Source organism: Ambystoma mexicanum, chromosome 2q (assembly GCF_040938575.1).
Source record: "Ambystoma mexicanum isolate Mex_15411 chromosome 2q, UKY_AmexF1_1, whole genome shotgun sequence".
Classification (NCBI taxonomy): domain Eukaryota; kingdom Metazoa; phylum Chordata; class Amphibia; order Caudata; family Ambystomatidae; genus Ambystoma; species Ambystoma mexicanum.
This window is the reverse complement of record NC_090924.1, coordinates 139,987,893-140,059,981: the sequence shown is the minus strand read 5'-3', so window position 1 is coordinate 140,059,981 and position 72,089 is coordinate 139,987,893.

Below are 72,089 nucleotides of genomic sequence, written 5' to 3'. Positions count from 1 at the left end.
TACTACCCTAGTTGTGAATGACTAACATAAGCACATAGCTTCCAGGAGACTCCTGGACAAGCAGTAGCACAGGCAGAAAACAAAAGGAACATCTACATGACGTTTTAGCCTTTGAACACAGGCTGAACACATGACCCCTTTGAGCCCTTAAAAGCCTTTCTCAAAGTTGTTATTTCCATAGTTCAATTCTCCACAGAAAACACAGCATGCTGCCTGCATGCCTCCAAATGTGCCTCCATGAGCAAGCATTGACAAACAAACATTGCGTGCCCTTGAGACAAATGTTCGCACACAACGTATCCTTAGTAGCATTCATACGCTTTCCACACAGCTTTCACTATTTAGCGTTCATGTGCTATAATAACATTCTTCAACAATGGCGTTCATGTGCCTCCTTTCCCCCTGTTCACTACGCTAGAAAACCCCCAATGAGGCACTTCCCCAGGCAATGATGAATCTGCATTGAATGGGTGAACCCTCGGTCTCAAGAATGCTTGCCTCTCATGCCTTGAGGGAGAGGAAGTTGCGATGCCCTCTGCGACTCAACCCGCACAGCCTGCCACCCCCTCAGGTCCACCAGCACTCCTTCCTGCTCTCCTTTTGCTTGTGCCTGCAGTCGCCAAATTCACCAACACTCATCATGGGCCGTGGAGGAGTTTTATAGGTAGCAGCATTGGGTGCACGCGCGCACTCCAAACGCCCCTGAGGATCATGGAAATTGAAGTCCTTAGAGCCCCCCAGACTGTACACAGCAAATCCTACTGTGCCTGACACCCCATTTCCACACAGAACTGGCAAACAATTTCTGGCATCATTGTCTAGAAAGGAAGTTGGCGATCACCGCATAATATCTGCCTGGGAAGCAGAATGTGGCCGCGGATTGGAACTCCAGATACCTGGAGGACACCAGTGATTGGAAGTTGTACAGACCCATATTCTTGCAATTACAAATTTACATCGATCTCTTTGCCTCCAGGTTGAACGCTCAAACGCCCAAGTATTTCAGCTGGATAATGGACCAAGGGGTGCTGGGCACAGACGCGTTCCTGCACAGTTGGGCGGGAGCGCTTCTCTATGCCTTCCCCCCATTTATCATGCAGGCGTGGACATTAGCGAAAGTGCGCAGGGAGCAAGGGAATTGGTGATTGTGAGTCTGCTGTGGAAATCTCAAGCCTGGTCTCCGATTCTGATGGAATTTTCCTCAGATTTCCAGAGAGTGATTCCAATCCAGCCAAGTTTACTGTGCAAATTGGGGGGTGTGGACCCTACAACTTCTGGCATGCAGAATTTCATGCAATGCTGGGACTGTATCAGAGGGTCCTGGGCACCTTCCACCTTCAGGAACTATGACGCTGCTTGGACCAAGTGGGAAGTGTGGTGCATGGTGCAACGTGTTCATCCCATTTCTGCCTCTGTAGTACTTGCCCTACATTTTTTTAGCGGGGCTGGTGCAGGAAGGCCAAGCATTCCGCACTGTAGGGGTGTATAGGTCAGTCATTTCAGTGGGGCATGAGAAATGTGACAGGGTGCCAATTGGGGAACACCTGGCTGTGGTTAGACTCTTGCGGGGAGTATAGATGCGCAAGCATCCGGCGGCCAACTACTCAGTGTTCTGTGATGAAGAAGTGGTATTCTGCCTGCTTAAACAGTGGCCAACAGACAAACAATTGTCTGTCCATCATCTGTCCAGTAAATTGGCCGTGCTGCTGTGTCTAGTATCATGCAGGAGGGTGTCTGATGTTAAAGCTCTAGAGATCAATAGAAAGGTGTTTCACCCAGAGGGAGTAGCTCTGCACATAGCAACAAGGATAAGAGTGGCTCCTCCGTTATCTCGTACCCTTATTTTCTGGGGTTGCCCAAACTATATGTGGCCCAGTGTATTGAGAAACGACGGAAAGTGTAAAACCCTGTGGAGTGCACCAGCTATTAATAGCAACTAGGAAGCCTTTCTATGCAGGAGCATCCGCCACCATTGCTTGATGGGTTAGGGAAGTCATGCATATGGCAGGCAGAGATTTGGAGTTATTTTGAGCACATTCCGTTAGAAGGGCAATGGCATGCAAGGCATTTAGTGTGGAAGCTTCTCTACAGGATATTATGAAGTCTGCAGATTGTACTTCAGAGGGGCCTTATAGGGCATTTAATTTCAAGCCTGTGTCATTAGTGGCAGCTGTTGTATTGGATAGCATTAAACAAGCATAATGCTTGCCTCCAGTCTTGACATAGAATGAAGATTACCCAGGCGTATAGCGGCAGGTAGTCTTGATTCTATTAAAGACACATAGGTGAGCATAATCCCGCCAAGAATACGCAGGTGGAAACAGTTGGCAGAAGGGCTGGTGCAGCAGTCTAGGTTATGATATATGGTGTTTAAAGAAGAATGAATGCATATGTGCGCATTTGGCTGCATATTTCCCTCCCCTAATGGTGATCATTTGTTTGGTTCCTACATGATGACAATAAGAATAACTGAAAGGGGGATCCATCCGTAACAGGAGTAGGTGAGTTGGAGAAGTCAGGGGTCAAGGCGAAGTGAGTTCCTGCATCAGATTGGCTTCATGTGGATGGTCCCCACGGTTGAGTTATTGGTTAGACTGCTTATCGTTGGATGATCAAAGAAAGAGGAGGAGTTGTGGACAGGACATGACATGAGAGGTGTGTTGAGCCAGGATTGGACATTTTCACAAGACACAAAACTACAGGAGCTCTGGGATTTATGGGGACTTGTAGCTACTGTGAAGCGTGGCATTAAAGAGTAAAGCATAATGTTTGCCTCCGTGTCTTTCATAAAATCAAGACTACCTTGCGTTATTGGCCTGGGTAATCTTCATTATTCACCTGTTTTGTTTTGTGCATAATAAATTGTATATTTTTCAAATACTACTGTTAAAGGGTAATTCTTGTTGTGCTGCTGTGTGTGTTCACCCAGGCCTCAGATCACCCCCCCCCCACTACTCGTGGGACTAAGCCTTGACTGCTCTCCAAGCTACCTTGAATTATCCTGGCTAACTTCACAGAAGTGTTCCCTGTTTCACTAAACTAGTATGGCCTCCTGAATATCTGTTCACCTCAGCAGAGATCAGAAATCCATTCTAACAGGGGCCCATGAAGAATACTCTGCAATGTACTCCGCAATGGGGGACACTTTCAAAACTCTAACAAATACAGTATGCCACTCTTCCAGAAACGTAGCCGCATGTAAGCAAAATAGCACCTGCTTCTGCCGTTTGGTGCTGATATTCCTGGGCGCCTGCACACAGAAACAACCACCGGTCTATCGCTTAGGTTGCTAGCCACTGGAATATAAAGCAAGGCAACCTGCACATGCACCCGTCCATCCAAATAGAGCCTGCCAGAAGATGGTGTTACTCAAGCTCGCCTCCTACCGTACCATTTTCCCATGCATCGCCCCAAATTTAACAAGTCGCAGAAACTCGATGCAAACACCTAAGCAGCAGACTCCCAATTGTTAAGATGGATTTCTGAACTCTGACCTGGTGGGCAGAGATTCAGGAGGCCAGCCTAGTTTCTTGGAACAGGGTAACCTTCTGGACAAGCCAGACCAATCAAGGTAGCTTGGCGGCGGTCAAGACTAGGTCTCAGGAGGGATGAGGGTGACTGAAAGACCTCAATGAGCACACAGAGTAAAGGACACTTACAAATCACTCCCAGTCAGATGTAGATATATTAAAAATACATATACATTTATTTCAAGGCCCTTGAGTTTCAACACAGATAAAATCATAGTAATACTATTAAGCCAACACAATCCTAAATACATATGTATAAGACCATTGGGGTCTCAAGGGTTAATGAACAAAATGGGTCCACAACCTAAATGGGGAAGGAAACAAGCAGTACAAATAGTCTTTAGTCTCTTCTGCATCCAGCAGACTCCTAACTAAGAGGCAGTCCAATCCGTAAAAAGAGTGGATCCTAATGCTCAAATGTACATGCAATGCCAGCGCACGCGGTAGTTCAAATGGGCAAAATGGGGTCTCGTCAAGGGTCTGTAGCAAATCAGGAAGGTGGGTGAGGTGATGAAGAATAGGCTCCCACTATTCGAGAAGGGTCTCCACTTGGGGGCAGAGTTGACTCCAAGAGTTGGGAATAGTTTGCTAGTTCGCACTAGCAGTGGAAAGGAGAGGCCCCCCAGGGGCCACATGCGTGTAAAAATGGATAGAGGCGCTAGGGGCCACCGGTTAGGGTTGTGATTACTCACCGACCCCCGGTGCACTCCAGACCAAACTTCGGCAGTCAAGTCCACTTCGGTTGCAGGTTCATGTTCAGCAATTTGGCGACTCTGCGGCTTTCAGCGACGAAGATACAGCGATGATTCCCAAACAGGACAGTGGTGATTTCTCTGCTCCTGGTGGATGGATCAAGCCAGTTTCACTGTTGCAGGCTTCAGGGGCAAGAGAGGCACAAATGCAGCACACCTGCAAAGGTCGTCACGACGGCTGGGTGACACGGTAACCGCATATATTGTGGTTTGGGTGCACTCGTCTCACTTCAGACCCGGGAAAGCCAAGTGTACGAAATTCAGTGTGGGGATGCCTTGAACACAGAGATAGCAAAATACCAAGTTTTTAGGGACTCCTCTAAACGGCGCTGGTATAAGGGCAAAGCCCTATGTAAGCTGGTTAGCCCACTAGTTGGCCCAGGGACACTTCAGAGAAGGCTTACTTGCAGAGTTTGATGAAGGTGCCGAGAATAGTTGCTCCCACTATTCCAATGGGTCGAAGCGTCTTCGCAGACCTTCCAGGACGACCAGATGCAGAGGGGTCCCACGGGTCGACACCGGGCTCAGGGTGCCAAACCTTCCAGTGGGTCACCAGCAGTTCCTAGACTCAGCTTCTTAGTTTCAGGATACTTGGATCCTATGCTTCGTTCAGTGAGAACTCCAAAGATCGACATGGTATGGGTGTTTGGGGCCTTCTCTTATCCAGAATCTCCTTCATGCCAAAACAAAGTGGACCCAATGGGAGATATGCTCACATACAGGCATACGATACATGGGCCAATCACGGACCACAGTCATCCCAGGCATTCACAGCACTCCAGACTCTCTGGCACCCATGATGTGTATTGGAACCAGACGTTCCAGCCCACATTCTGGAGGCACACACACAAGGCATGCAGAAGCCTGAGAAAGCTTGGCATTTCACGGAAGAATGCATGCCCAAATAAGGAATGACCCGGGTCGGCTCGATCTGCGGAAGGTGAAGGGGCAAGATGGCCAAAGGACAGGAAAAAGAACCTTGTGGCATGGCCATTTTTGAGCCTGGCCACCTATTCGTGCCAAAAGCGGTAATCACGGTTTACATGGCAGGAAAGGGTTAGAAATATACGAAATGATAAGCTGCCACCAGCCCTGTCCAAGACACAGCTGCACTTCTCCTAAAAAATCCTTCCATAGTATCTAGGGCCTTTGGAAATGACTAATAGACCCAAGTGTACTGTCCTGGAAAGTATATTGTACACTTGTTACATGTTGCAGAAAAGTTGCAACATTGGAAAGGACTAAGGGAAACAAAGTCTCCCAGTACTGACTGTCTTAAGGGCATGTCAGTTTCCCCATAAAAAGTGAGTGAAAGCCCAGATGAGTGCAGCAGAAGGTTGGGCTCCCCTGGTAAAGTCAGACTATGGTGTTAAACATCAGCAAAAAGTTGGGGGGTTCACAACTGGAGGGAAAATTACACATAAATGGGAATCTTTCTTAACACCAATGTATCTCCCTTAACCGTTGCTTCGCAGAGCAGCGTGTGCTTAAGTAGCCCTCTGTAGGCCTAATCGTTCACATGCAAGTATTGCCCCTTACCCAGTGCTTTTTGGTCTGGCCTTTTAATATCGCCCTATGTCAACCGCCTGTACTGCTTTCCTGGATCGTTATGGAGTAAGAAAGCCTAGGACATGACAACACTGGACTTCATAACCGTACTATCACAATAAAATATAACACACCCATAACAATAGCCTAAACTACTTATTTGGGGGCATGGAACAGATAGCTCCCACCTTTGTTAATGTTGGCGTGCAGACAAAACCTTAGAGTAAATTACAAGCTCTGCAGCTCCACCAAACTCGCTAATGCAAATGCTCATAGTCCGACATGCAAATGTTCCCCACCATTTGGGCGCAACAACAGGCACCAGAACAACTCATGCCTGAAGCTAAACCCCTGAACAAGTGGTAACCTGGTCGAGCAACGGAATTAGCAAAAGGCGTTCAGAAATTGCAATGCAAGAATATGAACACGTGAAACAAGATTAAATGGAAATGCAACACCAGAAAATGACACACATAAAGCAAAATCATACACTTTCATTCATGAAATGACATTCGAGAAAAACAGGAACACAGACCCCTGCTTACCAAATGCCCACATTATCCCAGCACAGAAACACATGTGCCCATCCCTATGGCAGTGCAAACATTTCAATCGTTCCAGAACATATTCTAAATTCGCCTGTACCAGTCGGCACATAACAAACCCCCATAAATCAGCATACATGACGTTCTGCAACCGTTCGCACCGACCGTCTGGCCCATAATGGGACACAAATTAAAATAACACACTACCATATTGTAATGTTTTACGTCAAGCATACAAGAGGGTCACGTGTTCAGGGAGGGAGCTTGCGAGCACAGGGTGTGGAGTGGAGAAAAGGGGAAACAGGAAGAGGAGGAGTTGAAGTTGGTGGAGAGGTTATGCAATAAAGTTGCAAGTAATACCCTCTCTGAGTGTCCGCTTCTGATTGTATGAGTTATGGGGCTGTGTGGGGAGACATCAAACAGGCGATGAGGACTGTCGGCCCTACTCGTGACATGATCCTGGTGAAGTTAGATCAGCGGGTAGCGCTGTCATCGCATGTGCCAAAAACTACTGTGCCAGCGTAGTGACCTGTGATCCCGCTGTCTTTGCAGCAGCACAACGGGAAGTGGAGTGGTCCTCGTGTTCTTCCGGAGTGAAGAGCTGCTGGACATCTGGCGTGGAACTGGGTGCAGTGACAAGGTCCTGCCGGTGAAGAAAGGGTGTGAGGGCGTTGTAACGCAGCTTGAGGAAGGAACGTTGCACAGTTCCGGCAATCTGGGGAGTGCAAGGCATGTGGTACTAGCGTCAGAGTGTTTAAACACACACACCAGTGTAATTCTAGGACAGCGTGGGCCAAAGAGTGGTAAAGTGTGCATGGAGGCCTATATGCATGCAAACCACGTAACAGCCAATTGAGGAGCCAATCTGCTAGGAACAAACTCCACATGCATTAAGAAGTAGCTTGCCAGTCACCCCGCCTGGGGCTCTACCTTAAAGGCTTCAAGATAACCTCGTCACACAATTACCCACCCATTTTGATCTGTCGGAAACCAACAATCTGGGTCCCAGATGGAAAAGATGGATGAGCGATTTTGAGGTATACATCAAAGCCATAGGCCCCCTGGAAGACGAGAACAAACACAGCCTAGTGACAATGGCCATTGGTCAAAATGTAAGCCAGAGTGTCGATGAGTTTCCAGGAGGGTTCACGGACACATATAGAAGGCTAAAAAACGGCTCTCACAGACTATTTCACAGCTCACACTAATGTTGATTATAAATTACATGTGTTCCACACGACAAAGCAACACAAAGGGGAATCAATGGTATGATTGTGATGCGCCTCGGCATTCGGCTCCAACACTGTGACTTTAATAATTACTTGAATGGGAAAAGCGCTGAGATCCTAAATCATCACAAGGTGCGAATGTGTTGACTTGAGGAAAAGGCTACACCAGAAGCCACAATCCCTGAAAGAAATCCTTTGCGTGGCAAGATCAGATGCAGCACTGGCTCTTCAGGTAGAGGGCATGAGCGAGATAAAAGTTTCCAATGGAAAACCGGAAATTATCCACAAAATGGAAACCACCACGACACATAAAGGGAATGGAGAACCTTTTTGTTATCATTGCGGATATGAATTTCCCCATGACGGTGCATGTCCAGTCATAGGACAACAATGTTCATCATTCGGTGGTGAGAACCACATCAAAGCCGTATGTCATATGTACCGTAGCCAAGCATGTGGCAAATGGAGTGGTGGCAGAATAACACATACAAGAGAAAAACAACCACAGGGCCACACGGGAGGGGTAAATCAGCACTATGAGCGTCTCCATCAGAGATACTGAGAAAGAAGGGAAGAAGGGAAGACACAGGAATGGCTATCAAGCAGCACATCTGTTTCAATGTCCAAGAGGAGACCCAAAAGATACATTTGCTACCTCGTCAAACAGTCACAGTCCATGGTCAGAGGAAGGATCACAAAGGAAAGAACAGTATTGTGAAGAACCAAGGTTATCTATACTCATTGGGAAATTTAACAGAAAAAGAACAAGGCCCGATACTACTACTCCAAGGGAATGGCATGTCAGCTGAGTTCCTAGTTGACACGGGAACTACAACCCACAGAAGTGAACTTTTACCCATTTGGATCTAAGACTGTGCCACCATGTAAAGGGTACTTCATGGCACACTGCAATGACAGACCACATTCCAAATGAATACCCATGCATGTATTGGCGGCCACCACTCAGAGTGGGTGCATCCTCATTTTCAAAGCTCCATTAGATATGGGACTCATACATGCACTCTACCGCCTTATGTCTCACAAATATATAGAATCATCAGCAAAAATAGAACAACTTTTTCCCACACTCTTCAAAGGACTGAGAAAGCTAAAGAACTGACAGATCAGTTTACACATCAACCCACAGATACGACCAATGGTCTAACACTACCGCGGTATTCCTGTAAACATACTGCAGCAGGTTGTGGAAGAACTATACAAGCTACTGGTGCAGGACATCATCGAGCCAGCGGTGGTGCCCACCCCATGGGTGTCACTGATTGTTCTAATGCCCAGAAATAACTCACAGGACATCAGAATATGTGTAGACATGTGCCGACCAAATGAGGCCATATTGAGGGAGCGTCACCAAGCCCCATGGATTACGGACACGATCCACTTGCTAAATGGTTCCACTGTGTTTTAAAAATAGGACCTAAATAAGTGTTGCCACCAGTTAGAGCTGAGTGAGGAATAGTGATACATAACCATGTTTGTTACACACTTGGGTCTCTACAGATATAAATGCTATAAATGCCTCAGTTTTGGGGTTTCGTCATCTGCAGAAATCTTTCAGGCCAAATACACAACATCATAAAACACATTCCCAACTCCCTCAGTTACAGTGACATTATTCTAGTGTTAGGGAAAGATCGAGAACAACACAATAAAACATACTGACAATAGTATGTATGCCACTGTAAGCGGCCCACCTCACCCAAAATAGAGAGAAATGGTAATTCAGGAAAAACACTCTTTGTTTCTTTGGTGAAGTATTTTCAGCCCAGGGCATGACCCCAGACACAAAGAAGGTGACTGCTTTCACCAACACAAGCACTCCAACCAATGTGTCGGATCTACGATCCTTCATAGTTCTTGCCAGCTCCTGCACCCGGTACATCAAAGACTTTGAGTCGGGGGGTGAACCCTTGAGCACTCTGACGAAACAGCAAGTGCCTTTTGTGTGGTCCGATGCATGCCAACAAGCTTTTGAGTCAATTTGCCAGCTCATAGCCGATGCCAAAAACATGGCATACTTTAACACTATGACGGAAACAGAGTTGTTTGTTAAATGCCAGCCCCGTGGGACTGAGCGCCATACTAACGCAAAGAGACACGGCTGACAGTGGGAAGCGCCACATTGTCTCATATGCCAGCCGAAGCGTCTGGAGGACTGAGCAAGCCTACTCCCATGCTGAAAAGGAAGGACTGGCCATAGTTTGGGCCTGATAACACTTTAATTTATTCCTTTATTGAAAACCATTCACAGTGGTCACTGACCACCAGGCCCTGTTGTTTATATATGGGAACCCTCAAGCAAAGATGCCTCCCAGAATCACACGATGAAGCTTGAGGCTCCAGGATTACAGCTTCGTTATCATCCATCGACCATGAAAAGACAAAAACCCTGCTAATTTCCTATTCCGACATCCACTTGAATCTTCCATCTTGACACCCTCGGTTGCTGATCAATATATTCTCTGCATCGTCCAAGCAGCTGCACCAAAAGTCTTTGACCTGGCACACATTGCACAAAAAACAGAGACTCGCCAAGCCATTCAGATCATCTTCAGGTGCATTGTGTCAGGTCAATGGAAGCAAGCCAAACAGGCCTAGGAATGCACCAGTCCAGAAACGCAAGCTATTGGAAGTCTAGCGGTGGTCAAGGAGGAATTAGCTAGGTCAGAAGATGGACTGCTAGTGAAAGGAACTAAAATTGTCCTTCCCCAAACCATGCAAAGACGGGTCCTAGAGCTTGTGCATGAAGTACACCGTAGAATAGTATCTACCAAGAGGATGCTTTGGCAAAAGGTATGGTTTCCTCAGCTGGGTACACAAGTGGAAACACTCCTCAAGCAATGTCCCACATGTGTGGTTGTCAGCCGTCAAACACAAACTGAACCGCTGTGCATGATGGACATACGAGAACGGCATGGGATGAGATAGCAATTGACTTCTTTGAACCCATTGAAGGAGGGAAATATATACTGGTGGCAATGGAGGAATTCTCTAGTTTCCCTGATTTCAGCTGGTGCACTCAACAGCTGCATACCACAGCATACCGGCACTAGACAGGATGTTCAACACCTATGTATTACCAAGAGTAATCAAATCAAACAATGGACCCCCATTCCCCATGTAGCATTTCAAAATGGTTGCACAGTCCACGGGATTCAAACACAGTCCAGTCACGCTGCTATGGGACGGTGGAACATTTCATGAGCAACATCAAGAGAAACATGCAATTTGCCCATCTGACGGGAGAACTAGTTGAGAAGATACTTTATCAACTACTGAGGGATTATCGAAACTCCACTCACAGCACCACCGGAAAGGTACCATCTGATGTCATATTTGGTTGCAACATTCGGATAAGGCTTCTCCACATCATGGTCGCAGAAGAGGCTTCTGAGGGAGACCCTGCAATGTGAGAACAAGACACATAAGCCAAGAAGAACATGAAGAAGCAGGCCGACACTACACAGAAAGCCTGTGACATTGATCAAATGCCTGGGGGCATCGTGCTAGTGCGGCACCCCCAGACCCATTAACATTTGGCAGCGTTTGACAGCACTACACTGACTGTCACCAAAGTCAAAGGGTCTCTCATCACTGCTGAGGGAGAGAGAAGAAACATGATTCATAATTCCTCGCACTTCATGAAGATGCCTGGAATCCTCGGAAGATCTAGAGGTGGAGGCTCCGATCCAGGAGAGTGGGATGCTCCATATGAAGGTGATGGAGAAGATTCAAGCGAAGAGCTAACTGGCTCGCCCACAAGACTGGGTCCTGACCAAGGTCCGGCGAATGGTGCTGGAAGGCTTCTGAGGGCGAGGAACAGACCACAGAGACTCATTGAGGAAATGGACTGAGATACAACATGGTGTTAAGAATGGGGGTTGTAATGTTTTATGTGAATCCTACAAAAGGTTCACGTCTTCAGGAAGTGGAAACAGGAAGAGGAGTAGTTAGAGTTGGAGGAGAGGTTATGCAATGAAGTTGTTTGTAATACCCTCACTGAGTGTCACTTCCTAATTGTCTAAGTTATAAGTCCATGTGGGGACACATCAAATATATGAAAGGACCCTGATCACGGCAACAGGATTTCTTTGCAGTACCATGCGAAACAAACCACGCCCTCCTTCATCCACTGAATTGGCACTCGCAACTCCACAAGCTCCAGGAAAGACTTAACTGCACGCTCAGAAAAACTTACCCGGCGCGCCTCCTTCCTGGCCCAAGTAGGACTGGAACATGTGGCGGGCAATCGCAGAAACCTCCTTGCTGTGAAAAAATCAGATCACTGAGCTGCCTCTGCAGCTCACCGGTCTCGGGCTGGGGAAGGCAAAAGAGATGGAGAGCACCTTGCACTCTCTCCCTTCATAACGCACACCAAACCCCTTGGCTCTGTGCAGCCTGGCTGAGCTGCAGTGCCCAGCAATGACGACGTCCTCTCCCTTTCAGCAGTCACTCCCTCGTGTCCAGCCGCCACGCCTCCCAAGCTGCCACCCTGGCTAAGTGCCAGGGCGCTACAGGCTGCTTCCATTATAAGGGATATTAATATCTCATGTAGGATTCCACTGAAATTCCCAATAGCAACTCATGCTATTTCAACATTTTGTAGGGCACTTAATGTGTGCTTTGCACTGGCATGCATTTTGCAGAGCAACAATCAAATACATCAAAGACTGGGCAAAATAGGGAACAACAATTAACGTTCTGACTTATGAGTCTGATGCCCAGCCATTTAAATTAAGTGCCATTAAAATTAAATAATTTCACCCATATCCTTGTAGAAGGCTAAAGGTAAAGAAGCCTGTGGAAATTGGTTGCAAGCACACACTTCGCCACTGGATGGCAGCTCAGCGGAAAGTACACAGAGACCTCTGGATAGAGGATGTAGGATAGTGCAGACACACAAAGAGGCAGGGCTAGAAGGATGGCACATGCCTACAAGTGCACACAAAGAGATTATGTTGGATGGACGAGATAGGCAGAGGAAAGCTCGCAGAAAGGCAACACCTTGACAGAGAGAGAGCACAGTGTGTTCCATGCATGCACGATTAACAGAGGCGTAGCCAGGATTGTCTAACAACTGGGGTCGGAAGCTAATGTAGTTGCGCCCACCTCAGTGACATGAGCGTCTGTAAATGTCCACACAGCACTGCCGAGTGGCCATTTACAGATTTTGGATGGGCCTTGCCCGCCCAGGCCCTACCCTGTCTACGCCGCTGGCAGGATATAGAAAAGTCACAGGATTTGCTAGAAAGGAATTTGTTACACACGGTCAATTTTCGCACTATGATACTCTAGGCTACTTTGTTTTGAATATTGCAAACATGGCTAAAAATAGCTCAAATGTGGGCACTCTGGGTCTCCCTTGGTTCCGTGGATTTACCATGGGATTACAAGTGGTGGCAAAGCAGCGACTACCCTCATGTTTGGAGTCCAAAGGACTCCTTGGGGAATTCAGTGCAAATACCACTAGCGGTGATTCTGCCGGAGTAATTACTCTCACTTTTTACCTTAAAGTATCGGATTTTACTCCAGCATGATGCTAGTGTTAAATCCTCCACTTCAATGGCAAACTTGTAGCTCGGCAGTGCAGTAAAAACAGCAATAATTCTGTTACTGTAAAAAAAGTGGCAGTAATGGAATTACCGTCCATATTTTCTTGCATCGCCGAACTTGTAATGAGGCCAAGGTGAGGGGCATGTGTAATAAATATTTATTTTCAACTTCAAAAGTTTGAACACATCGGGATTAAAACCCTCTTTGGATGCTGACAGATTTGAATGCCCTCGCAATTCATGCAAGGACAATGCGACATGATCTCTTTTGAAGGGTATTGATTGTACAGCAAGTTGGCCATAAACATTGAAAGCAGTGGGCATGAATTAGCACGCCTTGCTCTTGGGTCTTCAAGCCATATGCCAAACAAATTAAGGGTCTGAGGGTGCTGACGCATTCCCAGCGAGCTACCCAGCCTTAGCTCCTTGCAGCCTGCTCAAGGTAACTGATTTAATACACGTGCAAACTCCTTTGGGTTTGATGCCTTGTTTCCCACCGCCCCCCTCCCCCACCTACCCCCGAATAGTTTAAATCCAGCTGTGCAGCAGCAGCACCAGGCAGAGGAATGGAAAGCGCACTATTGTCTGATGAATAGCTCTGATAAAGTGCAAGAGATGAATTCTATTAAGATCCATCTTCCCAGCACATAGAAAGTGTAAGTCAAGACCTCCAGACAACCAGACAATAAAACACTCCTCTAAGGAAAAAGGCTTGGTGCACTGCTTTGCAAGAAAAAAATGGTTCATTTTGTGTACAAAAAAGGAACAAGTATCAGAAGGTCCCGAAGAAACAAACTGACTAAGAGCTCTCTGTTAGTTGAAAGAAAGGCCCTCATTACAATTGAGCTGAACTGGAAATAAGGTGCTGGCAACAATGGTACAGGCAGCTTTTTGGGTCCGGCTCAATCCCAATCTGCCGGTAGGGGCTGTGAACATCCGGCAGGGCTGAACATACGGTAGTGCAGGCCTCTATCAGCAGATCATTCACTGAAGCATTGGTGCCTGTTACGGTTTATTGAGAGGCCACCCTCAACACTGGGAGTTCCTTCCCTCACCAGGATAAGTGTCACCCAAGAAACGGTTCATTTCAGTTATTTTCTTCAGCTCCATCTCCCATTCATCTAATACCCCTTGGATCCCCTTCCCTGAGCGACCAATGAGCCAAGAATCAGGTTGGTGTACAGGAAATATATTTGTATTTATTTGGTTGATACGAAATAGAAAATTGCACTAAAATGTCACACTCCACTTTATCCGTGGCACAACACAATAAACTTCTTGCTACATATATACCTTACACAATTTGGATTGGAAAATATAAATCACAAAATTTGATTTTATAAACATTTCAAAATAAATTATCAACGCTGGTCCCTGAATAAAATCACTTTACATTTGTGATGCAGTAGCATTTCGGTTTTCCTGTGCGCTGAAAAAGCTAGCAGTAAATAAACACAAGGTGATTTAGCAGTTTGTTGTTCAGAACCCCCCAACCTTGGTGTATGTTGGGGAAGTCGGACAGACAAATTGGAATGATTTGAGAATGTTGGATCTCAGACCCTCCTCCACACAAAGGCCTGTGTTGGGGAAGCTGGGTGGTAAGAATTGGGATGATTTGATAATTTTGTATTTCAGACCCCCCTACACTTAAAGGCCTGTGTTGGGGAAGCTGCATAGCCAAAATTGGGATGATTTGAGGATTTTGGATTACAGACCCCCCTACACTTAAAGGTCTGTGTTGGGGAAGCTGGATAGCAAAACTATGGAGGATTTTCTTTAGTTTTGGATTAGGAAGAAAGGCACCCCTTTTCCTAAATGAAGTCAGAGTTAACAGGCAAAATAGGATTACCCAATTACATTACAGTCTATAGTTTTCAGCACACGCCAGGAATGAGCTTTGGTAATTTTGAATTTTAACAAAAATCACCCTGCGGTGTTCTGCCAAAGGGAATTCATTAAATTTATAGTTTTTGTTCAATAGGATAAAAACCTACACCATTTTGCCCCCTGCCCACTATAAAGGGAAAGGACTTAAGAACAGCAGATTCCCCCACCTTTGGGTTGCAAAGGGTTCAAGTCTACGTAGATTGAAAACCTCTGTTTAAAGTCAAGAAATCCCGCAGCATGTCGGACCCTAAGGGGTCTGGTCACTCCGCTCTCAAGGATGGCCTCCATCTCTCCAATACAGGCCCAAGTCAGCTTTTTAGGCCTTCCCAGTAATGGACAGCTCCACCCAGATGCTATCTCCTTTGGTGTTTCCTTGCAGCTGCCAGATGGTACATTTCAGTAGCTCTGTTTGATGGTAAGTATAAGCAGTTCCCTCCCTTGCAGATAATGCATCCACTTAATAGAGCAGCAATAACATTTTCAAGTTTACAATCTTGGGGAGTACCCTGCAAGAGTTCTTGCAAACATGATTGGACAGCTACCCTTCTCTCTCCTCCAAAACCATCTCCCCTCTTAGGGTGGGCTTAGGAGTCTCGAAAAGACACATGGCAGCTTTAATTTAGAATCGCCATTTTTGCTCATTTATTTTATTTATTTGGATATATGTCATGTCACATTTTTGGCAAAAACTAGTTATGTGGCTAAAATTCACCATTTTACTAATAACTGCCATAACATACATATTTTCCAATTCAGCTTACCTGCAACATTTTGTAAGGTGTGGCAAGTTTCTGCCATTTTTATAAAAAGCATAATCGTCAGGAACATGCAATTTATTATCCATAATCCTAATTTCACCCTCCACCCATTCACCAACTCTCATCTTTAGAACATTTTCTGATCAGCCAGAAACCCATCTTAGATGGCAATTACAGTTCCATGAGTCACAGGTGGATGCATTTTATATCACCAAAATCACCTGTCAATTACCTAACAAATGCCATGCCAATCAAGAAAGTACAATTTATGGTTGCTGAGAAAAAGGCCTAAATGATAATAGTCCTTCTACAATGATCGCAAATCGTTGGGGAATGCAAATTAGAGCCCCCCCACTCTGTCATCAGCACTATTTGTCCCTCTGGGCCAGCCTGTGAACAGAGTTTTTTTTATTTGTTTCTTTGAAGTTGGCTGTTTGAATTCAGAATTCAGTCTTGATTGCAGCCCCTTTTTCACACCACCCCCTACATTGCGGACATGCACCAGCCAAGGAAATTGTCCTGCAGAGATAGCAAGTCTAAAGAAAGTTTGTTTTCCATCAACCTTTGGGCAGGACCAAATTTATTGCAGTTGTAAACAGTTGGAATGCGCAAACCAAGCTGGCCATGGGGGAGTTATTTGGTACATTCACCTGGTATCCACAGGGACGCCACCCAGCTGGTATGCTTCTCAGCTTTGCCCTGATCTGGTCTGCGGGGAAGGTTCTGCCTGAAATTACAGGAGGACTGTGTTCAAGACTGACCGACTGGGGTAAGTATCCTCCCTCCACCCCGTATGCTTTCAGTCCCTCTGGCGCCCTCTCCTCACCTTGTGGTAGAATTAGGCGTGCTCTCCGTCCTGCCTTCTTTCAAGGGGCGCATAGTCTTTCATGGGCGAATGCGGTCCAGTTACTTCACTGACGCGGGCCCGTTTGATATTGTTCAGGTAGGTCCTATTGCTGTTCTTTAGTTTTGTTGCTATCCTGCATGCCTTTCTTTGTTTAAAATGTCTCTTTTTTCTCCTTTAGGTATGCGGAGCTTCAGCGCGGCGAACTAGCTTGGTTGAGCCCCGCTGGTAAATGATGGCGCATTAAGAGCGCTATGATGCGGTAAGTAAGCGCTATGCGCAGCGCTGCGAAGTCTTGCCTTTGCTAACGTGTGTTTTTCTTCCTTGTAGGTTGCGGTGTTGTTCAGCGCGAGTGGAATGTCCGGAGTGATGCCAACCGAGAGGCAACCAGCCAGGTAAGCATTTTAAGCAGTTTGTAATTTGTAAAGGTCTCTACAGCTTTCTTTAATGCTGCCTCTATTTTCCTCTTTCAGGTCGTTCTGTCCGGGAGGCATGCAGATTTGAGGAAGCTGTTCTCAGTAGCTGCGAGTGTTTAAAGATGAAGACTGCAGGTAAGATGCTGCTGCTAATGATGTTCCTTTTGTCTCCTTGCAGGTTCTGCTTCTCCGAGGTTCGAGGGAATAGCTGGACATGATGAGCGTCACGTTGCAAGCTGCAAAGTAACACAAAGCATGTTCTGCAGTCAGGGTGTGGTTTATATAGCCCACCTAAAGTAGTACCAGGGAAAGTAGTTCCAGACCTGCCACACCCAAAACACTAGACAGCATAGCTTGGTTCTTAGGAACCAAGCTATGTAGATGCCTCCATGTTGGCTGACAATACAATAAAGTAGTTCCCAAGCACATTGTTGTTCATGGTGTATGAGCCTGGCCCCATAGGCGCCAGGACTGGCCCCATGAGGGCTTTGAAGAGGATGCCAGGCTCTAGAGGCCCGAGTCCTGACTCGACCTGGCCAATGGGTTTGCCAGAGGGGGTTTTGGGCGAGGGTCGTGACAGCACTCCCCCCTAAAGCCCCTCCCATGGTGTTCCTTCTGTCTGGCCCAGGTTTGGTTGGGAAGTTCCGATGGAATTTCCTGATTAGACGTGGTGCGTGGATATTCTCACTGGGCTCCCAGGATCTATCTTGTGGTCCAAATCCTTTCCAATCGACGAGATAATATAGCTTGGTCCTAGAGTATTTATAGTCCAAGATATCTTTGACTTCGAATTCTGGTTCTCCGTCAACAAGTATTGGCTTAGGTGGTGTCCCAATCCAGGTGCCGGGTTGCATTGGTTTCAGGAGGGACACATGGAATACCGGGTGGATGTGTAGATTAGGTGGTAAATCCAGTTTCACGGCTGCTGGGTTGATAATTGCCTTAATGGTATAAGGTCCTCATAATCTGGGATCAAAGGTCCGGGTTCCCTTAATGGGTACGAATTTAGCGGCTAACCAAACTTTGTTTCCTACTTGATAATCAGGGGCTTTTTTCTGGTGTTGGTCTGCAAATCTTTTTTGTTTTCTTTGGCATGAATAAGGTGTTCCTTTGCCCTTTTGAAAGCCTGAGCAGTGGTTGTGTGTAGAGTCTTTACCGCTGGTATTTCCAAGCTGGCTGGAAGGTCAAGTTCAGAGGTACGTGGATGTCTGATATGAAGGGTATAGAAGGGCGTTTGTCCCGTGCTTGAATGCAAAGAAATGTTATATGCATATTCGAGTATCCATAGTAGGTCTTTCCAATTCCTTTGTTCGTGGTGCAGCATGCACCGTAAATATTGCCCAAGTGTTTGATTGGTTCCCTCGGTTTGGCCTTCCGTTTGGGGATGGTGACTGGTAGATACGAACGTCGATCTGTACCATTGCACAGAATTTTTTCCAGAAGTTTGAAACAAACTGGCTGCCTCGATCAGAGAACAGAACCGAAGGGAAGCCATGTAGCCTAACCACACCGTCCAGGAACACTTTTGCTAAAGTAACTGCGTCTGGGAGGCCTTTGAGAGGAATAAAATGGGCCATCTTCGAGAATAAGTCCACAACTACAAGGATGGTGTTGGACCCTTGGCTTGAAGGTAGATCAGTGATGAAGTCAAGGGAAAGAGTGTGCCATGGAACTGGAGGAATGTCCAATGGTTGTAGGAGACCAGATGGTTTTTGTTTCTGTGATTTATTTTGTGCGCAGACACCGCAGGACTGAATATACTTAATGATGTCCTTATGCCAGGTAGGCCACCAAAAGTTCTCTTTCACCTTAGCTAGGGTTTTGGCGATCCCAGGATTCCCTTCGATCAGTGAATCATGATAGTTTGAAATACTATGCTGTTGTAATTCCTTCTTGGGTACATATAGGCGATCCCTAAAAAAGGGTAGGTGGTCCTTGATGGTATATTGTTCTCCTTGAGTTTGCCATGCGAGGTAGGCATCAGGATTCATTGTCCGTTGGATTTCTTTTCGTAGTTCTGCTTGTGTTAAGGCTGTCGTGATACCCAAGAGTTTGTCTTCAGGTATAATAGGTACTGGGTCTGGAGTTGTATATACTATTTCATCTATGCCCATGCGAGATAAGGCATCCGCCTTTCCGTTTCTGACTCCTGGTCGAAATGTGATTACAAAATCATATTCGGCGAAGGAAAGGGCCCGCTGTAATTGGCGCAAGGACTGGGCCTTGGCTGTTTTGAGATATTGCAGGTTTCGGTGGTCTGTGATGACTGTAACGGTGTGTCTGGTCCCCAGAAGGTAGTGCCTCCAGGCTTTATTGGCAGATTTGATAGCCAATAGTTCCTTGTCCACGATGGCATAATTAATCTCTGGAGGTGAGAACCTTTTCGACCAGAAGGCCACCGGATGTAGCTGGCCGGTTTCCGGGTGTCTCTGTGAAAGAACAGCCCCCATTGCGAGACTGGACGCATCAGTTTCAACGACATAAGGGAGGTCTGGACGAGGATGTCGCAGGATTGGAGCGGAGGTAAACCTTTGTTTAAGTTCCTGAAAGGCTTCTTCTGCTTCTTCGGTCCAAGCAAACGCTTTATTGTTTTTTCGTAATAGTACTGTGATTGGGTGCACAACCTGAGAGAAGTTTGGGATGAACCGGCGGTAGAAGTTCGCAAAGCCCAGCATGCTTTGTACCCCTTTCAGAGACGTCAGTGAAGGCTATTTCAGAATGGCATCTACCTTGTGCACGTCCATTCTGATGCCTCCTGGAGTAAGGATAAAACCAAGAAATTCTACTTTGGTGACGTGAAAAAAGCATTTTTCAAGCTTTGCAAACAAGCGATGTTGACGGAGCTTGGTGAGGACTGAACGAACGTGCCTGACATGATCTTGTTCCGAGGCTGAGTATACTAAAATGTCGTCTATGTACACTAAGGCGCACACATCAATTAACACCCTTAAGACGTTATTCATGAAATATTGGAATGCCGCAGGAGCGTTGCATAACCCGAAGGGCATGACTTGATATTCAAACAAGCCGTACTTAGCACGGAAGGCGGCTTTCCATTCATCTCCTTTTCTGACTCGGACCAGGTGGTACGCTCCTCGAAGATCCAATTTGGTATAGATCTGGGCATCTTTAACTTGGTCTAGCATCTCAGGGATAAGTGGCAAGGGGTATCGGTTCTTCACAGGGATCTGGTTCAATGCGCGGTAGTCAATACAGGTTCTCAAGTCTCCTTCCTTTTTCGGTACGAAGAACAAAGGACTGGCTGCGGGGGAAGGATGGATAAATCCGTTTGCAAGGTACTGGTCTAAATAGGATTTCAAATGAAGGTTTTCTGGTTCTGTGAGAGCGTAGATCCTGCCGCAAGGGATTTGTGCACCAGGAACAAGGTCGATCTGAAAGTCATAGGGCCTGTGCGGCAGCAATGTATTGGCTTGGTCCTTTCGGAAAACATCCTGGAAATCATGGTATTCACTTGGCAAGGTATTAGTTGCTCCCAGGGTTGAAACTGTCGCTCCGGGAGTCATGCGGATACAGCCGTTGGGTTTTTCCTCTTGGTAATAGCAGGCAGGGGAGCAGTCGCCGGGGAAGGTTAATTTTCGTGCCCGCCAGTCTATCAAAGGGTTGTGAGCAACCAACCATGGCATCCCTTGTATTAGCCTGAACTGAGGTGCCGTGATGAGATCGAATGAAATAGACTCCCGATGTCTGTCCTGACACAGCAAGGTTACCCTGGCTGTGCACTGGGTTACTGGTCCGGAAGCGATTTCTGTCCCATCCAGGGTGGTTACCTTGTCCATAGTTGGCTTAGAACACAAAGGAAGCCCCATCTCTGCTGCCAGTTCTTGGTCTAATTTCCAACTGCTCCGCTATCGATGTATGCTTCAACGGCATGCATTCTTGACGACTGTTGGTGGTCAATTAAGATCACTGTTATTGCAAAGTGCGAGGTCAGCAACTCTTTCTTCTCACTCGACAAACTGACCTCTACGTTTGTTGAGCTTGGTAGTTTCCCGATTTATTAGCTTCATCCTTCTCTGTGGCCCCGTCTGTTCTTCTTGGGGGTTTTACTGGACATTCCTTCAGAAACTGTCCTGGATTCCCACAATACAAACAAAGCTGTTGTTGTCTTCTTTTGTCCCGCTCTTGTTTTGTTAATGGAGGCCATATCCCTCCAATCTGCATGGGTTCTACAGCATTTTCAGGTACACGGGGTGTGGTTTCCCTTGGTCGAACATACACGGTCCGAGGGTACGTCTTAGACCGGTCTACCTTTTTGTCCTGCAACCGGTGGTCTAGCTGCACGACCATATTTATGAATTCTGCACAATCTCTGGGTGGATCAACCACCTGGGCTAAGACGTCCTTTAATTCGCCTCGTAAGCCTCAATGGAATAACGTGGTTCTTTTGTTTTCTGGCCACCTAGCTTCGACAACCAGTTTGTTGAAGGTAGCAATGTACGTTAACAAGTCCTGATTCCCCTGTCGGAGGGACAAGAGTTCATTGTCTACTGCTTGTTCCTGGGTATGGCGAGCAAAATGTTTTTCCATTTCTCTCTGGAACCCCCCAAAGTCATGTAATAGAGGATCGTCATGGGTTACCACCGACCAATCTGCTGCACTACCACTCAGGTCTGATAAAACAAAAGCTACCCGAGCTTGGTCGTTTGGAAATGCTCCAGGCCTACAAAGAAAATGAAGGCGGCACTGATTGTTGAATGCCTCATACTTCCGTGGGTCGCATGAGAACCTTTCTGCTGGTGCCAGGGGCACTGTTCCAGGTAACGTGATCTGTACCGGAGTGGGTGGTATGGCAGGGTTTTGTATCGTTGGATTGCTTCCAGGTAGAGGCGTCTGTCCTGCCTGTGATTGCAAGTATTGCCTGCTAATCTCCTCACTGTGTTCTTTGGTCACTATTAGGTCTCTCCGGAGGGCATTAGTCTCTTGTCGGGCAGAATGAACCTCAGCACGAAGCTCTCTTGGTAATTGGGCCAATTGGTCCATTTCTGATGTCTCCATGGCGCCCAGGTGGATTTGTTATGGTTGGCTTCGTGTTCTGTTATGCTCACCTGGTATCCACAAGGACGCCACCCAGCTGGGTTACTCGCTGTTATGCTTCTCAGCTTTGCCCTGATGTGGTCTGCGGGGAAGGTTCTGCCTGAAAATACAGGAGGACTGTGTTCAAGACTGACCGACTGGGGTAAGTATCCTCCCTCCACCCCCTTATGCTTTCAGTCCCTCTGGCGCCCTCTCCTAACCTTGTGGTAGAATTAGGCATGCTCTCCTTCCTGTCTTCTTTGCACGGGCGCGTTGTCTTTCATGGGCGAGTGCAGTCCAGTTACTTCACTGATGCCGGCCCGTTTGATATTGTTCAGGTAGGTCTTATTGCTGTTCTTTAGTTTTGTTGCTATCCTGCATGCCTTTCTTTGTTTAAAATGTCTCTTTTTTCCCCCTTAGGTATTTCAGCGCGGCGAACTGGCTTGGTTGAGCCCCGCTGGTAAATGATGGCGCTTTAAGAGCGCTATGATGCGGTAAGTAAGCGCTATGCGCTGCAAAGTCTTGCCTTTGCTAACCTGTGTTTTCCTTCCTTGTAGGTGTTGTTCAGCGCGAGTGGAATGTCCGGAGTGGTGCCAGCCGAGAGGCGACCATCCAGGTAAGCCTTTTGAGCAGTTCGTAATTTGTAAATGTCTCTTACAGCTTTCTTTAATGCTGCCTCTATCTTCCTCTTTCAGGTCGTTCTGTCCGGGAGGCGTGCAGATTCGGAGAGGCTGTTCTCAGTAGCTGCGAGTGTTTAAAGATGAAGACTGCAGGTAAGATGCTGCTGCTAATGATGTTCCTTTTGTCTCCTTGCAGGTTCTGCTTTTCCGAGGTTCGAGGGAATAGCTGGACACGATGAGCGTCACGTTGCAAGCTGGAAAGTAACACGAAGCATGTTCTGCAGTCAGGGTTTGGTTTATATAGCTCAGGTAAAGTAGTACCAGGGAAAGTAGTTCCAGACCTGCCACACCCAAAACACTAGACCGCATAGCTTGGTTCTTAGGAACCAAGCTATGTGGATGCCTCCATGTTGGCTGACAATACAATAAAGTAGTTCCCAAGCACATTGTTGTTCATGGTGTATGAGCCTGGCGCCATAGGCGCCAGGACTGGCCCCATCAGGGCTTTTGAAGAGGATACCAGGCTCTAGAGGCCCGAGTCCTGACTCCACCTGGCCAATGGGTTTGCCAGAGGGGGTTTTTGGCGAGTGTCATGAAACTCTACAACAAGCCAAAAGGGTCTGCCTTGGGCCTAAATGAAATATTCATGGCAATATCGTGGGCTTTTCTTTTCAGATGTTTGCCAAGATTTTCCATGTGAAGCATAATATACATTACTTTGTGTCAACACACACCAAGTTTTTTCCATGACATCTTTATGTTGGCATGGGAAAATGTTTCTAATATCTTAGTTTAAACTGTAAACACACATGCAAAACCTGTAGAAAAGGAGTCAAGTACCCCCATCAAAAGCTCCGCTCCCATGTTGCCGATATGTTGGGAATCGGAAATTGTGACACGTGCAGTGCCAGTCTAGATGCCTGTACCTCAAAGAATCCTTGAAACAAGGTATCCATTGAGAAAACCCTATATGCATTCACGAAGATATGATGGCCTTCTGGACAAAGTCCCGGAAGAAGTGTGAAAATGAGTGTGAAAGAAGACCCCGAAAAGATGCAGAAGGCGAAATAACATAAATATTCAATTTATTTATTTTAATTATTGTAACACGCCAACATGCCTGCAGGCCTCACGGCGCACACAGAACAAGGGACAGGACAAACTAAACATGAACCAAGCTGAAGAGAAAGTCAAAACTGGTGCCTCTGAACCTGGAAAGTTTGGATCTCTGCTGGACAAGTACCGTAGCTGAAATAGAGCAAAGGTTTTTATTATTTGGCTTGATCTTAATGCGCTTTGATAGGTATGTGGGACTTGATAGAGACACAAATTTTTGTGCACTAATGTGAGCATTTTGTATGTTATTCTCTGTTTCACGGGAAGCCAGTGTAGCTTTTTCCCAAAAGGAGATGTGGGTGTGACGTTATTGTTTTGTGTGACTTGGAGAGCTTGTATGTTTGCGGAGGTGGTGCCGGTTAACAGGTTGTTGCAATAGTCCAGCCTGAAATGTATTAATGTTGTGGACAGAAGAGTGCAGTTTTCAGTTGTTATGACAGGTCGAATATATTGTATTAGTTTATTGATGAGTCCACAGCATGACCGGGTATTGGAAACATGAGGTTTCATGGAAAGTTCGTCATCCAGGATAACACCCTGTGTTTTCACTTTCCTTAGGACGGTTATGACATTGTCTGCGATCAGGAAATTGGAGTAGTTTGAAGTTAGCTTGCTCCAAGTGTTCTTGGTGGAGACAATCATCAGCTCGGTTTTATTGTTGTTGAGAGCCAGAGAGTTACAGGCCATCCAATTCTGTATGGTTCTGTGATGTTATTGAGGGTTTTGGCGTCATTCTTATATTGGCCACAGAGCTGAATGACAACCTGAGTGTCATCTGCGTAGTTCGTATACTGGACACCCAGGCTGTTCAGAAGATCTAGTCGTGGTTGGATATACAAATTAAAGAGTAATGGCACCAGGCAAGAGCCTTCTGGCACACTGCAAGTTGGAGAGATGGGAGTTGAATGGTTTAGCCAACACAGACCTTTACCATGCGTTGAATATAAGCTAACTTGCCCAATATCTTCAGGATGAAAGGAACATTAGTAATGGGTCGATAATTGTCTTTGTTATTTTGGTCGAGATTTTCTTTTTTCAGCAGAGGAATTATACATGCTGTTTTCAGGACGTCTGGAACCGAGCCTTCATCAAATGATAAAATGATCAATTTGGTAAGCCATGGAACGAGAAGATCAGATGATTCTTTAAAAATGCTGGTAGGACAAGGGTCCCCGGGACAGGATGTATCTTTAAGATCCTTAATCACTTTGAGCACCTGTTCCTCTGAGTAGTGAGAGAATGAGAATTGCGGGATTCTATAAGATCTGAAGAGGAGATGTTAAAGATGAGCAACATTTCGGGCTCGATATGAAGATGCTCATGCTACAGAAACAATGAAGAAGATCCAAATAAGTTTACACTTATACAGATGCAGTAATGCAAGTAGACAAAGTGATCTATAGGCTGGCTACGTAGTGAATAGTTTGCGGAGATGTGTCAACATATTTACATAGGAATGTATAGAATCTGGATGTTCCACAATGCAGTTTAGCAAGGCTTGAAACCCCATGATTGGAAAGGGTTTTCAGTCTGGCGCAGTTGGAAAATAGCTGATGGCGGAGGAGAAATTCAAGAAAGGCTTAGCTGGCCCAGCACCAAGTAGTCAAGGCCACCGTGAGCCTGGTTGTCCATCCAGTTGTTACATGAACTAGAGAAAGAAAAAAATCTTCTGTTTGAGTTGAAATGGAAAAACACTGAAGGCGACAAAAGTTCATCATTTAGTAGTATTAAATGCAGCAAAGAGCTCGAAAAAGCAGTCTCGAGTCACATGGTCGGATCAAAATAGACATTGGGTCGAGCTACACCGAAACCAGAAGACAAACTATGCCTATACTCCCCTTTATTCTCAGGCACAGAGAGCTTCTCCAAGGTCAAGTTCAAAGCCTTAATTGACTGGCAGACTGCAAGAGTGATGATAGATGTTGGGCTAATTGGGAGGGGAGGCATGACCACGCCGACCCTCCCTGCACCTGGAGTGGTAGCCTGCATGCTGCTAGCGTGTGGAATATTCCAGAAGGTTACAAGGGTGCCAACCAATTGTATCGGGCCATGTATCAAAGAGCCCTATAGTTTTTTTAACCAATAAAGTGTTGAGTATTAGCATGACAGAGAAGATGACTTGCACTTCGGATGGGCTTAGTTGCCCACCTGACAGTAGAGACCTAATCACTTCCCCCGTTAGTATGGAATGTATACTTAGATGTTCCTTGTAAACCTATCACATCCCCAGGTAGGTTTCTGTAGCTTGCCACATAGTGTGATGTCACTGATGATGAGTTTTTACTCTAAAAGTTGTGTTTTTTATAAAATGTGCTGAGTGAAATCGAGCAAACATCCGTTGATGTCCATTGTAACACCCTGTTTTAGATAATTGCAAATAAAACAGTACCCTATTTTGCCAACTTCCTAAGCTGGTTTGATTATGGATATTTGAGTACATTCTGCATCCCCATTTATCTCTAAGTATTGCTACCTCGTCTTAAAGGGCCCTAGGTCTATGGGTTCAAACCGTTTTGGTGTCAGTGTTTGAAAATCTTGTTTTTCATGTGAAAGGGACCTGTGAATTTCTTCTGCCACTGTGAAAAATTCTGCTTTTCCTTTTACAATGACAGTTATGCCTTAATCACTTGGCCCTTCCCTGTGCTACTTTCAGAAACCCCACAGTCTGCCTTAATAGGCCCATTTTTCAGTGTGAAGACTCTGTTCTTTTTTGTGAAGGCTAAGCAGGTCATTTTTTGGGTTCATGTGGTAGCAGAGAGAGGATGGTTCAAGATTTGTTGACCCAGTAGACTTTTAAGGGTCTAGGAAATATCGGATGTCCTCTGCCATTTAGCTGGAGGACCGCAAGGCTTCCTGTGAATAGCAGTCAAAACCACATTAATGGAAAACAAACGAAGAATGTGGGATGCGTCCCTCTTTCATGGAATTCCCCTCCCGGTTTCTACAGGCAGCTGAGCAGATCGAAGGCTAATGTGGCCGGTTTAGGAGGAGACGATCTCGAGGGTCAGGAGCTGAAAAGTGAATGGTGAGTAGATTGAGAAAGGTGGCAAAAATAATTGTGTATTAAGTGGGCAAAGTGATAGTGGGGAGAAAGTAATGGAGGGTTGGTGGGGTATTTGAGTTAATGACGATGAGCGTCAAGTGAAGATATATGGACGAGGATCGATCCATAAGATAAGCCCAGAATCCTACGTCAAGGACGTCTAGAAGGAGCTGTTTTAAAATCCAAGTCGATAAACAGGCTACAAACAGATAGATCTGTTAAAGAAAACAATTCACACTCCGATCAGAGTAATTTTAGGTGCGAGAGTAGCCACGAGGAGCATTGACAGAAATATATGTGGGGCCGGCCAGTCTGTCTGTTTGTATATTGTATGTGTTGTATGTGTTAAGGAAATGATGAAATGTCAAAGAGCGACAACTCATAGATTGTGGTAAAAGGCTGAGAGTAGATTATTTATTTATTTAGTTGTTAAAAATATTGACTGAACAGGTAGACTGAAGTAAAGTAAGACATAAAGGTTTGGAGCTGCGACGATTGGTGCCCATCCATATTGTATTATGTTTTTGAAATGTATTTTTTGTGTACAATAACAGTAAGTATTGACAGCCGATTGTGACTAGTCATGAGGGAAGATGTTTCTCCGCTCATGCACCAGTGCAAACCACTGCCAAAACACACACCCAAGCTTAAGCAGTATAGTGCAGAATGGGTTAAGGCCACTGCAGATAAAATGCTCATGCCATGGCCACAAGTAGGATCACTGTCAAAAGCAGTTTTGCAACACATGACCACATACTTGCACGCTGCTTACACAGGTAAGAAGTTGAAAAAATGGTTAGCTAGTTTAGAGCTTTGGAAAATGTACCAGGAGGAACGGGAAGACCCGCCTCCTGAAGAATGGCTGCTTAGCCAGTGTAAAGAGGGGGGTGCTGATCCTTCTGTTCCCCCTACGGCACCTGAAGAAAATGGTGATGGTACAATAGACGAAGGAGTGTATCCATTAAGGGAGCTTAAAGCAGTGGCAGGATACAGTAATACAGTAATCCGACGCATGAGCATCCTTCGAATAGCAGTGACAAGAGTCCAGAAAAAATTTGAGAAAGGGATGTGATCTCTAATGTCTTACGGGACAAAGAGAAAAGTGAAAAACCGAGTATGACTCTATATATAGAACTAGATATTAAGAGATGGAAAGGAGAAAAAGCCGAAGCTGATGAGATAGTGTTCATACAGAACGAATGGATGGGTGGTCAGATATTGCTCATACTTGATGGAAAGAGCATCAAGGAAGTATGGTAAGGGGACGATCGAGACGAGCAAGATAAGACAGGGAATGAGAGAAGCGATTGAAAGAAGATGAGGCTAAAAGAAAGAATAGACAAAGACGGGAACAAATTTATCAGGAAGAGCTGTTAAGAAAGGAAGAAAGAGCGGAAGAGCAAAGAAAATATGACATTAGGTAGAGAGCAATAGAAGAACGAGACAGGCTAGAAAGGAAAAGGGAAGAAGAGGAAGAACAGAAATTAAGAGTCAAAAGAATACAAAGACTCAAGGATAACGAGGTGCATAGGGCAAATGAAAGAAGTGAAGCAAAAAGACAGGAAGGGGAAAGGATTAGGGAGGAATCTAAGAAACGAAGCAAATTTGATGAGGAAATGGAACGAAAGAGAAGGCAGAGGACACGCGACATTGATCGCATTGAGAAAGAGCTAATGGAACCAAATCCAGAAGTGGCATGGGAGGACATAGAGGAGTTCCTCCCATCACAAGAACCTATGCCAGGACCCTCTCCAGTAAATCTAGAGGAGGATTTTGACATAGGAAGCATCAGTGACAGAATCGAGAAGGCATATCAGGAAATGGATGAAAAGTGAATTGAGAAATAAAGGGAAAGGTAATCAATTTGAAAGTGCCCAGTCACGAGGCAAGGAGGGGGACATGTTCATCCTCGAGCATAGAGCCTTGTCTTCGGACAGGCTAAATCTACATAGAGATGAGAAGGATGACAGCCATACTAGTTGGGGACAAGATATGTCAGATGAACACAGGGAAACTTTCTGTGGGGCAGAGAGGTGCTGGTGCGTGCGGTCCCGAGGGGTGTTTTCAGACAGACAAGGAAGTGAAATGGTCAGGTTTGGACCGGCCTAAAGAAAGGACGCCAGCGTCCATGGTGCACCCAGAGCGACCCAAAAGGCGACCTCTTAGTGAGAGGGGGGGAATCGCCACCATATGTGAGAAGGCTGAGGTCATTACCAGGAAGTAAGCAATTAGCAACCATTGTCTCTTGCATCCTGTGGCCCGAGATGAATAAGGATAATTTAAGGTGTAGGCTCCCGAGTCAGACTTCGGGTACCAGGAACTGGATCTATTAATTGGAGAAAATGACAGGAGGAAACACGTTAGCTATAGGGGACATTAAGGGTCTTCTAACAGCTATTCTTGGGCAAAGGGCTGCCAACATTTGGACGAGAGCAGGATACGCAAGTGTCACAGCACATAACACTGCGCATGATGGAGCGCTGTTTAATAATTGCAGAGCGGCAGTCTGGAAGGTGCTTAGAGTACAGTTTCCTGATACGTCAGATATGGGCGCAATTATGGCATGTATCGCATTTACAGCGTTTTCATAATAGGCAGAATGATAATAAAGGCATGCAGGGAAGGCAAGTTAGGAGATTCCCTCCTGTATGTTGGACATGTGGAATGACAGGGCACATTGCGCAAACATGTGGGAGCCAAGGGTATGTGCAGAATGGGCAATTCTCAAGAGGGGCGGACAGCTTATCTGCAAGCATAAAGCCCACAAAGTAGGGACGGGTTCGCCCAAGATCAGGCAGTGTATCAAGCACAAGTGCCACAAACACAACAGGCTTTGCAACCACAGCAAGCACCATTGAATCCGCTGCAAGGGCAGTCACAGCACACACCCATGCAAATACAGCAGAGCGCAAACACAGGACAGCTATTGACTCATAGAGTAGGTGATGTCACTGTCATGGGAGGGAATCCTTTTACATGTTCGGGAATAAGTATGTACCCACAATTGGAAGCTCACCAGGTGACTTGATGTGTTCAGTACTATTGGTGATGCCCAGTCCTCAAGAGGAACCGAGCGTTGAGGTTACCATAGGAGGCAAATCCTTTTCTTTTTTAGTAGACACAGTGGCAACTCACTCATGTATATGAGAGGGAACATTTTCATTATCGGGAAATGCCATGAATGTTCAGGGGTTCTCTGGAGCTACAAGTAGAGTTCCATTTACAGAAAAATTGCCAGTCTCTATGGGAGAATGTGATAAGTCTGTCCCATTGTTGTATTCAAGGCAAACACAAGGCATAGTGTGTTCAACACCAGGAATACATTATTTAAACGTGGGGGAATTTATCATGGCATTTACTGGGCAGATAGCTCTGCAGGGAACATTGTCAGAGCCCAAAGTCTTTCACTGTGGGGTATGCATTTTGTTAACATGGCTACCCAGTATAGTGGGCAAGATTATGACAATACTTGATGAATTTCTGTTCAGGCCACAGATACCTATGGACAAAGAGGGGGGCAGGTTTTTCCCTTGGAATTACAGGCAGCCATAGTGTGAGGGGATTGGCTATGCTCGAAGGTTGGGATAGAGGCAGGCCATGGAGAAAAGTGATTGCTATTGGGGAAAGATGTAGATTGACTGACATCACTGACGAGGATATGTTTGGAGACAACCGGTCATATGACGAAGTAATGTTCGAGAGGAGCATTGCATATTGGATCAGGACAGAAAGACGAGAAGTTCCACAGAAAATGTTGATAGTATGGAAGTGTCTCGCTTTTTTTGATGAAGATATTGTCACGCTCACCTGGTCTCCACGGGGTGTCGCACGAAGCTGCATGAATGATGTCTGTACTGGCGTTACTCGGGGCTGACTGATGAGGCTTGCACATTGCTTCTCCCTCACTGTCACTTCCCAGGAAGCGTTTGCCTAAAATGTCGAAATAAGATATTAGCCAGCGTGAGGAGCGGGTTTGGTTCCCACCTCTCCTAATGCCCCCACTCTGCTTCAGCCTCACCTTGGGTGTTTTAATGGTGGACTCTCCATCCTGCGATCTCTAGCAGGGGCGCAATATGCTCAGTCTTTCCCTGTATCGAGTTCCTTCACTGATCCTGCGGGGGCTGTAGCGGAGTCTTGAATAGCTTGACTCAGGTAAGTGTCTATGCCAATAGATGCTTGGTATAGTTGCTTAATGTCTTTATTGCCCAAGTTTTGACTTTTGTTTCTCTTTTATTTCAGGTGCAGTCTTAGGCGGTTTTCAGATGAAGATTTGCCTCTTCCTACAACGCTGAGCAGATATCCTGTGGGTGAGTATATCGCGAGTGCGTGGCGGTAAATGTCTTTATTGTCCAAGTTTGACTTTTGTTTCTCTTTTCTTTCAGGTGCGGCCTTGGGCGGTTTTCAGATGAAGATTTGCCTCTTCCTACAACGCTGAGCACATTTCCTGCGGGTGAGTATAGCGTGAGTGCGTGGCGCTGAATGTCTTTAATAATGGTTTCTTTCCCATGCGCGACTAACTGCTGTTTTCTTTTCTTTTTCTGCAATGCAGGTGCAGCGGGGCTCCGGAGCGGCGATTGATGGACTGCTTCAAAGAAATTCCAGAAGAAAGCAGTCTCCTGGTGAGTATCGGCTATTCTTGCAGATGCTTTCTTTTCTGCAGGTGCTACGATCTGGAGAGCAGCTGAAGGCGCAGCCTTTCGGATGGAGTGCTTCAGGTAAGGCCTCAGTTGCTGTACTAATTCCCGTTCCTTTCTTTCTCTTCTTCTCAGGTGCTGGTGGATCGTGATTCCAGGACAGGCGTGGCTGTTGAAGTTCGGGTACTGGAGCTAAGCAGACAGGGTGAGCGTTACGCTGCAGGAGTGCAGAATAACGCGAAGCATGTTCTGTCTGTAGGGTGTGGTTTAAATAGCCTTGCAAGTAGTTGCAGGTAAAATAGTCCCTCCAGCCTCATCCTGCAATCTCAGGTAAAGTAGTACCTCAGCACACCCAGGGTAGGCTGGATGGCTCAGCCCCATTAGGCTGGGCTGTATGTAGTCCCATGCAGTTTATCACCAAATGGAATATTATGAGCCTGGCGCCAACGGCCCCAGGACGTCCAGGAAGTCCTAAGACAACCCTTCGGGGCTTTATAAGCCCTTATGGGTGCCAGTGACTGGGGTAGGCCCGTCAGCTCCAGATGTTTGGGAGCATGCACCATGACAGATATGGAAAAAGTGCCAATTTCTTTATGAACTACTGGCCCCTTTGATGTAGGCCTGTTAAAAAGGGTGAGAGAAGTTAAAATTAAAGTGAAGCCAGGAGCAATTTTACCTTCAGCAAGGCAGTATCCTATGTCTCGAGAGGCAGATGAAGGTATTTTCAAGACTTTATCAGCCATGATGGATCAATGCATCTTAGTTACGTCAGAGTCACCATGCAATACTGCAGTGTTTCCGATCAAACAATCAAAAGGGGGGTTGTGGCATTTAATTCAGGACATGAGGCCGATTATCCAGATTGTAGCGACAGAATTTCCTCTAGTTCCTAATTTGGCAACAATACTGTGTAGTATCACGGTTGAGGTGTGATATTTCAAAGTGATTGACTTGAAAAATGCATTTCGTTAGACTAAGCTGAAAAGTACATGTTTGCCCCAGCGGTATTGTGAGTCACAATAGATTTTCAATAGGGACCTGAAGATGGACCTAAGCAAAATTGATCTGCTGAGTGTTGTGCTACAATACATTATTGATATTTTGGTCTGTAGCACATCATAAGAAGAGTGCAGACAAGACTCGATTCTGCTAATAATTATTTTAGAAGAGAAAGGATATAAGGTGGAAAAAGAGAAATTGCAGTACTGCCAAGAAGAGGTGTTGTACATAGGTCAGTTGATCTGACATGAAGTTAAGAAAGTTACACCTGAAAAAGCTGAGGCAATTTTGAAAACGTAAAAACCACACACGATAAAGCAAATGCAACAGTTTTTAGGACTTTGTAATTATGTCAGAGCAAGGGTATTTGATTATAGGTCATACACGAGACCATTGTTGCAGGCCCTAAAAAAGGCACAGGTGAATCAGGAAAAAATTGAATGGACTGAGGAAATGGAGGAGAGGTTTGATTAACTAAAAAAGGCAATTTGCACAGCTCCAGTTTTAGGAATTCCCAATTATTCAGAGGAATTCCTTTTATTCTCGCACACGAAGGGGACAGTCATGACAGCAGTACTCACGCAGAGAACTACATTGGGGTACCAACCCTTAGCATATTACAGTGGGATTTTGGAAAGAGCAATGAGGGTCACTTCCCTTGTGAACAATCGTTGGCAGCAGCCGCGTTCGCTATCAAGAATTCTGGCAGCATAGTGATGGGGTGTTTCATGACGTTATTTGTTGAGTATGCTTTGTTTGCTGTTTTGGAGAAACCCAAGGGTACACTGACGTCTCAAAGAGTTTCTGCTTATGAGGTAGGTAGTTATCTCGAATCCAGTGATTGAAATAGTCAGGTTTAAAATGGTGAACCCTGCCACGTTTGTAGCTGAGCCACTGGCAGAGGATGAACAAGTGCATGATTGCTCAAATTATGAGGAATTTTATGACAATACTCAAATAGTGAAAGAAAATGCTCTAGCAGCTGGGGAGAGTGATCAAACTGATGGAGAAAGGCATTCAGGCTCAGCTGTGGGGGAGAGCCAATGGGGAATTTGAAGTGGTAGCAAGTGTGAGACTATGGCCCTCATTACGAGTTCGGCGGTAGCCTTGCCGCTATTGGCGGCATGGCTGCCGCCGAAATCGCGTCCGGGTCCGGGTCCTCAGAATGAGGAATAACCGGGCCATTCCGAGTTCGGAAGGCCCGGTAATTCCTCCCTCCAAGGACCCGGACCCGGTCCTTCCCCATTCCCATTTCAGCCCACATAGGGCTGAATGGGAATGCGAGAGGGAGCAAACAATGGGCCATTACGAGTTGGCCCGTTGTTTGCTCCCTCTTCCCCTTGCGGGACCTGGTAAGCACGCCTGGTTTGACCAGGCTTTGCTTCCTGAGGCGACCTCGTAATGAGGCGGTACAGGGTAAACGGCACCGGCACCTTTTACGGTGCCGTTTACCCCGTACCGCCAGGGTCGTAATGAGGCCCTATGTCTCATTTTTCAGCACAGGCTGCCAAATTGTTGGTGATTATTGTTGCGCTTGAGAATCATGCAGAAAGTAAGAGTGTACAGTGACTTTGCCTACGTGACCTCAAAAGTGCACGCAGGGCTAGGACGTTGGAAAAGGAGGGGCTACCTCCGATCAGACGGCACTCCACTGCCACACACCACGTTATTGCATAGGCTTATTAAAGCACTGCAACTCCCAGTAGCCATCGTAATAGTTAAATGCACAGCGCACACTAAGAGAACAGACTTTTTTTCATGCGGAAACCAAGCCGCAGATGAAGAGGCCAAACGAGTTGCATATTCTTCTGATATTTTTAATTTTGATACTTATCACAAGCACAGTTAATGGAAGATCAAGGTGGAGCTCCACAGGAAGAGAAAGAACTGTGGATGCAGAGGGGGTGTTCTTTATTCCCTTCCGATGCATTGTGGCAACAAGACAGCACTGGTAAACCGGTGATGCCTGTAGCCTTATTAAGGGTGGCGTTAAAACAGCTACACTACCCGGCTCATGTCACTAGGGAGAGCTTCGCAGCAACCATTGCGGAGGACTGGTTTGTACTGAACTGTTAGAGCACGTTGCTTTTTATGTAGTAAATTGCATTGTTTGTCAAATGTTTACTGCTGGGCACATGCTGCAAACCACCAGAGGTGTAATTCCTCGATCAAATGGTTCTTTCCAGCATTTACATATCGATTATGTTGATATGCTGCAGGTCTCTAATGGATATAGGTATAGGATAGTGGTAGTGTGCCCCTTCTCAAGGTGGATCGAGGCTGGTCCATGCACACATCATAACGCCACTTGCGCTGCAAATTAGTTAGTCCGAGAATGATTTCCTAGATGGGGAGTATGTGAGGTGCTGAGATCAGATAATTGCCCCCATTTTGTCAATGAGGTATTTGAACAGATTAGCTTATTGCTTGGCACTAAACACAAGTTTTATTCTGCTTATCACCTGTCATGGAGCTGGATATGTGAGAGACTCAATGGACTGTTCAAAGAGATACTAGCTAAATTGAAATTAACACTACTGAAAAAGGGGTGTCTGCATTGCCTGCCCCTTACAATATATGCATTGAGAAATCAATCCGGCTCTGACCATCACCTCACACCCCACAAACTAGTCATAGGGAGGTGAAGGAGAATGCCTCTAACTCCTCCATCAAGGACTAGGAGTGATGCCCAGACAACTGCAGAATTGTTAGGAGATGAGCTACGTGCATACTTAGCATGTATGACGGCCAGTACCTCTGTCATTTGAGATTAAGTCAAGCAGATGAGCTGTCGATCTCAGAACACAGGTGAAGACCATACATCAGCCGGACCTAAAGAACTATGTTTACCTACACTGTTTGCTGGAGATCAGGTTTTAATCAGAAATTTCACACAAAGGTTGTGCTAGCCTAGATTTAGCAGCCCTTTCGTTATGGAGGACATTACTCCATCATCAGTCAAAGTCCTAGTGAGATGAGTGTGGATGCACCAAGGTGATGTGAAAGTCTATGACAGAAAGGCTGCCACACCCCCAACCCATTCAGAAGCAGGTTAAGGAGAAGAAGTTCAGCACATGCAGACTCAATTGATGACAGATGAAAGTGTACATTTGGACTGTGGCTCCCCTGAAACATTCTTTGTAGCTGCTAAGCAAGGAGTGAGCGAGTTATCGTTCTTGAGCCACAGGAGTTTGCTGACATTGGACTGTGGAGTGCGGAAGTAAACAAAACATGCCAGATTTGGACTGTTTGTTCGACGACTGGAAAAGGGAGCAGTTTCCTGACTTGTTTCTCACTGAGTTCCTCTTTGGAGGTGCCTATGGTGTTATCCTATGTTGATATACACAGACTTCTTCTTGCTGTCTTCATATTTATACTCAGAGTTTACACTGCCCTTGTTGGGAGGAGCACTGACATATGTAGTTTTACCCAGGAGCCTAAGAATGGCCTGACTATTAAATGTTTATTGGCAGCAATTTTATAACAGATCAGACTATTACCTGAACATCTTTCCAGAGGTACATATGGTCCTGTCTCACGACGATGCCCACAAACTACTTGTTATGATCTTCTACTATTTGCTTCAAGTTCATCCTTATATTGTTTGGCGAGACACCAATACTTTTGTGTTCATGCAAAATCCTATAAATCATCCAGCAATTAGACAGTTACTTGTGGAGATCCTAGAGCAAATTCGACAACTACCAGAGTATCTGATGAGTTGGCCTGAATAAAATGAGTTTTTCCTTCCTTAAAAGTAATTACAGGCAAAAATGTGGTCCATAGAGCATATTGCATGTACAGAAAGTGAGCAAGGTCAACGACATGGGGAAAGACATCGATGCCGGAGCCTCATGTATTGTTCTACGTTTATCATTGTTTTTCTGATTTTGCTAATCAACACTGTGTATTTCATTGGTCCCAAGAAAGCAGTGGTTCCCCTGATCCTTCCCACTCCAGTTACCTTGGCAGAAGTAGACATTGTGAGAAAGCCAAGGCCTAATGTGATCGTCCCTACTCCAGTAGTTTATGTGAAGGCACCAATTTCTCTGATAAGTGTCTCTAGAAATCCTTTTGCAGGAAGGACTTTTTTAGATATTCTTACTGAGCGCCATATACAGATTCTTAGAGAGAAACAAAGAAAGATACCTAAGTGAAGTGCAAGGAAGGATGACTATGAATTAAATAATTATTTAGACAGTACAGCACATTTGGGGAACAACATGTGCTATCAGCACATGAAGGAAGTGGGAAGGCGACCCTCTGAAGGGGATTGCTATGTATGTGCACTCCTGCCGTATGCTATGGGAAAGACTAAGATATTCATAACTATCAAAATAGATGTTCAAACATCTCATTGCCTTACTCTGTTTGTAAATGTTTATTCAAACAATAAAATATTCATTCAACACATACATACAAAATTTCACAATAAAAGAATAAAACAGTGCATTGGTGCTATTAAAATACATAGTTGTTCAATACAGTTTATGTCCACATATTGCAGTAAAATTAAGACACAACCACTAGCCTTCTCAAAAATCCCCTTCTGTAAAACATTGTAGCCTTCAGAAACAACAGCAGGGCCCAGGCTGATAATTTTTGTTTCTGCCCTCAATAAAAAGGACAGTGCTGGCCTGTATTGGTGCAAGTCTGTACGTCTCAGAACTTGCAGTATGGTGCGCTCTCTAATAATGCCATACCCCGGGCAAAACAAGATAAAATGAGCCAGGTCTTCAAATGGGGCCCCACATACAGGGCAACTTGGATCATCCGAGTAACTAGCCCAATTACGGTATTGCCCCTCAAACTGAGACAATCAATGCAAGCCCACTAAATGAGCCAGCTCTGGGGGCCCGCCCTGGCCCAAACAAGGAACGACTGTAAAGTGGACAGCCCACTTATATGCTGATGATAACCATGAGCCTGGGACACCCGTGTTACACTAAGGCGTATTGCACCAGGTTCCCCAATTGCCGCCTCCTTGAAAGAGCTTACTTCCCTGGCTTGTAGCACCGTGGTGCAGGAGGCGCAACCGCCAAATTCACCCTACACAAATGCTCCTTGATGAATTTTAGCCAAAGAAATTTGTGCCACGAATCCCTATTCATGGTTGCCTTCATTATAAAGTGGCACAATGAGGCATTAGGGTTGCCCAAATTCTTAGCCATAACATGCTCGGGGCAGTTGCCCACTCGTCCTCCAAGAAGGTCATCCCCAATTCTCTCTGCACTGAGGCACAGGAAGAAGAAGCAGGGAGCCCCAATAGCCTTTTAAAAAACGATTTTCCTTAACCTACATGTCACCAGGCTTTTGGGCCACCCAGAGAGCTACTCCATAAAGAGAGGCTGCCTTAACTTGCATGGTGTACACTTTAAGTACCGACTCCAGATGTTGACCTTTACACTTAGTAGAGAAATTAAAGAGAGCCCCCAAGTATTGGGACATTTTCAGGGACTGTTTTGTTACATGTGCCTTACTAGTAAGTGACTCTGAAAATCTGACACCCAGGTAGTCATACTTAGTCACCCCCTGAATTATGTCCCCTTTGAAAATAATAGGGCACATCTTGATGGACTTCCTGCCTCCACTACAACTCATAACTGCTGATTTCACAGAGTTGATTTTGAGGCCCAATCTGGTCATAAAGGAGGCAGGAGGATTCTGGCCAAGAGCACTGTGCTGTGGGCATAAGCCAGGACCGGGAATGGTCTACCCCCCACTCGCAAAAAATCCACAGCAGTGTACAACAAAGCCTGCATCAGCCCATTTATATATAAAGTGAATAATATGGGAGCCAATACGCACCCTTGACGTACACCCAGTTTGATATCAAACCACTCAGGGCCCCTCCCCCCTCGTCCAAACCGAACATTGGCTTTGGCGTTCGAGTGGATTTCCCGCAACACTTCCAAAATGTCAACCGGGCACCCCTTGGACTCAAGAATGGTCCACAACTGTGAACGATCAATCTTGTCGAAAGCCGTGCTTAAGTCGCTGAATGCGAGATAGACCACTTCACCCTTGCAAAAAACAAAGTTAGACACCAGAAAATTCAAGCTGATCACCTGCTCCCTGGTGCCCAAGCCAGGGCGGAAACCAAACTGTATGTCCGTCAAGATGTTCCTCTCAGTAGGCCAGAACTCAAGAACACTCAGCCAAATATTTTAAACACTGTATCCAACAGTGGAAATCGTTCGATAAAATGACATTTTGGTGATGTCCCCCTTCTTAAAAATTGGAAATATGGTTGCAGTCTTCCAAGATGGTGGGTAGGACCCTGAGCTTAAACAGGCATTAAATGCTGTAGTCAACAATGGGGTCCATAGATCGATTTGGCTCATAAAAAGATCAGCAGGTATGCAATCTGGGCCAGGAGCTCGATTGCGGGACTGTACCCCGATTGCTTTTGTCACCTCCTCCAAAGTAAAATTTAAAGCCACACACTGCTTTTCCTCTCGGCCATCGTTGTACAGAGTTCCGAAATACGAAACCCATCTTGAGGCTCCCACATGAGTCCCCTATGTGCTCTGGGTACCCCCCTCGTGGGACCCCCCTGATACAAAATCCCAAAAACCCTTTGCAGCATTCAACCTGATGGCCTACAGGAATTCCTCCCAGGCCAGAACCTCCAGCTCCATTTTCCTTTGCTCAATCGTCCTGCGGTAGACAATGCGCGCCTGAACAATTCTGTGTCGGTCCACGGCAGGACGCTTTATGTTATGTTATGTTACTTGGAATTTGTATAGCACCTTATATATTATTGGTATGACCTCAAAGCGCTGGTAGTTTGAACGCCCTTGGGAGCCGTATTCAGGTCAGGTCAGTAGAGAGAGATGGTGTCATATGGTGTCTGGGTGCACTGAATATGCGTGCAGCTGGTGTAATTGGGGCATCCAGAAGTCCCAATTTTGGCAACTTGCACTTTTGGTCGAACCAGCCCCGTTGGCCTACTTTTCCCTGTAATTGCTCCCAAGATTCCCACAAAGAGACCCACCACTTCCCGCTGGCTTTTCGATTCATACAGGATCCCCAAAAGGGGAATCCGTTGAGTGGCTAATATATTCCAATGCAAACCAGAACACACATTTTGCCCCATTTAATTCTTCTTCGGGATGCCACATCACTTTCTACTTGACATGGCAGACTGGATGCACATGCCACCAGATCAGTTAAACCCTTCATAGTTAGAACCAATGGATAATGGTCACTATTCCCCACCAGGGCAACCTCAAAGCTCCTTATAAATGTCCAGAAGTCCAGCGCCAGACAAAAATAGTCAATGGTGGACGCACCCAAATGATTACTAAAAGTGTGTTTGCCAGGGATATCTGGGTTAATGCGCCCATTCGCTGAGCGCAAGCCCCACTCAATTACCCAAGTACTTAACTGGAGGCCCCTACAGTAGACCCTTTTATCCTCCATTTCTGGATCAAGAACCAAAGACATATGTTCTTCAGTGGGTTCATACAAGTCCTTAGAGAGACCACAGCCCATTTTAGCATTAATGTCCCCGCCCCCAATGAGTCTATTCTTATGGTTCATTGGGTTGTCCATGTACGAATCTATTATTTCCTTTAATTTAGGCCAGACCTCCCCCTATGCCCTGGTTGGACTATTGTAAAAAGTCAAGACATCAAACCCTTCAGTGCCTGGAAACTTAAACCTCAAGAGTTGTAAAAATTTGAGCCTGGTCTCTAGCACCTCTACCCTGCAAGGTAAGGAGGCTTTGACCATCACTACCAAACCCACGGAATTCCACCCTCTCCTACTCTTTTTTGCAGGTATACCGTAAGAAGCATAACCATCCAAGCGGGGCAGCTCCCAGGTTTCTTGCAGTAGTATGATCACGTGAGAATTCAAACATTTCACATTCTCTCTAACTGCAATTTACTCTGGGAACCTGCTGTATTCCACGATACAAATTTAATTTCCTTTTCTGCCCCAGGCACAGGCAAATCCCTTGACCCCCCCCCGAGGGTGAGCATAGTCCGACCTCGTGTACAAGTTCCACAGAGGTCCCCGCTCCCCCCCACCCGTGAGGGCGAGCAGTGCACTCTCTCTTGTCAATCCTGTGCATCCATTGACATTAGCGGCTCAAATCGATTCACTACATCACAGTTCCCAGCTGGTGCAACCCGCCCGGTCGATCGCGGCTGCTTGTCCCCACAGTAACCCATGAAGAAGCATGTTCCGCTGTGGTGGCAGCAGGGGAAACAGCCATACCTTGATGGGTGTCTCCATGTGAAAACCATTCCCCTCGACCCTCGGATGGGGCTGCCCTCATCCTCCCTTGGGCATAGAAATAGTTCAGGCCCACCATTCTACTGTCAAGTTTAGAGCCATTTGCCCTTAGACCCCTTGTTAAGTTAGAGGTCAACAAATGGTTGACTAGCACGAGGTTAGAAAAAGAGACCACAATACAGTCGCCCTTAATAGACTTCCTAGTGGGACCTACCCAACCCACTCTTCTGGACATTAGTACTGAGATTGGGTTTATGCTGGGGACCATTATGTTCGAGTTAATCCAATGTGTGGCTTTGTTCATCAGTGATGAGGTAGTTTCAGTGCCGCCTACAGGTAGACTCTGGACCCCCATTATCACACATACCAGGGGGCCCACCTGTGAGGGAAGGTTGAGCACTGTCCCACGCCCATCCTCCCTGCCACTTGGCCTGTTGTTAATTTGGGCATACATAGGGAGCTCTACTCTTTCCATGGGTAGCCCTATACCCATGCAGTTTATTGGCACTGCCATAGGGCTGGGCCGCGGAGGGATATGACCTGAATCAGTACCTTCCCCTCCCCCCTGCACCATCTGGTTACTTGCCCTACTTTGTAGTTTGCTCTGGGCGCAAACCGTTCCCAGTACTCTTTGAGATGATGACATTGGCCCTCATTACGACCCTTGCGGAAATCAACCGACCGGACCGCCATACCGTAAATAGCGTTTCCGCCATTGCACGATGGAGCAAAGTGCGGCTCATTCCGACCCATCGGGCACGAGCACCACGCCATGGCGGAAGTGCAAAGTCCGCGATGGCGGAAATGACCCCAAAACGGCCCACACCGCCGCCGTACGGCGCCCTAGGTGCAATACCGCCACCCATCACAGCGGACACCGCAGTGAGCGCCAACCGGAAAGTACGGTGACCGTAAATATACGGAAACGGAAGTAAAAGCATGGTCCCGGAACGGGAAACATCACGCCGTACACCTATAAAAATCCACAAAATCCACACAACCATAAAAAATACTACCCTGAGACACATCCCAACCGGTCATCCACCCTAGTGAAACCAAGAAAAATGGGAAAAGTAGCGAAGAAAGCGTGCGACCACAAGCGGCAGGTCCACTTCTCCCGTGAGGAACTCACGGTGCTTACGGAGACCCTCCAGGAGAATGCTGCCGTCGTCTTCTCCACGCAAATGACCAGGACGGCACTTGCGAACAAGAAGGCCATATGGGCCCTGGTGGCACAGCGTGTAAGTGCGGTGGGGACCGCACCCCGCAACCCACAGCAATGCAGAAAGCGATGGGACGACCTGCGGATACGCATCCGTAGCATACTTTCTGCCAACCGCAACATTGCCACAGCTACCGGGGGAGGATCGGAATCACCCATCAAGTTGACCCCCTGGGAAGAAATCTGTGCCTCCACCATTGGAATGGAGAGCATAGAGGGAGTCGGAGGGATGGAGAAAGGAGTGCAGACATCCGAAGATTCAGGTAGGTGTCCCAAATAAAACAATGCCAAAACCACAACGTCCAATCATGTGAAGTACCACGTGCCCACATAGTGCAACAGGAACACATGTCCAGGAGAACGTCCACATACATAGGCCTGATAGCAGACTTTAAAACTCACATCAAATACATAAATAATTAAAAATCCTAAAAACACCCTCTACACGTGCAGCAGGCACACCCTAACTGCAGGCTGCCAAACAACTGCACCCTCACTCCACACACAAATGAAACCACCTCCAAGGCCCAGACCCAAATCACCCTCAGGTACCACCCCAATGCATGTGATACATTGCCATTCCAATTCCCACAGACCCATTAATAACGCTCGCCCTCCTTTACTCCACCACAGGGTCCGATCCAAACGACGAGCTCCAGGACACCCCTACAAGCACACCTGCAAAGAGGGCCAAGACCAACGGCCAAAGACCCTCCACCTCAGCTGCACGGATCAAGACACGTCAGCAGCACAAATCAAGTGACAGCACACAGGAGGGAACTCCAACAGGCACCCCAGCAGCCAGCATGCCCACAACACCACCACCACAGGTCCCCCCAATGGATGCCACAGTAGGCACTGCTTCTGGTGGCAGCAGCACCATAGGTGATACTGCATTAATGGCAGCATGCTCCGACACAGAAAACGGGGATGTCGAAGTTAGATCCATCCATGACCTGTCTCAATCCCCCTGTCTGTTCCATCCCGTACACCATGAGGATACCACGCAGGGGCACCCACAAGACGACGACTGGCCATCCCCCACAAGCCCTGTGGCAAGGCAACATGAGGTGATCAGCCCCTCTGTTACACCACCGCAAATGGCCATGGCCCAGCAGAGGCAACAGTCCCTCGACCAGTTAATCGTGCAACAGCAGCAACTGGCCACGCTCCTCAAGGACCATGCTGATGAATGTGGGGGCACTAAGGCAGACATAGAAACATCAACTGAGACACTGAGGGCAGAAATGGAGAGAAGTACAGAGACACTAAGGGCACAAATGGAGAGTAGCACCGAGAGCCTGAGAGTACAAATGGAGAGTAGCACCGAGAGCCTGAGAGTACAAATGGAGAGTAGCACCGAGAGCCTGAAAGTACAAATGGAGAGAAGCACCGAGAGCCTGAGGGGGGAACTGCATGCGACGTCCAAAGACGTATGTGCCGAACTTGCCGCAGTGCGCCGTGTGCTCACTGAGCTCTCACAAACCCTTAGGGACATGCATGGACGTGAGCAGGCAGAGACATCATCCGTTGCAAGTTCCGTCCAGGGCAGCCCCCAACGTAGATCTGGGAGGAACCTGCGCTCCACAGGCAGGGGTGCCCCTGATACCCGCAGAGGGGGCTTGCAATAGCGACAGCCCACTGACAATGAGCATCTTTGGACACTGGTGTTCGGGGGGGAGGTAGGAGGGTGGAGGGGGTGTGTTGGGCTCACTTGGGTGGCGGGTCGATAGGGTGTTTAACATGATATCACATATGCCATAAACAATGCACGATCATGCAATGAGATGTGTGGACATTGATCTTTGTGTACGAGGCCATTATAGGCGTACAGTCCATATTGTGCATGTCCCAGACACACACAGTGCCACGAGTCCCGTGTCCATGTATCAGCCACCAGGCGTGAGTGCTAGAAGCATGCATCTATGAGATGCTGACGAATGTCACGGCCCTCCTGTGCCTCGCAGACTCCTTGAGGTGCTGCCACATCCCCACCCTCATCATGACCATCATCAGGTGCTTGCAGTTCTGCGTCAGGGGGCATGGGCACATTTCTACGTACGCACATGTTGTGGAGCATGACACATGCCATGACCATCTTTGCAACCTTCACATGGCGGTACAGGAGTGCCCCGCCAGACCTGCTGAGGCAGCGGAAACGAGTCTTCAGTAGGCCGAATGCCTGTTCTATGACTACACGGGTACGTGAGTGGGCATGGTTGTAGTCCTCCTCATGCTGGTCCCGTGGGTTCCGGACTGGTGTGAGGAGCCATCTCCTCAGTGGATACCCGGCATCACCTGTATGTGGACATGAAAGGAATATTGAGGAATGCCATTGCTACGTACGCACCCCCCCCTTCCTGCCAGGTCATTGCCGCATCACATACCCCACATCATCATGCATGAAATGAGACTCACCGAGTAGCCAGGATCTGTTCCCTGCGTGTCGCTCCATGTAGCGTGGTATAGTAGAGTTCCTCAAGACCATAGAATCATGGGTTGATCCAGGGAATCTGGCACAACAATGTGTAATGATCCTGTTGGAGTCACACACCATTTGTACATTCAGGGAATGAAACTGTTTTCGGTTGCGGTACTGGGCCTCCATGGCATGTGGGACGACCAATTCCACATGGGTGCAGTCGATGGCACCAAATGCAACCCGGTATGCCAGCAAGTGCATGGAATCCCACTTTTGTGTTCGTAATTTCCTGCTCCGAGCGTGGTAGAGAGATGTAGTCGTCTGCATGCTTCAGGAGGGCATCGAGCACTTGCAATAGTGTCCGTGAGAACAGTGGCTGTGATATGCCATGCAACTGTCCGACTGTGTGCTGGTAGGTGCCTGTGGCCAGGAAGTGTAGTACAGACACCACCTTCAGTAGGGGTGGGATGGCGGTTGGGCTATCTATCATGCTGACAAGGTCAGCCTGTGTCATGTCCACAATGGCGGCTATGGTGTCCCGGTCCAAACGGTAGAGGGTGTGGATCTGCTCATCAGTGAGGTTGAACGGATGTGCTCGGAGGCGTGGGATTGCGGGCTGCCTGCGTGGTGGTAGTGGCTGTGCTGGCGGCCCTTGCTGGCCCTGCCTTGCCCTCCTCCTCCTCCTGCGTCTCCGCCGTGCGGCCGGTAGTAGTTGGTGTTCGTCTTCTTCTTGAAGTTGGAGTACTTGCAGTGCTATCAGGTCCCCCAGGGCCAACATGGCTAGTCCTGCCGGTAGCATTTCGGAGTGGGTGTGGTTGTGGGAGGAGACTGGGTGTGCAATTTATGTGTTTTCAGGCTGTATGGCCTCCACCTGTGGTGATTCATTCCACCTGTGCAAGCTGCACTCCCCTTTGGGCGAGCACGTCCCGCACACAACGCTGCAATTCGACGAATGGCATCTTGCTATTGCAATCATGTATTTGTACCCGATGGCAGTGTAACATTGGTCGATATGTTCATTCGGCTATGGTCCCATTGTTTCACATACAATCTTTGCAGTCGCGAACAGACTTGTGAAGGGTCAGTGGAACGTAGTACTCGAGTAACGGTGGACCCTCATGCAACACTGTACCGAGCTTCACCGACGGGCGGGGCGTTCCATTTGTGAGTGAAGGCAGTTGCCATTTTCACACACAGCCGCACTAGATGGTTTAATTTGTGATTTCAAGCGGCCACAGATGCCTTTTCGACGTGATGTTGCAAATGAGGAATTCGAAGGGCGGCGCTTTCGGTTTTCAGCTAGCGGCGAGGAGATGCCCACAGGTCTGACTGCAAATATAACGTTCTATTGTTCAATGTCCTTGGGACAGGGGCCATGGCGAGGATGCAATGATTGATATGAATAGTATGGGATGCGCAATAGCGACGTGGGCGATGAGGCCGGACGTTCCCAAATACATGTTACTTCACAACACTGGAATAACGGGCTGGGGCACGGTGGATTTTGCAGGCTGCATAACGCACAGACTCAATGGAAATTTCACATGTTATGTGAGTATGGAAACAGGCGTTTTCATTACGGGATGAGGGAATGATGTATGGATGCATGGACAGATGATTTGATACAGAGTTTGCCATGTACAGGGCTTCTTGGAATCTATCCGCCTTCCCTGCGCTATGTGATGCAGGGCTGCCATAGTGGGGCCATCGTCTATCTGGCCTTGTTGAGCCCTCCCTGTCTCGACGCGCCTTCAGACACTTGTGTCTATGCACGTTACCAATCCCATCAGATGGATTCTGTTTTAACAGACGCATGCACAGGTACACTCGTTTGTGATAGTGTTTTCACCTCGATATAGATAGTTATGATTCGCAAGTGGTTTTTGGGTGGTGATGATCCTTTGGAGTGGGCTAGCATGCATATGGCTGTGGATTTGGTGTGATCATTGAAGTGAGTAATTCAAATGTAGTTCTGATGGCCATACTATTCTTTTTCATTTCATTTGGTTGACAGGTATCTCCTCCCCTTTTGCCACTGCCATCTGTATGCCACTCCTGCAGATGGATTTTTCTCCCGACACCTGCTGCTGCGTGTTAATCAGTGGAGCAGCATTACGATCTTATGGGACGATCGCCAATGGGCCACATGCCCTTACGCAGTACTAGTGGCTAGGAGCAACATTTCGGCCTTTCAGCTGGACTAGTGCCTCCCTATTGGGACGGCCCTGCGGTTCTAGGCGCTTCCATGTTGCCTTTTCGTACGGGAATGTAGCCCCTGTGTTCCATGAAGGAACAGGGCGTCACACAAGAAGTAGCTGGTCATTTATTGCGGATGCAGCCCACGATAATGAAATATATTTTGGAGTTCATGGCCTAATGGCTGTATGGGCTTGGTGAATTTGTTGTGCATTAAATTTCTATTCTGATATGAACCGTGTAGCGTTCTTCTTTGCGAGTGATGTGGCATATTCCTATTTGGGGAGCGATGTATTGTGAGGAGATCTGCATTGGGTTCCAGCTTCGGAGTATAGTTGCGTAGTACTGTGCTGGGCGCGTTTGCCTACGAAGCCCAGTGAGGTCAGGGATAAGGGCTGCCAATATGACTGTTTTGATGATGTCATGCTCAGGGGCGGGGGATTAGCTTTTGTGTAACAGATGCCGGTCAGCCAGTTGGATTGGTGGAATGATGTGATTATCGGAATATTGCTGGTCACAGGTGCCTGTGTTTGCGTGCGTTTCTTGGTGGGAGACTGAGGTCATGTCCATTTGTATAGCTTCTGTATTCGTGCCATCTGTGCCCTGCAGCTCCCATTGGGCACTCTTGAGATTCATTTGTTCGTTGGCAGGCATGGATGACTAGTACATTTCACTGGTTGCATTGTGTGACTTCATTGCACCTACGGGGGGTTGTACAATGTGGCCAGGGAGCGGTGTACAAGCACTCAGTAGGGCCGTTTACGGTTGGTTCGCGATGCCGTACTTCTCACCATGGCGGAATGGTACTTTCCGCCGTGCTTGATGGCGTTAGGTGCATGTCCGCTAGGGTCGGAATTCGCGTACCGTTGCGCCATGGTGGTAATTACGGTTTGGCATGGCGCGGGCGCGCGTGCTTGGTGCAGTTAGCGTTGGCGTTCACTACGGTGTCGCTAGTGGCATCGTACTTTGCGGTGACGGGTCATGATCGCACCGAGCGCTATTCGATGGCGGTATTGCATTTCCGCCATCGTTTTTCGATTTCCGCCAGGGTCGTAATGAGGCCCATTGACTTTTGTTTTTAAATCCCTAAATGAGTCATCCAATTTCGGCAGAGTATCCATGACCCCTTTTTTGAATGATTCTAACAATGCAATTTTGCTTGCCATTGAACGTCTGTGGGAGACCACCCCCTCTGATGACCCCTATTTACATCCAATAGAGAAAATATGGGCTTCAATTTGCTGTCTATTAGCTTCTCCAGCCAGATTCTGTCATCGTTTTTTGTAGATGATGCTATTGATGCTTTGGAGTCATCCCTGAATGGTGTTGTGGGTCTCTGATCATCTGGTATCTCTATCCCAGGGATGTCCGGAGGTGTTGCTCGCACAATATGGATTAGTATCACTATCTGTTACCAGCTCCACTACGACACCCCCCATGGCAGCCCCTTGGGGACCGACCCTTGATGCATGGAGTACTGAGGACAGGAATACTGTCTCTCACCTCCCCACCTGCCATTTGGTTGGTGGCCCCTATTGAGGAGGCGCTTTCCATATGGCTTTTTCTGTCACCTGGATACTATCAACCAGATTCCCTGCAATGGTTTTTAGATAAGAGTCCAATGATAGTTGGCTCACATTTTGTCTGGGTTTAAAAACCCTAGCTGCTGGCTTTATGATGGTCTTGTATGTTCTGTTATGTTTTGATTTTTTGCCACTAATAACAGTGATTCTCTCCTCTCTTAGTTTACGTTTTACCATCTTTCAGACGGATCACTACAGTCTACACAAACACCCCTAGAGTACTGACACCCAAGGCTGGACCGTGGAACTACCACGGCCAAGCAGCCAAAGATCAACATACAGAGTGCAGAATGCAAAGTGCAAAGTGCAAAATACAAAGTACCATAAAATGCAAGATGCAAAGGGCAGGGTGCAAGAAAACAAGGTGCAAGTACCAGATTTTGACTGTAAACAAATGTTAGATATATTAAAATTCAATTGTGCACCTTATGCTTAAAAGAAACACCAACGCCTGGAAGGAAAAATACAGTGCTGGATATAGTAATTTCAAAATAAATTGCACCGCATATAGATTATGCATATAGACTATGCCCAAGAATCCCAAGTAAAAAAAAAAAGCTAGGGGGAGCAGCACAAGAGCACCAAAAGCCAATTGGCTGATTAGCTATAATACCCCCCTCAAAAGTGAGCAGGGAACTCAGCTCGAAGCCCCACTTACAGTAAATAGCATGAACGACTAAAGAAAAACAGGAAAGAAATGGTAAAAATCAGGCTATACACTTGAGGTTGTACTCCTTAAGTCAACGCCACTACTAAATGCATTGCTATAAACGCACTGCTATATGCAGTAAGTCTAAATACTGAGTCCAACACAATGCTAACGCAAGAAGAGGAGACAGAACTCGCAGCCCCCTTCAATGGCAACAAGCTTCAGCCAGATATCCTCCAGACCCTCAAGAATCTCCAATGACAACACACTTATCATTCCAAGATTCAAATTGGCCAAGGCCGGAGGCTCCAGCTTCCCCGTCCAGGCGGCCCAAGTATGGAACTCACTGCCCCACACTATATGTGCTGAGAAATCCTACTTTAAATTCAGATCCAACTGCATCAATCATCTGAAGCAATCGATCAGCTAGCCAATGCCTCCTTGCCACCCACTCGCCTGTATTACAGATACAGCCTGTACAAATTGTTCTGTTTCTTATTGCCCGCACTACAATTCCTATGGTACACTACCGGCAATTACTGTATTATATCCTGTATGTAATTTACTATTCTAAGCTTCGCATATCCTGTACTGCTGCGCCCTCTTACCTTCAGGTCTGGTGCGCATTATAAATGAATAGAACAAACAAATGAACAAACAAACATATGTATTGTTGCTGAGCTCAATGAGAAGAAAAAAGAACTGTAAGACTAAAAGTATCCAGAAAATCCAATAGCTCCCAAGGTCCGTAGTTCCATAAATCAATATACAACAGAGAAATGGGGCTGTGCTGCAGTACTAAAGAGAGAAGCTCCTCACTGCTCCCAATGAGCAATACCTCCAGGAATGATTGTTTAGGCCAATGGATGGTTCCAAGCTCCCTCCAAAAGACAATCGCATATGTCGGTGTGCAGCACCAAAAGTGTAAAACAAACTGTACACACACCAGAGGTACCGGGGATGGAAGTATCCTCACAAAAATATCATAAGTTTTGGGGGGCGAGGAACGCCGACGGCTTGAGGAGCCACCAAAGTCCGACTCTCCCCCCTCAACCTCCACAACTCACAAACACGTATCTCTCATAGTGCTCGGATGGCAATGAAGCCGCAAACCACACGGCAGGCTGTAGCGAATTGCAAAGTAGCAAACGTAGCACAAAGGACACCACGGATCTGCGCTCCGTGTAGCAAAGTCTTTTTCAATATTAAGCACCTCATCCAAGCTCCGGTATCCTTCTGTTAACCTGTTCCTTCCCAGGCAAGATAGGCAAAATGAAAAGAACGTTTAGCAGCCACAGGACATCAAGGACTCTGCGGGACTCTGCATCCTCCGTGTAGCAAAGTCATTTTCAATGTTAAGCAGCTCCTCCAAGCTCCGGTAGCCTTCTGTTAACCCCTTCCTTCCCAGGCAAGATAGGCAGAATGAAAAGAACACGTAGCAGACACAGGACACCTTGCACTCTGCCATACAAGCGGTCAGTTTCAGGGCCGAACGGCATCCTTGATATGGGTGACAGAATGGACAGCACCAGATGAAGATCATTATGTGCAAGATATAAAGACAAGAGCGAGAGCACCCACCAGAAATCATATGATAAGATATGAACAGCCTGGTGTGAAGGGAGCAGGAATTACATGGGAAATAAACAGAAGACTCAATTGTCAAGGGAAGACTGAAGAAGAAATTTGAAGTTTCAAGATAAGAGGCCAGATTCAGATCTGGGGAACAGTGCTTTCTCCAGACAGATGGGAAGAAGGTGTAGTCATATGCAGAGCTGTGGCAGAAACCGGTCATCACAAACCAGATATCGAGCTTGTGGAAACTGGATGCTAACCTCTGTGGCCAAGGCTTGCAAAGCTTTTGACGTGGGTCGAAGACAAAGGAGGTCCATTGCAGATATTGCTTCTGGCTAGTGCAGAGCTGTATTTCGGAAACAATGGCATGAGGAAATGTGGAGAGAATCAACAGTGCAGATGAATCTTTGATGTACCAGGAATGAAGGTTGGGACAGTAGTGATAATGGATCACTATTGGGCCTGTGGATCCAGAGCTTACATGAAGCTGCCCAGGGATTGGGGAGGCCTATGTTCTATAGTAATCATTCATGTTCCAGCGTTGGTGATCCCTAAGAGTGACTTGAACATTGGCAAGTTTCCAAAAGCAGATTCTCACCTAAGGAAGAAGAAGCAATATTCATGACAATCTTCATCCCAAGGATCCCGGTGATGATGAATGCCAAATGGTTACAAATAAACAGATGGGAGCTTCTGTAGATGATCAACACCGCTATAAAGGGATTCAATTCTATCAAGGAGGAGCTGAGAGCCATACGACTGATGACACTTCAGAAAAGATATGTCCTGGACATGATTACAGCTATGGATGGAGGTGTTTGTGCCAAAAATCGGAGAATCATTTTTCACATTCATTCCTTCTTATGACGACGAGAATGGCATCTTGACAGAGGACATAACAATGCTGACAAATCTATACGTCAAGATGAAGGATGAGGACGAGGTGGAAGACATTACTGATGACAGTTGGTTTGCATCCATTTTTTCATGGGTTCTACAATGGATGGCAAACATTTTCAAACACCTGGGAGCCTTGTTGGTGATGATCATGTTTGGATTTTGTGTGATCAGGATAGTAATCACACAATGCAAGAAGACTGCAGTAGGAATTAAGATTGCGATTGATGTTGAATCTGGATTTGAACCTAAAGAGCTGACAGATGAAGAAATCAGAGACTCCGTAAAGGCCAGCATCCGTGCACCTGAGGTAACATAGTTCCTGTACGCAAAGAACCACAAGAAGTATGTGGGGAGATGAATCTACTGCAGTCCCAATGTACAATGCATGCTTATGACCTGGAGTGTTGATGAGCATGTGAAATCAGCAGGATGCCTGAAAGCAGTCATAAAGATATGGGTCCCAAAGAAACATTTCTGCAGACGAGGATGTCTTGATGTGAATACTGATAAGAGAGTGGTCGATTAATCGCCCAGTGGGGGGAGTGTAGAGAAGGAGTCAAGTACCCCCACAAAAAGCTCTGCCCCCATGTTGCCTATATGTTAGGAACCGGAAATTGCAACACGTGCAGTACCAGTGAGGATGCCTGTACCGCAAAGATTCCTTGAAACAAGGTATCCATTGAGAAAACCCTATATGCATTCTCTAAGATATGATGGCCTTCTGACAAAGTCCCGGAAGAAGTGTGAAAATCAGAGAGAAAGAATACTGGTGACATCACATTAACCAGAACTGACACACCCTAAAAAAAGATGCGGCAGGTGAAAGAACATACACATTCTATAAGATCTGAAGTGGAGGTGTTAAAGATGAGCATCATTTTGGGCTTTAGATGAAGATGCTCATGCTACAGAAATGCTGAAGAAGATACAAAATCAGTTTACACTTGTACAGACGCAGTAAAGCAAGTAGACAAAGTGATCTTAAGGCTGGCTACATAGTGAATAGTTTGCAGCGATGCGTCAATGTATATACATATGAATGTATAGAATCTGGATGTTCCACAATGCACTTTAGCAAGGCTTGAAACCACATGATCGGAAAGGGTTTTCAGTGTGGCGCAGTTGGAAAACTGCTGATGGAGGAGGAGCAATTCAAGAAACGCCTGGCTGGCCCAGCACCAAGAAGTCAAGACCACCGTAAGCCTGGTTGTCCATCCAGTAGTTACATGAATGTGAGAAAGAAACAAACTTCTGTTTGAGGGGTAATGGAAAAACAATTACGGCGTCAAAAGTTCATTATTTAATAGTATTAAATGCAGCAAAGAACTGCAAAATGCGGTCTCGAGTCACGTGGTCAGATCAAAATAAACATTGGGTCGAACTACACCGAAACCAGAAGACAAACTAACCCTATACTACCTTTTATTCTCAGACACAGAGAGCTTCTGCAAGGTCAAGTTCAAAGCCTTAATTGACTGGCAAACTGCAAGAGTGATGATAGATATTGGGCTAATTGGGAGGGGAGGCATGACCGGCCGACCCTCCCAGCACCTGGAGTGGTAGCCTGCGTGCTGCTAGCGTATGGAATATTCCAGAAGGGTACAAGGGTGCCAACCAATTGTAGAGGGCCACATATCAAAGAGCCCTATAGTTTGTGTAACCAATAAAATGTTGAGTATTAGTATGATACAGAAGATGACTTGCACTTGGGATGTGCTTAGTTGCCCACCTGACAGTAGAGCCCCAATCGCTTCCCCCGTTAGTATGGAAAATATACTTAGATGTCCCTTGTAAACCTATCACATCCCCAAGTAGGTTTTCGTAGTTTGCCACGTAGTGTGACGTCTCTGATGACGAGTTTTTACTATAAAAGTTTTGTTTTTTATAAAATGTGTTGAGAGAAATCGAGCGAACGTCCATTGATGTCCGTTGCAACTCCCTGTTTTAGATAATTGCAAATAAAACAGTACCCTGTTTTGCCAACTTCCTAAGTCAGTTTTATTGTTGATGTTTGAGGAAATTCTGCATCCACATACATCTCTAAGCATTGCTACCTCATCTTAAAGGGCCCTAGGTCTATGGGTTCAAACCGTTTTGGCGTCAGTGTTTGAAAATCCTATTTTTCATGTGAAAGGTACCTGTGAATTTCTTCTGCCACTGTGAAAAATTCTGCTTTTCCTTTTACAATGACAGTTAGGCCTTAAACACATGGCCCTTACCTGTGCTACTTTCAGAAACCCCACAGTCTGCTTTAATAGGCCCATTTTTCAGTGTGAAGACTCGGTTATTTTTTTATGAAGGCTAGCAGGTCATTTTTCCAGGGAACCTTTTAGTTCTGTTGGCTTTGGGCCTTTTATTACACCCACAGCTTCCCCCACCCCCTGTTCTTCCATGATTCTTTCATGGGGAAGAGCAGGGCAGAGTGGGGTGTTCATCCGGCCCCTTTTCTTTTTCTTTCATAATTTTCTTGTGGTTGAAGCCCGTCCGGCTCAACTTACTTCATTAGAGAGTGTGCACTCCAGTCTCCCCTTGCGTGCCTGGGTTGGGGTCTGTGGCACAGCACTACCTGTCTACTTTCTTTTGGGAGTGGGCACTCCAGCTTCCCCTTCCATCTTTGGGTTGGGGGTGTGGCAGAGATCCCCCTTTCTTCCATCTTTCCGGGGTCCACAGGGTCCTCCCCGGACTCCACTCTTGCCTCCGGGCAGTTAGTTAATGGAGTTAAAGGAATGGTTCGGTCAAAATCTTTTATTGCCCCTACGGGTCGGCCATGTGTTTTTAAGCCTAAGTCGCTCGATTTTAGAAAAATTTCCTATGGACCTTACCCGAGTTTTCCTCCATTAAACGCACGTGAAAACAGGCACCAGGGAGCTGCCATTTTGTGATAATCCTATCATTTCCCCCATCGCCCTGGCTGGCCTGCTTTTGCGGCACTAAATCATATCCCCCGCCCCTGAGCCTGTCATCAGCAGACGCGTACCGCCCATTTCACAACGCCAAAGCACGTCTCGTGTCAACATTCGCTGCGCTTCAGCTAATGACGTGTCGCCATGGAAATGGCAGGATGCCTCTTTCCTCAATAAGTATAAACAGACCGTTTCACAACATACAGCAGCAGATTTTCGATTCCATTCCTCTCTCTGTGTTACTTTGAGTATTCTGTGACACGTTTCTGTGCTCTGGTCAGCTACCTTCGTTGCTTGTAGCCTTGTGGACAGATACCAGCACCACCGCTATCAATTATTTTAGTTTTGAAACACACAATGGATACAATAATGCCCTACATGTACGAGCCCGAGTATACTGAGGAGGAACTACTGGAAAGGGAAACACGCGAAAACGATGGGGCTTCGGACAGCAGTTGGCAGGACGAATCAACGGATGAAGACACTGGACCTAGTCGCATGGACGGTGTTCCCACCTGGTGCACATGCAATCGGTGCAAGCTAATGCCGACCGAGGAGGAGAACTGCTGCTGCTGTGAAAACTCGGGATGCGTGGCCTACATTTCGGAAAGGCGAGCCACGACCGCAATACATCACCGAGTTGCCAGACTTCAGGACAGCCTGCCTCACATGGTCCGTGTTGAGGATAATGATGGTGCTTATGCACGAACTTCGCGCAATTGTTCGTCCTCGTAATCCGAGTAACGAGTAAGTATACTCTGCTTGTCATTTCACTCCTATTTCATGGTCTTCTACTATATCCAAAATTACATCTACATATCATTGTAACGCATGAAAGATGTTCAATAGTGTGCAGTGTCTAGATAGCATTTGTCCGAGCAGAATGCCATTAGTTACAAGAATTGTCATTGACAACAAACGTTTATTAAACTTATCTTGGTCATTTAAAAACAGTTTGTTTCATTCCTTTTCACAGGTGGTACAGGCTGGTGGCCTATCGTTCCTTTACATGGTGGCTTCACGGGAGGCTTGGAGACCGCGCTCGAAGAGTGATACCCGCCTGTGCCGTTTCGTGCCATAAGAGAAACGTTCCCGAGTGACAGCGGTCAGTACAGGGGATTTTCTCTCGCTGTGCTGCAACCTGAACTGTACAATGTGTAAAGTTTCGTATTTTTGTGTCATCAAAATAAGCTACAAAATAAAACACCACATATATTTTAACATACTATCAATTGCCATTGGATTATACAGGCCTTAGGTCAAGGGTCTTGACCACTATAATACACTGTTTGAAGTGTGGGTCTGTGCTCACAAGAATCTCCGATATGTGGCATTTGTTATTGATAGGCAACGATATACTGCTGTAGGGGTCTAATGTTAGTTGGGGATCTGCTAGGTGGGCATCATGGCGTGGTCAGTGGTCTGGCACATGAAGAGAATACCTTGCAGGGACACAGGGTCAGAATGGCAGTAACTTTCCACTGGCGAGGGTGCGTGGGCAAGGACACGTTTGTGGAGATGAACGAGCCATGTGCTTGGTTCAGGCCGGTTCACATGCAGGACCGTGATCTCAGAGAGTGATGTGTTACATTTATTAGCTGTTGCAAATACCTCTGGAGTTTTCCAGTCAGAGTGGGAACGAGGCTGTGAGCCATGTGCTCTGCGCGCTGTACTATCGCAGTGAGGCCTGGTCACCAAAATGGAGTGGAAAGGGGGTACAAAAATGAATGCCCCATGTCCTGCTCAGTGTTCCCATCTACGTGAATGTCATCCAAAGTTAACATCACATAAGGGCAAGGGACGGGTGCAAACGGCCAAGATGCCAAACAGCATGTACACTTCAAAAGGTATCCCACGCCCAGGGGCCATCGCTCACATGGCCTCCTCAGACCCCGTGTCTCCAGGCAGGCCTCCCCTGAGGCAGGCCGCCCCCCTGCAATCCACATATGTGTGTCTCCATTCAGCAGTCTTCCTGTGCCTTATCTGCACGCCCCAGGCCCATCCATCCCACCCCCTCTATCAAAGGCGGTTCGCACCGGGGGATGAGCGCTGGCATGGGGGGCTGTGACGTGCGCAAACGGCCAAGGTGCCAAACAGCATGTACACTTCAAAAGGTATCCCACGCCCAGGGGCCATCGCTCACATGGCCTCCTCAGACCACGTGTCTCCAGGCAGGCCTCCCCTGAGGCAGGCCGCCCCCCTGCAATAAACATAATACCACGACATACACACGTCATTCATTCACAAACACACCCCTGTTTCTAATACTTTATAAACCACTTGATATGTCTCATGAGAACATCTTTGTGCTTTGCAAGTCAACTCCTGAACCTTCTACCTGAGAAGCACTGAGATCTATGCTAATCTGCTCGTCGCCGTGCTATCTGTGACCACTTCGGGCAAACTCGTCAGTGTGCTACCTGTGGCCATCTACCTGTTCTCCTGCAACATACTGCTCGGCCTGCTGAATCCAACTGTTTGTTGGTCAAGGTAAGGCCATGTATCCTTGTCATATTTCGGTCATTTTTACATTTCAATCTATTTGCTGTACAGTACCCAATAGAGCTATGGTCATTGGTCTCATTGCTATTGACTTGAGTTTCAATTGTTATGCTATCAATAGATCTATTTATTTTCATCTGTGTCAATTGTCATTGAATTGCATCCTTCGGGGGTCCAGTCTATAATGTAAGCATGGTTCCTTTTCGTGCAAGACAAAACAGAAATGTCTGTAACTTATGCAAATACTAAGCCGCACATGATGAACTGGTATAGTTCCGGCGACCAAAACAAACCTTGCATTGAGCATGGTATGGTTCATTTACTTTTTTATGACATTTTTATTCATCAAGGTTTTATAATAATCTTGATATTTACTTTTCAGAATTTTCAACAATGCCTGCCTGTTCGATTAGCGGTTGCCCTTCGAAGACCCATGCTAAATCTGAAGGCACTACAATGCATGTATTCCCGAAAACTGTTGATCGAATAAGAGAATGGGTCAGACATTGTGGATATCCACTGGATGAGCTGGAAAGTAGAGTCCAACAAGTCTTTGAGGACAAGAGGGGTGATCGATACCGCATCTGCAGCTGGCACTTTCCCTCGAACATGTACACCACATCTTGGGTAACAAAGAAGAACAAACGGCGATCGACATGAAAACTGCTTGCAAATGCTATTCTCACTCTATTCATCCACAATATGCCACTGGTGAGTCAAGTGTCCGTTTTTAGCTTTAGGCCTTGCGGTAGTGTGTAGGTAGACAAATGGATTCATTGATATTTTAGGTGTTGTTTCCAATTTGTAATACTTTTGACATTGATATGAGTGTATAGCTTTTTGAATAATGACATTTATCAATATATTATTTTTAGATTTCATAACCCACAAACAAAATCTATATATGGGCATAGGGAACTGTGCTATATTGCGCATTACTCAAGTATTCTGTCTCCTTACATGGTAATTTTAAATATTGGCATTTCATTATCAAACAATAATTTACCTTTACAACTTCTTGACTATCCCTTGAATCTGAAGCAAGAACATTCTACTTCCGTCACATGCTCGCAGTTATCAACCACTTCTAGCACGTATCAGGTAATCATACTTGGCTATTCCGCTACAGACTTGTTTTATGCATGTCAAGTAATAGTTTGTATGTATCGTGTGATTATTTTACCAATTGTTTGGTTAGTGCTTTCCAATTGATATACACCTTAGTTGTCGTCCCCTGGTGTTTTTTTTCAGTTATAATTAGTGTTATCCATACTAATGCAAGTACTGTCTTTCAGGGAGATGCTGAAGCGTCCACCACATTGACAACAGCCCTAGATGTTCCTCAGCAGCCCGAGGTATGGATACTGACAGCTCAAATGACCGTGATCAGCAGGACCGGAACACTTGTCGTTTGATTGTTCTACACCATGTTTCATTTGTGGTTAGCCGTTGATATGTACCTGTGCGGTCGACCCCAAGCGTGTGTTGTGTTTTCAATATTGTAATCCTTACTAATGCAAATACTATGTTTCAGGCAGTTGTTGAATCGTCAACCCACGCACTTGATGCAGAGCCTGACATTCAAGTAATTCCGGGGGAAGCGGGACCATGCGGATACGAATCGGCGCAACAGCTTTCGGAAGTGCGCACCATATTGACAACAGCCCTAGATATTCTTCAGCAGCATGAGGTATGGATACTGACAGCTGCATCGAGCGTGATCATATAACGTGATTCCATTTGCTATACTTTCTTCCCTATTAACGCAAGTACTGTGTTTCAGGGAGATGATGGAGCTTCCACTACAATCACAAGATCCCATTTAGATGATGCAGATGTAAAGAAATTGGAGAAATAAGTCGATTAAATCTGATCATTTTTAAATATTCCTTGATTCTTTTAGACAATGCAACATTTGTGGTTATCTCTTTATATGTACCTGTGCCGTCGACCCCAAGTGTGTGTTATGTTTACGATATAGAAAACCATACTAACGCAAGTACTGTGTTTCAGAGAGTTGCTGATGCCTCCTCTTCAATACAATCATTCGTGGCAGTCCATGTAGAGCCAGAGGTATGGATACTGACATCTCCATCGAACTAGGTCATCAGAGCTCGAATACTTGTCGTTTGATTGTTCCACACAATGTTTAAATCGTGTTTGGCTATTCAGATGTACATGTGTGTTCGTCCTCACGTGCGTTTTACGCTAACAATATTTTGATACACAGTAATGAAAATACTATGTTTCAGGGAGTCGATGGAGCCTCATTCCGTACTGTCTATGCGGATACAAAAAATATAGTCGTTGCAGCGCAAGATGAAGGGGAGACATGCGGATACGTATCGGAGCAACAGCGTGCAGATGTTGAAGGTCGAGTCAAAAAAGTTGCAAAGAAAAGAAACAAAAATAAGGTTAGTTACAAACAGTTCATAACTTTAGAATTTTTTTTGTGCTGGGGACTATTTTATGTTTTTTTCCAGTCAATTGTACTATACTTTATCTTGTGTTTAAACTGAACATCCCTTTTCCAATCTGTCCTCTAGTTACCTGTGGGTCTACGAACTATACATACACAGACAGTGAAGCGAATGAGAGATGTTGCCTGCCAGACCATTTACACTATGGAGGAACTATTAATTCAGACGCGGCATGTTGAGACTCGGGATGCTCATGTCCAATGGCCAGAACATGAAATTAATGTGTCCGGAGAATCCAGCAAAGTTGTATTGGACCATTGCTACAGTACGACCGCACCGCCGCAAAAAAATGATACTGGATGTATTGAAGATAGCTCTGAAGTAGTCGCAGATCAATTCACACAATCTACACCCGCCAAAAAATTGCCACCAAAAAAGGTGCCGAACTACCTGGGTGTCATCTTTGAATTCTCTCTCTATTCACCTCATATTGCTGACCTCGTCTTTATGTGTATGTATATATTTTTGTTGATGTAACTAATTTTCGCAATCTCTTATATATGCTGGGCACTGTTAACCGAGGGGAGGCTTGCGTATTGCAAATAATAAAACAAACAAACAATAAATCTCACTTTCAACTCAACTCCTCGGGTACTTTATACTTTCCCTGACCTTCCCCAAAAAATTAAAAGTCTCAATAATTATGGTTCTTTGGGGCTTCAAAGGTCGCAGACAACGAGGACAAAATGGGGCCTTAGAACGCGCCAAGCGAGCCGTTGCAGATGGGAGAGAAGCCAGTTCGCATTTGCACATTGAGGCGCAGTACATAGATGGATTCGAAACTTCAAGTTCTCACAGATGGCTTTACTACGGGATGTTGCAAAGAAAGAATGTATGCTCATTTCTAGTGAAGGTCAGCGGCTTTGATTTTCAGCTCGCGCTCTGAAGAGGCCCACAACTCGCACTGGCAGTATAAGGTTCTATTGTTTTTTTACCTTGAGAGACAGGGACCATGCAGAAAGAACTTCATTTGAAGGGGGGGTTGGGAGGTGCAATAACGTTTGAGACGATAAGGCAGAAAATTCTTAAACTAGACCGAGTTTCATGTTAGTTCAGTATTCGAAAAATCGTTGTCAAGAGCACAGTGGGATTTACGGACTGCATTACGCAGAGACACAATGGAAATTGCAAATATAATGTAAGTAACTCTTTAGACGCTTTTATACCGTAATGAAGAATTAATGAATGGATGCATGAATAAATGAATGAATGAAGAGCTTTGAAAAGGTTTGTGGGATCGTCCTTGTAGCGGGCACATGGGCATGCAGGTCCACATTCCACATGCATGTAGACAAAAAGTCGTTTCTCATTGTGTACTAACCTCAATTTATTTTGTTAGTTTTCGCATTGATTTTAAAGCCGAACATACTCCATTGCACTATCCTTGAAAGCAAATAGTTTCAGCTCGGCTGTAATAAATAAAATGAATAATATTAATAAAGATCGGCTGGCGAGACTAATTATAAATTTTATGTTTTCAAAATAGGTACATCCTTCCCTTTTGCCCCTGCCACCAGTTTCAGACACCGGCAGACGGTTTCTTCAGCCGCCAGCTGCAGCTTAATGTAAACAACTGCACCATTCTGATGATCTTATGGGACGATCGCCAATGGCCCATATGCCCTTACGTGGTACTAGCGGCTAGAAGCAACATATCAACCTTTACGCTGGCCTAGTGCCTACTTGACGGAACAGCCTTGCGGTTTAACGTGCGACAAAAGTGCTTCTTTGAACGAAAACCAACACCCTGTGTACCATAAAAGAACGGCGCGTGACTCACGATAAAATTTTACGGATTTGCGGATAGAGATAAAAGAAAATAAATGACTTTCGGAGTTCATATGGCAATTGCAGAATATTCTTTAAACATTTAATGTCAAATAAATGTACTTTACCAAATTTACCGTGTTGCTGTTTGATTTTAAAGTACAGTTTCATATTCCGAATTGTGGCACACTGTGTTGTGAGCTGATTTGTGTTGGTTTCCGGGTTCTGTGTGAAGTCGCGTAGAAGACGACTGGGCGCGTTTGCCTATGCAGCACAGTAACGTCACGGAGAGAGGCGGGGAATATGAATGTTTTTATAATGTCAGGCTCAGGGGCGGGGGATATGATTTAGTGCCGCAAAAGCAGGTCAGCCAGGGTGATGGGGGAAATGATAGGATTATCACAAAATGGCAGCTCCCTTGTGCCTGTTTTCGCGTGCGTTTAATGGACGAAAACTCGGGTAAGGTCCATAGGAAATTTTTCTAAAATCGAGCGACCTAGGCTTAAAAACACATGGCCGACCCATAGGGGCAATAAAAAATTTTGACCGAACCATTCCTTTAATTTCTAACACATTGAAAGAAAAAGCGGTTCATTACTTTTCACACACATTTTCCCCAGAAGCTTTACACAGAATTGATAAAACAACAACAGAATACAATTATCAAAAAACCTTTTCACCATTTCACAAAACCTTACCTTTTTTTTCTTCCTTTTGACAATGGCCCTCATTACGACCCTGGCGGAAATCGAAAAACGATGGCGGAAATGCAATACCGCCATCGAATAGCACTCGGTGCGACTATGACCCATCACCGCAAAGTACGATGCCATTAGCGACACCGTAGTGAACGCCAACGCTAACTGCACCAAGTACGCGCGCGCGCGCCATGCCAAACCGTAAATACCACCATGGCGCAAGGGTACGCGAATTCCGACCCCAGCGGACATGTACCTAACGCCATCAAGCACGGCGGAAAGTACCATTCCGCCATGGTGAGAAGTACGGCATCGCGAATCAACCGTAAACGGCCCCACTGAGTGCCTGTACACCGCTCCCTGCCCACAAAGTACAACTCCCGTAGGTGCAATGAAGTCACAATGCAACCAGTGAAATGTACAAGTCACCCATGCATGCCAACGAACAAAAGAATCACAAGAGGGGCCAATGGGAGCTGCAGGGCACAGATGGCACGAATACAGAAGCCATTCCAATGGACATGACCACAGTCCCCCACCAAGAAACGCACGCAAACACAGGCACCTGTGACCAGCTATATTCCGAAAATCACATCATTCCACCAGTCCACCTGGCTGACCGGCATCTGTTACACAAAACCTAATCCCCCGCCCCTGAGCATGACATCATTCAAACAGTCATATTGGCAGCCCTCATCCCTGACCTCACTGGGCTTCGTAGGCAAACGTGCCCAGCACAGTACCACGCAACTAAACTCCGAAGCTGGAACCCAATGCAGATCTCCTCACAATACATCGCTCCCCAAATAGGAATATGCCACATCACTTGCAAAGAAGAACGCTACACGGCCCATATCAGAATAGAAATTTAATGCACAACAAAATCACCAAGCCCATACAGCCATTAGGCCATGAACTCCAAAACACATTTCACCATTGTGGGCTGCATCCGCAAGAAATGACCAGCTACTACTTGTGTGACGCCTTGTTCCATCATGGTACACAGAGCCACATTCACGTACGAAAAGGCAACATGGAAGCGCACAGAACCGCAGGGCCGTCCCAATGGGGAGGCACTAGTCCAGCTGAAAGGCCGAAATGTTGCTCCGAGCCACTAGTACTGCGTAAGGGCATGTGGCCCATTGGCGATCGTCCCATAAGATCGTAATGCTGCTCCACTGATTAACACGAAGCAGCAGGTGTCGGGAGTAAAAGCCATCTGCAGGAGTGGCATACAGATCGCAGTGGCAAAAGGGGAGGAGATACCTGTCAACCAAAAGAAAAGAAAAAGAACAGAATGGCCATCAGAACTACATTCGAACAACTCACTTCAATGATCACACTAAATCCACAGCCATATGCATGCTAGCCCACTCCAAAGGATCATCACCACCCCAAAACCACTTGCGACTCATAACTATCTATATCGAGGTGTGAACACCATCACAAACGAGTGTACCTGTGCATGCGTCTGTGAAAACAGAATCCATCTGATGGGAATGTTAACGTGCATGGACACAAGTGTCTGAAGGCGCGTCGAGACAGGGAGGGCTCAACAAGGCCAGATAGACGATGGTCCCACTATGGCAGCCCTGCATCACATAGCGCAGGGGAGGCGGACAGATTCCAAGAAGCCCTGTACATGGCAAACTCTGTATCAAATCATCTGCCCATGCATCCATTCATCATTCCCTCATCCCGGTATAAAAACGCCTGAATATTTACTCACATAACATTAGAAATATCCATTGAGTCTGTGCGTTATGCAGCCTGCAAAATCCACAGTGCCCCAGCCCGTAATTCCAGTGTTGTGAAGTAACATGTATTTGGGAACGTCCGGCCTCATCGCCCACGTCGCTATTGCGCATCCCAAACTATTCATATCAATCATTGCATCCTCGCCATGGCCCCTGTCTCAAGGACATTGAACAATAGAACGTTATATTTGCAGTCAGACCTGTGGGCATCTCCTCGCCGCTAGCTGATAACCGAAAGCGCCGCCCTTCGAATTCCTCATTTGCAACATCACGTCGAAAAGGCATCTGTGGCCGCTTGAAATCACAAATTAATCCATCTAGTGCGGCTGTGTGTGAAAATGGCAACTGCCTTCACCCACAAATGGGACGCCCCGCCCTTCGGTGCAACTCGGTACCGTGATGCATGAGGGCCCACCGTTACTCGAGTACTACGTTCCACTGACCCTTCACAAGTCTGTTCGCGACTGCAAAGATTGTATGTGAAACAATGGGACCATAGCCGAATGAACATATCAACCAATGTTACACGGCCATCGGGTACAAATACATGATTGCAATAGCAAGATGCCATTACTCGAATTGCAGCGTTGTGTGCGGGACGTGCTCGGCCAAAGGGGAGAGCAGCTTGCACAGGTGGAATGAATCACCACAGGTGGAGGCCATACAGCCTGAAAACACATAAATTGCACACCCAGTCTCCTCCCACAACCACACCCACTCCGAAATGCTACCGGCAGGACTCGCGATGTTGGCCCTGGGGGACCTGATAGCACTGCAAGTACTCCAACTCCAAGAAGAAGACGAACACCAACTACAACCGGCCGCACGGAGGAGACGCAGGAGGAGGAGGAGGCCAAGGCAGGGCCAGCAAGGGCCTCCAGCACAGCCACTACCACCCCGCAGGCAGCCCGCAATCCCACGCCTCCGAGCACATCCGTTCAACCTCACTGATGAGCAGATCCACACCCTCTACCGTTTGGACCGGGACACCATAGCCGCCATTGTGGACATGACACAGGCTGACCTTGTCAGCATGATAGATAGCCCAACCGCCATCCCACCCCTACTGAAGGTGGTGTCTGTACTCCACTTCCTGGCCACAGGCACCTACCAGCACACAGTCGGACAGTTGCATGGCATTTCTCAGCCACTGTTCTCACGGACACTATTGCAAGTGCTCGATGCCCTCCTGCAGCACGCAGACGACTACATCTCTCTACCACGCTCGGAGCAGGAAATTACCAACACAAAAGTGGGATTCCATGCACTTGGCGGCATACCGGGTTGCCTTGGTGCCATCGACTGCACCCATGCGGAATTGGTCGTCCCACATGCCATGGAGGCCCAGTACCGCAACCGAAAACAATTTCATTCCCTGAATGTACAAATGGTGTGTGACTCCAACAGGATCATTACACATTGTTGTGCCCGATTCCCTGGATCAACCCATGATTCTATGGTCTTGAGGAACTCTACAATACCACGCTACATGGAGCGACACGCAGGGAACAGATCCTTGCTTGATGATGTGGGGTATGTGATTCGGCAATGACCTGGCAGGAAGGGGGGGGTGTGCATCATACGTTTATCGTCCACATACAGGTGATGCTGGATATCCACTGAAGAGATGGCTCCTCACACCAGTCCGGAACCCACGGGACCAGCATGAGGAGGACTATAACCATGCCCACTCACGTACCCGTGTAGTCATTGAACAGGCATTCGGCCTACTGAAGACTCGTTTCCGCTGCCTCAGCAGGTCTGGCGGGGCACTCCTGTACCGCCATGAGAAGGTTGCAAAGATGGTCATGGCATGTGTCATGCTCCACAACATGTGCGTACGTAGAAATGTGCCCATGCCCCCTGACGCAGAACTGCAAGCACCTGAAGATGGTCATGATGAGGGTGGGGATGTGGCAGCACCTCAAGGAGTCTGCGAGGCACCGGAGGGCCGTGACATTCGTCAGCATCTCATTGATGCATGCTTCTAGCACTCACGCCTGGTGGCTGATACATGGACACGGTACTCGTGGCACTGTGTGTATCTGGTACATGCACAATATGGACTGTACGCCTATGATGGCCTAGTACACAAAGATCATTGTCCACACATCTCATTGGTTGATCGTGCATTGTTTATGGCATATGTGATATCATGTTGAACACCCTATCGACCCGCCACCCAAGTGAGCCCAACACACCCCCTCCACCCTCCTACCTCCCCCCCGAACACCAGTGTCCAAGGATGCTCATTGTCAGTGGGCAGTCGCTATTGCAAGCCCCCTCTGCGGGTATCAGGGGCACCCCTGCCTGTGGAGCGCAGGTTCCTCCCAGATCTACGTTGGGGGCTGCCCTGGACGGAACTTGCAACGGATGATGTCTCTGCCTGCTCACGTCCATGCATGTCCCTAAGGGTTTGTGAGAGCTCAGTGAGCACACGGCGCACTGCGGCAAGTTCGGCACATACATCTTTGGACGTCGCATGCAGTTCCCCCCTCAGGCTCTCGGTGCTTCTCTCCATTTGGACTCTCAGGCTCTCAGTGCTACTCTCCATTTGGACTCTCAGGCACTCGGTGCTACTCTCCATTTGTGCCCTTAGTGTCTCTGTACTTCTCTCCATTTCTGCCCTAAGTGTCTCAGTTGATGTTTCTATGTCTGCCTTAGTGCCCCCACATTCATCGGCATGGTCCTTGAGGAGCGTGGCCAGTTGCTGCTGTTGCACGATTAACTGGTCGAGGGACTGTTGCCTCTGCTGGGCCATGGCCATTTGCGGTGGTGTCACAGAGGGGCTGGTGACCTCATGTTGCCTTGCCACAGGGCTTGTGGGGGATGGCCAGTCGTCGTCTTGTGGGTGCCCCTGCGTGGTATCCTCATGTTGTACGGGATGGGACAGACAGGGGGATTGGGACAGGTCATGGATGGATCTGACTTCGACATCCCCGTCTTCTGTGTCGGAGCATGCTGCCATCAATGGGGTGTCACCTATGGTGCTGCTGCCACCAGAGGCAGTGCCTTCTGTGGCATCCATTGGGGGGACCTGTGGTGCTGCTGTTGTGGGCATGCTGGCTGCTGGGGTGCCTGTTGATGTTCCCTCCTCTGTGCTGCCACCTGATTTGTGCTGCTGCCGTGTCTTGATGCGTGCAGCTGAGGTGGAGGGTCTTTGGCCGTTGGTCTTGGCCCTCTTTGCAGGTGTGCTGGTAGGGGTGTCCTGATGCTCGTCGTTTGGATCGGACCCTGTGGTGGAGTAAAGGAGGGCGAGGGTTATTAATGGGTCTGTGGGAATTGGAATGGCATTGTATCACATGCATTGGGGTGGTACCTGAGGGTGATTTGGGTCGGGGCCTTGGAGGTGCTTTCATTTGTGTGTGGAGTGAGGGTGCAGTTGTTTGGCAGCCTGCAGTTAGGGTGTGCCTGCTGCACGTGTAGTGGGTGTTTTTGGGGTTTTTAATTATTTATGTATTTATTGTGAGTTTTAAAGTGCGCTATCAGGCCAATGTGTGTGGACGTTCTCCTGGACATGTGTTTCTGTTGCACTATGTGGACACATGGTACTTCACATGATTGGACATTGTGGATTTAGCTTTGTTTCATTTGGGCCACCTACCTGATTCTTCGGATGTCTGCACTCCTTTCTCCATCCCTCCGACTCCCTCTATGCTCTCCATTCCAATGGTGGAGGCACAGATTTCTTCCCAGGGGGTCAACTTGATGGGTGATTCCGATCCTCCCCCGGTGGCTGTGGCAATGTTGCGGTTGGCAGAAAGTATGCTACGGACGTGTATCCGCAGGTCGTCCCATCGCTTTCTGCATTGCTGTGGGTTGCGGGGTGCGGTCCCCACCGCACTTACCCGCTGTGCCACCAGAGCCCATATGGCCTTCTTGTTCTCAAGTGCCGTCCTGGTCATTTGCGTCGAGAAGACGACGGCAGCATTCTCCTGGAGGGTCTCTGTTAGCACGGTGAGTTCCTCACGGGAGAAGTGGACCTGCCGCTTGCGGTCGCACGCTTTCTTCGCTACTTTTCCCATTTTTCTTGGTTTCGCTAGGGTGGATGACGGGTTGGGGTCTGTTTCAGGGTAGTGTTTTTAGTGGTTGTGTGGATTTTGTGGTTTTATAGGTGTACGGCGGGATGTTTCCCGTTCCGGGCCCATGTTTTTACTTCCGTTTCCGTATATTTACGGTCACCGTACTTTCCGGTTGGCGCTCACTGCGGTGTCCGCTAAGATGGGTGGCGGTATTGCACCTAGGGCTCCGTACGGCGGCGGTGTGGGCCGTTTTGGGGTCATTTCTGCCATCGCGGACTTTGCACTTCCGCCATGCTGTGGTGCTCGTGCCCGATGGGTCGGAATGGGCCGCACTTTGCTCCATCGTGCAATGGCGGAAACGCTATTTACGCTGTGGCGGTCCGGTCAGTCACTTTCCGCCAGGGTCGTAATGAGGGCCAATGAGCCCTAAGTAAATTACTCCCTGTGTATATATATCACGGGGCATGCGGTAGTGGGCATGTAGTTATGGTTAAGTTGCTCAAACCATAGGAAAAGCACTTTTTGGGCGGCTTATAACTTTGCCTTCCTAAATGACTCCTCACAACACTTTGCAAATAAAGTATGTGGTCCCGTCAGGTTGATCCTGTGAAGTTTGATGAGATTTCGTGCAGGGTGGCAAAGTTATGGGGGGTCCCAAAATATGTGGTTTTTCCCATGGACACAATATAAAAAACGTTTTGCTCATGCCTACAGCCCAATGGGCTGGATTGATTTTCATCAGATTTGCAGCATGAGTGGCAGCTTGTTCCTGAAAGTGTGCTTTTGTAAATTTGTTGTAAATCCGTCCAGTAGTTTTTTTTAAAACGACCATAAAGTAGGTTAAAAGCAATTAGTGATATGTGAGTTCCGTCGGTGGACTCACTTCCCTCTTTTCGTCCATGAACGGGCCCCTGATTGGCCCAGAGGGCAGCGTGATGTCCGCTGACATCAGATGCACCCGCTGATTGGAATCTAAAGAGCGTAAGGTGCACCATATTTTTGGAAACACCCGCCATCCTGGATCTGCGCAGCTGACTGCAGACAGCACGGTGGGGAAAAAGTCTGGAAAACACATTTTGGATCATTTTCTGGTGGAAATAGGAGCTGGGCATGGTGGGAGAGAGGAAAAAGGATGATATGGGGATATTTTTGTAGGTTGAAAAAGGTCGGGCACGTGTCATAGATGTCTGCGGACACTGTGGTAGTTCGTAAACAGTGCTATGGACAGATGACTTGGAAAACACATTTGGGGTTATTTGATGGTGGATGAGGGGGTGGAAATTGTAGGGAAGTGGAATGAAGGCAACATGGAGCTGTTTTTATAGTTGGAAAAATGTTTTGGAAATGCAGCCGAGCCCGCGGTCAATTTTGGTGTCCGCAGACATCATTTTGATTGCAGGGGGTCAGGGTGAGTTTTATTAATTGACAGTGAATGGTACATACTTGTTATATAGTTAATTGTATTGTGGTGGTTGAGGGCAGTGGCCAGATTCTGGGGGGCATGGCCGCACCCCATGACCCCAAGAATATGTGCACTGGGCACAACTACCACTGTAGTAATATGTGTATAGTAATTATAGGTAATGTAGTAGCAGTATGGCCAGAATAACCATAGTAGCAACATGTGTATAGTAATTGTAGGTAATGTACTGGGAGTACAAAGTGTTTGTTATATGGAGGAATGATGTAATTGAACTGTATATGGTACTTATGATTGTAGTACAATTGAGGATAATGCTCATAGAATATGCATTTGATTACAATTGCTGTGGTTACTTATTTTTGTAGTGTTATGAAGCCAATATCTCTGGTTTACTTTATGTGGAAAATAACAGTATACATGGTTAAGCAGGATAGTTCAAAAGCTGTAGTTGCACACAATTTTACATATACATTTTGTTTTAGACCCTCATAAATAGTACATGTTTGGTACAACATTAGTGTATAACATGCTGCTGTTGTTTTGACATTAAATAATCATTGGGTCATTGGGAACAAACATCCATACTGGATTAAAAAAAACCTGATTACAATTATGTGATTTTAAGGGTGATATTATGTTTGTTTTAAATATGTTGTGATTAATGGAATGCTTGAAGTAGCTAGATTCCTGTTGGAGTATTTTAACTACATTAGACGTTAGAAGATGTTTTGTCGTATAAGAAATAAGATGGAGTATTTGAAGTGTTTTGGAATGAAGGGTGTTTTTCAAGTAGTTAGATACCTGTTGGTGTATTCTAACTAGATTGACTTTCAAAAGTACTGTTGTAGTATTATGGATGTAGTTAGATACCTGTTTGCATATTCTAACTGTTAATTGTGCTATCGTTTAGTGACTAAATTTGGCTTGAAGTAATATTAAGTAGGCATTTATTACATTTGCTGGTAACCTATGTCACATTTGACATATGCAGTGCAGTACCCTGAAGTGACGGTGGCACCAGTGTGGTATACTATACTTACTGTTGTTAAGGTTTTCTTTCCAAGAGATACTGTGTGTGAAGCCTGTAAGCTTACAGTTATTTTTGGTTCAATCTGCATGGTACCTTAGACAAATTAGTATGACATTTTGACTATGTGAGTTTATGTGTATGGTGGAACAGTTGTCTGAATTGCAAAAAGGGCATAATATGCCATAACTTGCATTCTGCAGAAGCTGGTGAAATGGACGGGATTCAGAATTTGGTATGGATACATATACAAATCGCTCATTAGGGATGTGATCTTGTGAAACATGGTAGCAGAGAGTGCATGTATGTTTCCACGTGTATGAAATTTGAAAGATTTCATTTATAGGGTTGTTTTTAATTTCCAGTACTTGTAGTAAGTACATTAGGAATTCTTGTGGATCTTCCTGTGTGTTTATGTTTATCAGTAGCCCAATTCTGGCCTTATACCTGAGACACTGTAAGTATTGTCAGGATTATTTGTGGCATTTCTATGAAGGACGAGCATTTGAAAACTCAACTGGTCCGAGCCGTTTAAATAACTGTTGTGAACAATTGGTGGCAATTGAAAGAGAAGATTTATTGTCAAATTAGCATAACAATTTACTCCAGTTGTGTTCCTGAATTTAAATGGACTAGAGAGTTCTGTTTGTAGATCATTTGATGGGCCTGCAGATCTTTCTGGAGAAGATAGATGTGTGTCTTTCTTTTCTGATGGATGCGCAGTTGACTTTGTACTAGATAGTTTTGTCTTTGTTTTGTTTGATGCAGAAGGAGTTGATTGTTCTTTTCTTAGCGGTATTGTTGGGGGATCTAAAATTGCTTCTGTTTGCATTACTTGTCTTTTAATTGGTTTCTATTTTGTGCAGGATACATATCCAGATGGGCGGGGTTGTATAGTGCCCATAGCCTGTTGTATTCCATCATGCAAGAAATGTCAGCATTGACATTGTTTGCATCAAAGTTAACTAGGAATAGACAGTTGAGTGTATGCAGACGTGAAAGTGCTACGTAACTCATACCTTCTTTAAAGACTGCGCTGCCAATGTCAATCAATGTTTGATCTAGGGTTAGACCTTGTGATTTGTGAATAGTGACAGCATATGCAAGAGATAGAAAAAATTTGCTCTCTGCGTACGTGCATGTCTTTGAAAAGAAGGAAACGTGCTATTGTCTTGCCAATTTCTTTAACTCCCGCAAGTTTGTCAAAGTGTATGTTGACAAACTGAATGTTGTTGTCATTTCGATATGTTTGGAAGCCAACAACTGGACCAATTGCTCCATTGACTAATCCTTGTTCTACGTCAAGGTTACGTTTTAGAATTAATCTGCAGTTTAGACACAAAGTCAACATTTTCTCGATTTTGGCTGTGTTGGGGATACATTTTCCTAAGCTATTTGGTTGTGCTTTTGCTTGTTGACACATAGGAAGTGTCATGCCGTGCACCTCCAGTTTGTCTGTGGAGCTGATATGCAATATGGGTTGCATTTCTTTTTTCAACATTGACTCACTGAATTGAACATAGCTTGCAAGGGTTGGCATTAAGGACACACATTTAAGATTTTGTTCAGTTAACTGTGTACTGAAATCAGGAGAAGATGAGTTTCGTCCATATAGCTCATGGATTAGTCAACTATTTAAGATGGATTTAGCATCTTTAGTAAGCAGACCAGTTCTAATGCTTTTTGAAATTTTTGCATATGTGAGGTCTGCAGACTGACTCAGGTTTTGATGGTATCCCTACGAAATATCCCCACCAAAAATATTCACGTACATATGGTCCTTTGTCTCGCCATAGGCAATATTTTTGGGGGGGATATTTTGTGGGAGCGGGGGTTGCGGTAGTGTCCCTTGCACATTTTAAAATAATGCAGGGGTTGTGGGGATGTCCCCCGTGGGGACCATGGGTCAATATCGGCGCAAAAATATGGCGATATTTTTGTATCGTAATATTTTTACGGGGCTATTAACACATGTAACCGTTTTGATTTAGTTCTCTGTAGTGAAAATGTTACCAGAGATGTACATTTCCAATGCTCCAGAGGGAATTGCAGCAATGTTTCATTTATTTGTTTATTTTATAAAATATATTTGTCTTAGTTCATACAAACTTTTACAAACAATTATGAGAACTTGCATACATTAAATCACATCACATCACATATTATACTCCATGTAACATCATAAAAAGTGGAA